General features: G+C 39.6%; 1 protein-coding gene across 2 annotated transcripts; it reads right to left on the bottom strand.

Annotated features, from left to right (window-relative positions):
* Positions 1–15,702: 15,702 nt before the first annotated feature.
* LOC105034543 (probable glutamate carboxypeptidase VP8) lies at positions 15,703–70,987 on the bottom strand. 2 transcript variants are annotated; one of them, XM_010909754.4, is made up of 10 exons: positions 69,907–70,982; positions 68,448–68,690; positions 67,515–67,667; positions 67,034–67,102; positions 66,556–66,643; positions 45,363–45,446; positions 44,289–44,377; positions 43,513–43,626; positions 42,507–42,641; positions 15,703–16,096 (listed from the first exon to the last, which is right to left on the bottom strand). In XM_010909754.4, exons 1-10 carry the CDS (start codon positions 70,870–70,872, stop codon positions 15,914–15,916), a joined length of 2,124 nt encoding a protein of 707 aa, XP_010908056.1. In that variant the 5' UTR covers positions 70,873–70,982; the 3' UTR covers positions 15,703–15,913. The 2 variants fall into 2 exon arrangements, with proteins under 2 accessions (XP_010908056.1, XP_010908058.1); XM_010909756.4 differs by lacking the exon at positions 68,448–68,690 and having other exon boundaries at positions 69,907–70,987.
* Positions 70,988–72,089: the final 1,102 nt, after the last annotated feature.

Here is a 72,089-nt window from a genome sequence, read left to right as displayed (position 1 = left end):
TCCGACCGGGCTCTTAAGGGAGCCGGGCTACGTCCTCGACGCCAACGACTGCAGCCGCAAGCAGACTTCGCCCGAACTCCCACGAGAGCCGAGCTCCACCCCCAACGTCAGCTCCGAGGGGGTTCCGCCCGGACTCCTCCAGAAGTCGGGCTCCACCCACGACCCTGCTCCACTTCCTGTGGCGGACTCCGCGCAGTTCCATCATTCCCTGATAGGCCGCAGTAGCCATCGCCGCCCTGCTCCACTTCTTGTGGCGGATTCCGCACAGCTCCACTACCCCCTGGCAGGCCGCAATAACGGCCACGAACCTGCTCCACCTCCTGCGACGGATTCCACACGATTCTCCCATCTGCTGGCGAGTCACGACAACGGACGCTGCTCCACCTCGCGTAACAGATTCCACGTGGCAAGCCACAGTGATGGCCACGCGTCTACTCCACTATCCTTTGCAATCAATTTCCCTGACCATGGGCGGCCCACTACCAGACGGTTACAAACGTCGCCATCAATCCGTTGCCTCCTCCGCCTATAAAAGGGGCACCCAGATACGTTATTCTTTAAGTTCATTTCTTATCTCAAAACTCTGCTAAATTCTCCGTTCGAGCACTCCATTCTTGTTGAGGCAGAGAACTGACTTGAGCGTCGGAGGGTCTTGCTGGAGCAACCCCACCTCCGGTTTAGACTTCCTTTGCAGGTCCCGGCGGCGACCGCGACTTCCCCGACTCCAGCTTCTCCGGCGCAAGCAGATTTTTGCACCAACAATGACCAAGTCACCTTTTACTGGAAAAGGTGAGCAAGCCAGTGAACTCTTAGGTCTGGTACATTCTGATGTATGTGGACCCATGAGCTCAAGTGCAAGAGGTGGATTTTTCTACTTCATAACCTTCACAGACGACCTATCTAGGTATGGGTATGTCTATTTAATGAAGCATAAGTCGGAATCATTTGAAATGTTCAAACTATTCCGAAATGAGGTAGAAAAACAAACTGGGAAGTATATTAAAACTCTTCGATCTGATCGAGGAGGTGAATACCTTTCCAATGAGTTTCTGACGTATCTAGGGGAGAATGGGATTCTCTCTCAGTGGACTCCTCCTGGAACACCACAGCATAATGGTGTGTCTGAAAGGAGGAATCGGATCCTGTTAGACATGGTTCGATCCATGATGGGGTTTGCTGGTCTGCCGATCTTCCTCTGGGGATATGCGCTCGAATCAGCTTGTTACTTTCTAAATAGAGTTCCGAGTAAGTCTGTAGCCAAAACGCCATATGAGATATGGATAGGACGTAAGCCAGTACTCTCGTACCTTAGGGTTTGGGGGTGTCTGGCTTATGTTAAACGTTTAATTACAGACAAGCTTGGACCTAGGTCTGACAAGTGTAATTTTATAGGGTACCCAAAAGAGACCAAAGGGTATTATTTCTACCTTGCTGATGAGCAAAAGGTGTTTGTCAGCCTTAAGGCAATCTTTTGAGAAAAGGAGTTCCTTAGTTAAGGAACTGTTGCCTCTAAAGTCGAACTTGACGAAGTTCGACAGGTGGACAAACCGACACATATTACTGAACCTGAACCGGATTTGATTAGATCAGATCCGGAGCCCATTGATTATGCACCCTTAAGGCGGTCTGGTAGAGTACCACATCAACTGGACAGATACTATGGTTTCTTGGTCCGGGATGGTGATCCTGTCGAACTTGATGAAAATGATGAGGATCCGATCACCTACATAGATGCAATGCAGAGACCTGACTCTGAGAAATGGCTAGAGGCCATGAAATCCGAAATGGAGTCCATGAAGGTCAACGATGTGTGGACATTGGTTGACCCACCCGAAGGAGTAAAACCCATAGGGTGTAAGTGGGTCTTCAAAAGGAAGAGGGGCGCAGACGGAAAGGTGGAGACCTATAAAGCCCGTCTGGTTGTCAAGGGATATCGTCAACGTTATGGTATAGACTATGACGAGACGTTTTCTCCTGTGGCAATGCTCAAATCCATTCGGATTATGCTTGCGATAGCCGCCCATCTGGACTATGAAATCTGGTAGATGGATGTGAAGACAGCTTTCCTAAATGGAGAGCTGGACGAAGAGGTGTATATGATACAACCTGAAGGGTTCACATCCACAGATGAGTCTAAGGTGTGCAAGCTACAGAGGGCCATTTATGGACTTAAGCAGGCATCTCGGAGTTGGAACATACATTTTGATAGGACGATCAAAACGTATGGCTTCGTTAAGAATGGAGAAGAGCCCTGCATTTATAAGTGGGCTAATGGTCCAGTAGTAGTATTTCTTGTGTTGTATGTGGATGACATTCTCTTAATCGAGAATGATGTCCCTGCATTACAGGGAATAAAGATTTGGCTATCGTCACAGTTCTCCATGAAGGATCTGGGAGAAGCTTCCTACATCCTAGGGATGAGGATCTATAGGGATAGATCCAAAAAGTTGCTTGGCTTATCCCAGTCCACGTACATTGATACTATGCTAAAAAGGTTCAGCATGAAAAATTCCAAGAAAGGCTATCTACCGATAGGCCATGGAATTTCTCTCTCGAAGAGGGATTGTCCAACAACACCTTAAAAGAGAGAGTGTATGGGTAGGATTCCATATGCTTCGGCAGTGGGATCTATCATGTACGCCATGACATGTACACGACCAGATGTGGCATACTCACTAGGGGTAGTGAGTAGATACCAATCTGATCCAGGAGAGAATCACTGGAAGGTTGTTAAAATCATCCTGAAGTATTTAAGAAATACTAAGGACCAGTGGCTTATATATGGTGAATCAGACTTGAGACTTATAGGGTTTACAGACTCTAGTTTCCAGTCTGATCGCGATGATAGCAAGAGTGTGTCTGGATTTATTTTTACCCTTAATGGTGGGGCTGTCTGCTAGAAGAGTTTCAAGCAGCACACTGTGGCTGATTCAGTATGCGAGGCAGAGTATATTGCTGCATCGATGCTGCCAAAGAAGCGGTGTGGCTGAGGAAATTCATCACCGAGCTCGGAGTAGCACCCTCCCTTGTTGGTCCAGTTCTGCTCTACTGCGACAGCTCTGGAGCCATTGCTCAGGCGAAGGAACCAAAGGCACACCAGTGGACGAAGCATATTCTGCACCGCTACCATCTCATCCGGGAGATCGTGGATCGAGGTGACGTCGACCTTCAGAAGATCGACGGGAAGGAGAACCTGGCCGATCCATTCACTAAAGCCATTGCGGTGAAGGAGTTCAACGACTACAAGTCGAAGATGGGTATTAGATACTGCACCGATATGCTTTAGGCCAAGTGGGAGATTGTTGGGAATAGTGTCCCAAAGCCAATCGTCAGCCTGTTGACGGTTGTGCTCCTTTTTGTATTAGTACATGAATTATAAATAAATAAAAGTTATTTTGGTATTTTTTCATCACAAATGTTTCATCTTCTAATGAACTCCTGTGTTGTGGTGAAGTCCTTAGGACTATTTAGACTCGACAAAGGAGGATTTGTCACTTAGTCCTTAAACATGTTCGCGACCAAATGATACGTTGTTACCAAGGATGACAATGTTTATCGAGCATAGGTCGTTGTGTGCCATATGGGTTGGTTGTCCTCATAACCAAAGAGTGTGGAGACACTGGTATGGCATTCAGGTGAGATGTAATGGTACATCTGCACTGAACGTGACCAACTCCGAAGCTATTTCTGCTGTCAAGATTTTCTCCGATGGGATATGGGTATAAATGTCCCTCCGACCTGAGACCGCCACGGTGACTTGTAAGCAACTCACTGCACTTAGGCACTGGACTACCTGAATTTCTAATTCAGTGACGGAAGGTTGCTGGGTGTAGTCAAGTACTTGACTTGTCGGTGCGTGTGTCAAGATGGGATTAACCACTCCAGTTTAGGAGCCGTGTACAGTCGTGTTTCAATTTAGCAAAACTTTGGCCAGGGTAGTCCTAGTGAGGAGTCACAGGACTAATTGAGTTGAGCACGATTCGGATGATATCATCAGGGTTGACAGTTTAACCCTGAGTCGTCCTAAACACAGGGGTCAAAAGGGATGAATTATACGGTAACCATATTCACGTAGGTTCTGAATGTTGCGATTGTGATTATTCGACCTATCCAGTCGTCGGGTACCATTGCTAGATGGTCACTTCGATTAGTACAGGAATTGGTTCCTGTGCTACCGGTTTAGGTTCGAACCTGCGGGGTCACACACATTAGAGGTTCCTTTCTGATCTGATGGCTGATTATGAGTCTTATCTATCTGGGACTCTATGATTGAGAATTAAGATTCTCTAATTATGAGTTCCACACATTTTGGGTACCGGAGTCAAAATTTTGAATTTCAAATTTTGAATTTGAAATTTGAACTCTTTGATCAGGGTTTCATATCGATGGTCTCTGATGCCTGATTGCCCATCGAATTTGGACTCAATATTTATGAGAGGTTTAATTAGTGATTTAATCACTAATTAACTCAATTTGATTGAGTAATTATTTTTGGATCAAGTCCAAATTGAATTGGATTCAGTTTGGATTGACCCGATTAGGTTAAATGTTGACCTAATCGTTAAGGTGGTTTAGTCCCTGATTTGATCAGGGGTTAGGTTTAGTTAATTCCTGATTTGATTAGGATTTTATTGAGCCTAATTAAGCCTAATTATTTTGGGTTTAATCTGGTCTAATTGTGCTTAACCTATTTTAAACTAGGTTGGCTCAATTTGAATCAAACCACCTTGTTTTAAATTCCCTGCGACACCCAACTTCCTTGCACCCATTTGAATTCACGAGAAGAAACTTCTCGTGAAATTTTTCTCACGCAAAACCCTTCCCCACGCCCTCATTTGTGCGCCATATGGATGGATAAAATAATTAGTTAGCCATTCAAATTCAAAGCATGTTTGAATTTGAATGGATAACTTATCACTTGCCCTTTCATCCTTATCCATTTTGTGCGCCACATTACTTACACGAGAAAAGGTTTCTCATGAAACATTTTCCACGCACAAAGAGCCACACCCCTTCTCTTCTCACGTCCAAAAGAGTAGGGATAAGTTAGTTTTCGTTTGAATTCAAATTTGATTTGAATTCAAATGTGTAACCTCTTGTCTTTATCCTCTCACGCGGATAAGACACGTTCGACGTTGTTTTAAAAAGAGGAGAAAGGTGGGACGTGCGTAGAAATTTTAGGAGAAAAACTTTGGGGCGTGAGGAAGGCTTCTACACAAGGTGAAGGTCCAAAACCTTCCGAGAGAAAAAGAAAGAAAAGAGAGAAAATTGGGCGCAGGGTTTTTGGTGTGTACCCTAGGGTTTCTACCTAGGGTTCGGGAAGTGAGATTGGTGTACCACGAGTGTCGTGAGTCCACCAAATTTCAAGAAGAGATCCATCAGCCTCTCAAGCAACTGTGCAGATGATCCAGAGCATTCGAGAAGTCAGCACACATCGATCGAAGGAGTTCGATCAACATCTGCCATCAAAAGGGTGAAACCACGAACTAGCATTCGTGAGGAGCTGATCAGACGGGAGCTTCGTGTGGACGATCCGCAGAGGCCAGACATTTGTGTAGCTATGATGTGACGATCAGAGCCCCCCCGACGATGATCAGATTGCGGTGATCGACTACCCGCAAAAGGTGATGTGTTCTGAATACAGTACTGTAAAACGTTTACTGATTCAAATTTGAATTTCAAATTTAAATGCATGCTGTTGTATCATATTTAGATCCTAGTGTAGGGTTAATTAGTATTAATTAATGAGATTAATTAATAATTTCACTGTAAAATAGTAATTTTGAAAAAATTTTAAAATTATCATTTTGCCCCTGCACTAAATTTTCGCTTCACTGAACACATTACAGTAAAGTGTTTACTATTCGAATTTGAATTTCAAATTTAAATGAATGCATGCTATATATCATATTTAGATCCTAGTGTAGGATAAATTTATGTTAATTAATTAGATTAATTAATATTTTTTCGCTGTAAAATCATAATTTTGAAAAATTTTAAAATTACCATTTTACCCCTACACTGAATTATTCCCACATACATATGGCACATAACAACCTACACTTGATAATCTCTATCATCCTAGTAATAGCATATCATTTAATCGTGAACCAGTTTAAGGGCCGTGATAAATCCTCCTTTATCAATCAAAGTAGTCTTAAGGACTTCATCACAACACAGGAGTTCATTAGAAGATGTAATCTTGTGATGAAAAAAATTAAATAACTTTTATTAATGATCAATTTATATACATTTATAATTAGCATAATCAAATGATTGGCTTTAAGACATAATTTTCAACAGTATGGATAGATTTAAGAAGAAAAAATGAGAAATAAGCCAACTAACTTGGCTTGACCCAATCTCATTGAGGTGCCCAATGTGGTGCCCCCTAAACTCAAATAGATTAGGCTATTGACTTAATTTAAATCTTATCAAATAAGGAACCAAGTCTAGAGAAAAATTTGGATTTAACCATGTGCTAGTATGGTGTACCAAACCCAATAGAAATTTATCAAATTCTATTCTAATTGTGACTTCATAAGTCTAATTGGATCAATCTAAAATTAAATCTCTTATTGTGTGACCTCATAAGTTCAATTCTATCTAGTAGTGAGATATATCATGATCTCTATCATAGTATCATTAAAATATCTTTCAATGGATTGAAATAATTTCAACTCAAAACTATCAAGAATCATCAATTCATCATAATCCTAGTGAGCTCTCACAATCCACCAGTAACATCTAGCAAAATATGGTGGCCAGCCATCATAATTGAAGAGATGAACCTCTAAGTGCAGTTACCATATGATACAATTTTTCTATTGAGTCCTGACAGGATCGAGGTCAAGGTTAACTTGTCAACCTCATTACTGTTATATGATAGAATCATTCAATTCGAGTCCAATGTGAAACTCAATAGAAATACCTTTCTATGTGAAAGCCATGACCATGGGCTTATAGACTCAATCTCATGATTTGCATAGAACTACTCTTCTACTGAGGTCGATAGATCCTATCTTGGTACAATCCAAATCCTACAATGAACATATTACGGTCAACATATACCTCAAGGCTCCATATGACTTGAAGATCGAGTTATGGTGTAGTCAAACTACAGCACCCTCAAGGTGAATGACCGATGCACCTCAGGTCAGAGAACTAAACACACAGTCATAGCTATGAATATGTCACTGATGAGAAGGTAGATTTTCTTGTAACTATTCATAAATGATCACGTCAGTATCCTTATTCTTAACAAGTACCTATACTTTTGCTCCGGTGTCTCTATACCATAGATTCAAGACTCATCTATCTGAAGAAAGTGATCATACACCAATCTTTCGAATCGATTATCATCTCCATGATGATCCTATGATTAGAAGTAATTTATGAGTTAAATATAATAACATATATCTCAAATTTTTAATTTTTAAAAAAATATATTATTATATCAATTAATCCAATGGATGATTCACAGACATTATTAAACACAGTATGAATGAAAATGATCCAATTTTATTAATATCAAAGTCAATTTATAAACTATACCCTAAGAGTATTTTACAAGTGCCAGCCAATCTGGCTCTTAGGGTATATATCCAATAGCCCATAGCTCATCTGGAGTATTGTATGATCGAAGGATTGAATTGCATGATAACTTACTACTGAAAGATACTTTTGATATTTTTATCAAATTTTATATCTTTTTGATAGTCCTGATATATTGCTACACGTCAATCTGATCTTGTAGACTCATAAGAATTAAAAGAGTTTAAATTAAAAATTAATTAGAAAGAGTTCTGATTAATTGGTATAATTAGACTGACCTAATCTAATCGATTTGATTTAGGTCATGAGTCTGAGTCCATGCTAGTTAGATTTGAAGCCCAATAGGTCACATACTTTGAGATTTGATCTTGATATGATCAAATTAGATTTATTGTAAATTTTATAGATTAATTTGATATGCTAGCATATTGTGTTAATCTAAGTTTTCAATTAGGTTAGTTCAAAGGTGTTTGAGCTAAACCTAACCTGTTGCCTTGAACCTAATTAGATTAGGTTTGAACTTTGATTTAATACCTTATCAGATGAAAGTGTTTCATCTAAATAATGATTCCTCCATGCCATTCCATGTGCCAAGAAATAAATGTCGCTTCATTTATTTTTGGCGTTAATGAGAAGGAAGAGTCCCTCTGTATTAAGTCTCTTAACCACCCTACTTCATATTCCATGCCTTCCCTTAATTATTACATGCCACTTTAATTATGGAAATTATGGGGTGTAGAAGAGGAGTCATCCTTCTATTTGAAGGCTCTTCTGTGCCATAAATTATCATACAGAGAAATAAATCTCCACGTAAAGAATTGGAGCACCAAGAGTTGGTGCCCCTTGGGTATCTCATGCACCCCTCCATTCCTTATATAAAGGGGGCACCTCATATGGGATAAGCCATGATTTCCTAGTGTTTAGGCATGTGATAAGAGAGGAAAAACTGAAAATCTGAGAAAAAGATAAGAAAAAAAAGGAGAGAAAAAAATAGAAAGAAAGACAAGAGTGCAAAAAGGAAAGCAAGGGGTTGCTTGTCCTAGGATTTAGTTTTTCAAAGTGCTGGAGTTCTAAACCAGATTTGGGTGGTGAGTTTCTTTTGAGAAAAGGTCTTGATGCGGTCCTAGTAGAGGATTCGAAAATGTACAAGTGGTGGTGCAATCGTTTCTTGAGAAGGAGAGCCGGCAGTATTTTTATGAAGAAAAGCTGTAGCACTACATCAGTTGGAAATGACCCTGATCTGTTCCGTATGGATCACCATTGGAGAGCTTCTATTTTTGAATCTTATAGAGGCTATTTTGTCACCAGACCATCATCTTCAGGAAGTATAACTTCTGCCCGATTGCATGCTTGTTTTGGTTTGTTTGAAGTCTGCAAGGTGATTCTAAGGTTTGTATTCTAGTTGGCGGTTTTAAATGTTAAAACTAGTTTTATACTTGATAAAATTTTTAAAAATAATATTTCACTACATGACCAGAACCTAACAAAAAAACTCATGTGAGATATGGATTTTTGGTTTTCCCATGAGAAGGAAATTTGGATCTTTTTTTTTTCAAAAGGTATCCTTAAAGCCATGAATATAAGGTCTTTTTCTTGATTAAGGATATAATAAATATTTTACACAACTTTCCTCTGAAAGTAGACTCTTAATCAAATATAAGACACTCTAGAATACATTACTGGTCAATCAAATATACCCAAATCACTTTCCTAAATATTATATTCTTAGGAATCAACTTCCTAGGAAAAGCATTCCAATAAAGATTTTTTTTTTTGCAAACCAAACAAGCCCTCCAAATAAGCTGATCAACCCACAAGCCTGTCAACAATGGGATTGAGCTTAGATTGATCATCACATTAGCTAAAAAAAATAGTGGCTAATCTGTCCAAGTTCCACATTGTATCATGATTAATAACAAATTATGCCACTTAAGTATTGGTGAGCTCCACACCTCCATATTAAGATATGTCATGTAACAATCAAGGATCTCATCCAAAAAAGACTAGTCGAAAGATATTATTTAGGTTCCTCGATCCTGTATAAGTATCCAAGATCTTTCTAGTGAACAACTGATATGGGATCAAATATACACCCACACGGTCCTCACATACTCCTCTCATTAAAATCCTAGCATTCTCGTCAAACTAAGGATCCAAATCCATACATGCATTCATAAACATCACGATCAATCTATTTTTAATCTCAATGAATCTGTACTATAATACCCCTAATCCACATAGGCTATGGGCTGGATCGACTCTGATACCATTTGTAAAAATTTAGGACCTCACCCAAAAAAACTAGCTAGAAAGTTTTATTTGAGTTCTTTGATCCTGTATAAGTATCCAAGATCTTTACAACGATAATCGATGTGGGACTAGATTACATACCCATATGGGTCCTCACATACTCCCCCGTTTAAGCCCTACCATCCTCTCCAGGCTAAGGATTCAAATCTATGTATCTATTTATAAACACTATGATTGGCCCGTGGTCAATCCAATAAATCTGTGCTATAGTATCCCATAGTTTACATAGGCTATGGGATTGACCACAAGCCGATATAGTCCAAAACGATCATTTGTAACAATTAGGATCTCACCCAAAAAGACTAGCTGAAAGGTATTATTTGAATTCTTTGACTTTATATAAGTATCTAAGATTTTTTCAGTGAATAACCGATATGAAACTAAATATACTCCCACACGAGTCCTCGCATACTCATCCCACTAAAGCTCCGACATCCTTGCTAGACTAAGGGTCCAAATCTATACATCTATTCATAAACACCATGATGGGCTCGTGGTTAGCCCCAATGAACCCATGTTGTAGTATCTCCTAATTTATATAGACTATAAGCTGGATCAGCTCTGGTATCATAAAATATTATACCTCAAATTCAGGACATAACATGACCATGCTACAAGGGATCCCAAGATAACACAAAGTCAATAAATCATAATCAATTAAAATCCATCACAAATAAAATATAATAAAAAATTTAATTCCATCACTCATCAAATAATTAAACTAAGACTAGTTTAGAATATCTAAATACAAAACCAAATATCAAACCTATATCTCAAAATTTATAAATAATTAGCTATAAGTCCATGATCATCTAATGAATGAAGTTTCAGCTATAAAATTTTCAAGCTTGCTACACAGACCCCTAAGCCTAGATCCTCCATTTTTCGTAACCTTATTCCTTTGTAAAAAAAAAAAAAAAGAGGTAATAAGCTACACAATCCATAAGTAACACCAACACTTTCTTATTGGATCAGGCATAAGTTTTTTTATGATAATATAATATTAAAAATTATAATAATATAAAATAAAATATCTCATAAAATATATAATAAAATAAATCATAAATCAATTATACATACATAAATCATGAATATTTTGTAAATATGAGTCGTAAGTCATTCTTGTCATGTGTTCATATTATGTTTCAAAATTTTATTTATAGATATTCATGCTATGGTCACTTTATATCCATGACAGAGCTCGTATTCTTAATCGACAAAGTTCTTATTTCATATACCAACTTTATCCTCGTTGGTTGGACCATATTTCTTATAGGTGCCAGCTTCGTGTGTCAACCTTCTTAATTTTAGAAATTTGTTCATAGCTATCTGAAAGTCTTTAAAATCTTTATATCTTTTTCTTAAAATATATATATACGTAGATAGAAAAATAATAAAATTTATATTTTATAAATATATCATTTTCATAAAATATATTCATAGAATCACTTACCATAATAAAATATACTTTTTCATATCTCATATGCTGATCTTTATTTTATAAAAAATATGATTTCATCATCAATAGATTATTTAAATAGAAAGCATAATAATTAAAAAATAAATAAGAAATGTAAGATCCACTTACTACGTTTGTTCTACATCTTCAAACTTTATTAGAAGAATCAGATAATCCTATTTAAAATATCAAAATATGATCAATTTCTATTCGATGAATTCAATGGAATTAAATCATAAGGATAGAGGATTGTTGACTGGATGGTTAGTCTTACAGGCTGTTCGGGTATCAGAGCAATTTAGGGCTTTCTAGCCAAGGATCAAATCTAAGCGACTCGATCAAGGCATCATAAAATATGAATTGAATCAAGGCCAAGAGTAATTAACAGGATTTCAAAGATATTCGAAATGGCTGGGGTGGGGTTGACATACTGCACGGATATCAAAGTGATTTCGGATCTCTTTAAAAAAATTATCTCAAGTTCATACCAAGATCATAGATCAAATGAGAGAGAAAGTGAGAATAGAGAGAGAAACCCTAGAGAGGAGGAGAGAGAGACATAAGAGAGAGAGAGAACCCTTCTCTTTCTTTTTTTTCTTTTTTTTCTTTTCTTTTTTTCTTTTCTTCTTCTTGTTGTTTTTCTTCTTCTTCTTTTCTTTGGCCAAATAGGGGAAGGTGGGTGGTGGCTGGTGCTTGGAAGACCAGTGGCGAGCAGCAATGCAGGCGATCGATGGTGGTGGAGCAGTGGTGGACGGTCGGCAACAAGACCAGCCGATTAAGAAAGTCAAGGGCAAAAGGCCCAAAATAGGAGAATTAGGCTGTTCTTGGGTTTTCAATCCATGGTTGTTTAGTAGCAGCCATGACTTCACTGGGAAGCTATGTCGGGAAAAACTCTGCCATCAAGAGGTGATGGCATCAGTGATCAAAAAAAAGAGGAATAGGAGACCCAAAAAAAGGGGAAGTGGACGAAGGTCTTCCTTAATCAATTTTTTATGAGTTTCTCAACTGGCAATGGTGATTTAGGGCCATGGAGAGAAGAGGAACCAAAGAGGATGAAAACTGAGACCTTACCATGGCTTCAATGTCTTCTTCGGCTCCAATTTTCAATGGGCATGGGTTTAAGGAAATCGACGAAACAAGAAAAAATAGAGAGAGAAGAGGCATGCTCGTGATGAAAGATCAAGTTGAAGGGGAGCTTCCAATATATAGCGGAGGGTTAGGATTTTGGTGGCCCCGGATCTTCAATTCCTATATCGAATCACTAGAGAAGAAGACGCTCATCGAGAGTCTTCTTCCAATTCTTTCTCTTTTTTATTTTTTTTTTTTGCCATTTGGGTAGCGTTTCGGCTGACTTAGTGGTGGGTTGGTCCAATGGATCAAGCCATCACAAGCCAACCATACACAATGAGTTGTAGACCACCATGGATCCTACATTACTAGAATAGGAGAGCCATCACCCATAAGCTAAATGAAATGAAATTGAATTTGGGAAGCAAAACTATTAATCTTTCCAAATATGAGAGCTATGCCACGGCTGCTTACCACCGACCAGAAAATTAATGTTGAGCAGCTAGTACCTTTGCCGACATATATTGTAGATTAAGCACCAGCTGGCCGGCTAGCTTGCACATAAGTGCCTGCTGCCCAATGCTAAGTGATTGGAGGCCCAACCTGCCCTTTGTTTGGGAGATCACACCACTTCCCAAGTAAGAAAATGTAAGGCTCATTTGTGTGCAGGATGGCCCCTCTCAATTCCTTCTCAAACCCATTAATTATAGGAACATTCAGAACAACCATAGCATATAGCCACATTGAAGAGAGCAAGGTTGCTTTGCCCATAAGCGACAGCTTTCCGTGGCCACCCTGTTATTCTCTCGCTATGTCCATGAGTGTAGCGGAGTCTTGGGTCGATAGTTTAGTATTTAAAAAATTGTGACTGCCTCCCAACCGTCAAGAAGAGTAACTACCCCAAATGGCAGTTGTTTTGAAAATTCAAACATTTTTTAGGTTGCCACACCTCGAACTCAGTATCTAAATCGACCACACGGCACGGTAGCATGAATTTTAAAACAAAGCTACAGAGATCATACAAGACTTATAAGATGACTCCATCACTCGAACTTTAGATTAAACCCATATGAAACTATCTATGTCCTGCAACTTTGAAAAAGCAAAAGAAATAAGGTTGTAAGCTTTACAGCCCAATAAAAATCCTCCACACTTACACCAGCATAAATATGAAATATCTTTTAACACACACACACACATATATATATATATATAATAAGGTCCTGATCTTCACAATATTATTATTTCGACACTGGACTAGATCCATCTATGCTCCAATCCGTGGCAAGCTAAATATACACCACATTTTTGTCCATGGCCAGCAACTATACTCAGTCCACAATTGAGATCATAAATATCATATTTCACACATGCCAGCTAGTCCAAATTTATCATCTTCATTTTATTTCAGCATTAGACTAGATATAACTATACTCCAGTCCTTGATAGACCAACCACACATCATGCTTCCATCCATGCCAGCAACCATAAAATTATATCTTAGCCTGCAACTAATATGTCATATTTCATACAAAGCCGACTAGTCCACATGCTCCTCTTTTTTTCATTCTTAAAATTATGTAATAATTAAATTTGTCTTTCCAACTTAGACTAATTATAACCACGCTCTAGCTTGAGGTAGGCCAAATACAATATTGCACCCGAGCCCAGGGTTGACTCAGCAAACACACCAAATTTCTTGCATATTAAATCGATCTAAATGATGACCATGCCCCATCCAGTATATTAAAGTCATAATCTGATTTCATTGCATTAGAATAGTCATAGTCATTTCCAACCCATGGTAGGCCAAATACAAGTGCTTTATTTCAGCCTGAGACTGATCCAAAACACACCATGTTTCTTGTATGACTGATTAATCTAGATGTTGCCCATATCGCATCAATTATGTTAAATCATGATTTTTTTATTCAATATGATCTATAATTAAGCATCAATTAATCACAAATCATGTACCATCAACTCATTAAAGCATAATATACATACCAGTATATGGCAAAATATACAACAATCATGCAAGTACATCTTTATATATAATTTCATAATCATATAGATGATTATGTTGAAGAATCCTTACCTCTACAGATAACTGACTTATGCACAGTAAACACTAGCTCCTCGATTTATGAACCTAAGGATAAAGTGTTTGACTGAACATGCCATCTTGCCCAAGCAATTTTTAACCATAGAGCAAGTTGTCACCATCAAAACAATTGTGAACTTCCAAGATCCCTAATGAAAAATTAGAGAAGGTGAGGATAGATGGTTATATGATGTTAGATCAAGAACCCTTGATCTCACAACTTGGTCTAAGATGCCTCCAAGCATTGACCCAAACCTACCATATACCTGGACCCTTCATTGGTCTATAGGAATCTAGAGAGAGAAAATGTAGAAGAGAGAGAATAAGAGTGTTAAGAGTATGACCATTATTATTTTTTTTTTCTTTTTCTCCTCTCTCTCTCTCTCTCCCTCTCTCTCTCTCCTCTTTGCTTCATTCTATGGTAAACAAAAGAAGGGGATGGACCATAGTCAACCACCCCCACGACAGCGAACCCTAATGACAATAAACCCCAGTGGCTGCAGCCCTCAATAGCTTGAGCATAGCGTTGTCCAACAACGGTGGCTGGCGATGACCCGATGCTAATCCTACTGAAAAACCAAGCCTTAGGAACGGAGAAGAGAGAAAAAATAATGAAAATCCTTACTTCATCTCCGATGACAGATTAGCAGCAATTTATTAAGAGATGCTCGACAAAAACCAAGAGAAATCAAGCTCTTGCCAGTAATTGATTGGGATTTTGAGCACGATGCTTAAAGAAAAGAGGATTTATAAACACATCACCGAAGTCCGGCATGCCCTAAGGCTTTGATTCTCCAACAAAATTGGAGCAGAAGAGTCTTCCTCTTCGCCCCTCACATGCAAGGCAGCCAAGCCCAATGAGTTTGGGCCAAACTAGGCCGAGTTATTACATAGGTCACTACACATATTAGTGCATAGTACAATTGAGTCACTTCGTCGGGACCTCTAACATCCATAATCACATTTAAACTTGAACAGAGCCTGTCAGAAACTGGCTAACTGCCACTCCCATTTCACATATTCTTCACTCGGGTGGCAGGGGAAAATCATTTCCCTGCCTTCCTTCTGGACCTCATCCAAGGAATCTATATTGTTAACAAGGATCTCCCATGCTATTGACACAGCAGAGAACAATTTAATCAACTTGCATGCAAAGAGTACCCAGACATAATTTAATCAATTGCTTGCACGCACTACCCAGACATGATACACATCAAAGTGCAGAAACTTTATGAAAACATAATATACATTATCTTTTTATAGGGTTAAAACGTCAATATCAAAGTGGAGAAACTTTATGAAAACATAATATACATTATCTTTTTCTAGGGTTAAAACGTCAATCTCCATCCTTAACTTTGGGGAGGAAAGCAACTTCTATACAGATTACAAGTACGCCAGTTTTATTTCTTGTCTCCTCAAGTAAGCTCTCCTCTAAGAACGCTGGCAGCCCTTTGAATAGCTCTAGCAACTCTCCATATCTCATGTTGAATCCCCAGTTGCCCTTCTCCTTCAGCAAACTTCCTGGCTTGAGCGATGGCATCAACTATACCGGGAAAGAAAGAAACATTGCTTTCATAGTCCTCTGGAGGCGAGTACAACTGCCCACCATCAAACAAGTAATGCAGGTGTTACATCAAGCGAGCGACAACTCTGCTCTTTTAATATGATAAACATTGTAACTACATATATACATATATATATGTATATATACACACATACATATATATGTGTATATATATACATACATATATACATGTATATATGTATACATATATACATACATGTATGCATATATGTATACATGTATGTATATATGTATACATATATGTATATATATGTATATATGGATCTGTAAATATAATCGTCATAAGTCTCAAAAAGATGAGATCGTGCCATTGTGACAGTGGTCACAATTAGTTACCAGGTCTTGAGAACTACCAAATGTATGATGGTAAAACATCATGCATATCTGCACTAAAAGCAGAACTGAATTAAAAGAGAATGGTTTTAACTTTGTAAAAGATATTCACGAAAATATGATGAACAAGGAAATTATATGTATGTTTCATTCTCAAACAGATACTCAACAATCATTCAACAAATTAAGGAGACGAGGGTAGGTAAATACCAAACGAGGAAAATGATTCTAAAATCAAATTATCTACTTTTAGCAATTCATTCAACCAGCATACCGAGCTTCCATTACACAACGATCAGTAACAATGTATACTGTATTGGTTAGAAAACATGACAAACTGAGTCCGGCATACATGTGCAACGCCGGTGTTCCTTCTTAGTTTGAAAGTTCAAGGAAATTTGTAATATAACATACACTAGAAAACATTATTTTCAAATTCAGCTGCAGTAGTCAAAAAGGAACCATATGGGGGTCCACACGTGTTTGGCTCAACCCAAGACTAAACAAACCCTTCCTTGTTGGGTTGGTTTGGTTTAGGCACAAAGTAGGAATGGGTAGGTCTTGGTTAAAATTTTTAGAAACCTGATTGGATTTATTCCAGTTTGGGTTAAGTAGTTGGGTAATATGGAACCAATCAAGACCCAGTGTAGGGTGAAATCAAGCTGAGCCAAGTGGAGTAGCTAGAAATTCGAGATTCAAAACACTTAGATTTGAAACTTGACTCAAAATTGATTGAGCCTTAATGTCCCAAACTCGACCTCGGCTCAATGAAAAAAAAAGCAAAACTTAAGTCGATTCAACTCGAATCAAATATTGATTGAGTCATACTCAAGCTCGAATTCAAAAATTAGCCTACTAATAGTATATATTAATATATATATTATAAATATAAATAATATTATTAAAAATATATATAAATTCGAATAGGCTCATAAGCTTTCGAGCCGAATATCCTGCTCCTCGAGCTCGACTCAAGCCCAATGATAATCGAATTGAGTCAAGCTTAAACTGAAGTCGTGCTCAAGTAACTCGTGGGCAGCTCAACTCAATTGCACCCCAAGACCCAAACACATATATATAAAAAAAAATTAATTTATAGTAATACATTAATTGGATATCATCTACTGCAATGTTAATTTTGATAAATTCTTCATTTTGGTGAACCATTACTTTTCGTAATAAATAATTTGTTTATTATGGTCATAGTCTGTAACATGTTATATTTCCAGATTTATGGATATTTTGGATATTGTTGTCCTAAGATGCCCTTGAGTATACTACATATTGCTTTCTGTGATTCACCTTCTATTATTAGTTTACCTCAAACAAAAGCAATAATTCATTTGCTGAAATATTTTGCGGCTTTTGGTATTTTGAGAACTAACTTGAACCAACCTAATCTTGATTGGGTCATTCGGGACGTTTGGTTCTGGATTCAAAATTTCAAACCAATTGTAATTCCATCAGTTAGGGCAACTCATGTGCACACTGTATAGCACATGCAGTATATGGGCTGCATATGCAAGCACATATGAGGTTAGTTTTTCTTCCTATTTAAGATCAGTAAAATACAATAAACATGATGAGAAAACAACAACAGAGGTCAACTAGAATTCAGCCGACAAGATTTCAAGTCAAATCCAATTAGTCTTGACCAAATGAGGAGGCCTGACACTAATGGCTCCAAGCCATTAGGTAGGATCTAATACCTCCTCTAGGCTACTTACATACCAAAAAGCATATGATTTCGAAACTCCTAGCCGATGCATCATGCGCTCGAAATGGATACTTTAAACAACACAAAAAAACACTTTTTTGACCACTCAATATGTAGGCTAGAGATCCTTGAGATCTCCAAAGCAAATTATTTTTGGTGTGGTGGAAGTTTAAAAGTAGCAGATCACACCAATGACTTGGATCATCGGTGTCAAGCCCCCCATCATCCAGTCAGAATTGATAAGATTTGACCTCAAATTCAATTGAGGTATCCCAAATCCACCTCATACTAATGATGATGATGACAATAATGATGATGATATGGATGAATAATAATATTAAAAACAATAACAACGAACTATTAATGCCTACTATTAAGTTTATAACATAATTATCATATAAACATTATAAATTATATCTGTGTCTATTCTACTTGAAATTCACATCCAACCTAGCCATCAGCTTGCACAGCTCTGTCTTCACATGCCCAAGAATGAGCCAGAACAAAATGAGAAGTCCCTAACCAGCTTCTGGAGAGACATAATTTATTTCATAAATCTTGGTAGCTACACCACCCACTAAATTTTAGAGAACCTAAAGGAGCATGATCACATATTCTATCAAATGTCGTTCTTGCCAAGATTGCATATCTTTTTCTGCCTTCTCAAGTCCAAACCATCAAAACCCTTAGGTGTCGTAACTAGGAAGTATGAAGATTCCAAAAATGCATAGTTTCTCCTTCAAAACTAATCTTTCTGATGTAATACATTAGATAGACCTAACCAATAGTCCTTAAGCAAATCCTACATTAGCTTTAAAATGTTGGTCTCTCACGGATAGTTTGAGCTTGGGATGTTGTGATTTCTTTTATTATACCCATCCAGATATGGCCCACGCTAACACGCATCAGAATTTGTTTTACATGTTTTAATTAATCTGGACTCTGACTAAAGATAAACCTCCAATAAAGTGATACGGATATATTTGATAGTTTGATAAAATTGAGCTCTATACAACTATTGTGAATAACGTACATCTTACGGTCTTTGCGACTGATTTAGATACTGACTTGTTTTCCTACTCGTCCGAGAGCTTATGAGATCCTTCCCATCAAGTATACTCAAATTAGGGTTTGAAAAATCAAGACGCTGCTCGACGACAGCAAGGAGAATCCAGGATTGATTCTCTTATGGTTGCAAGTTGCAGATAATTACAGATTGATCCGTTTGGGCTTGACCAACAATAGCTAAAGGTACGATTATTCCCACATTCAAGATTACATTTCCTACATTCAGTGGTATCAGAGCCACCTCTATGCTATTTTATTCAATCCATATGGATTGATGATTTTGAAGTAATATAAAAAAATTTATATGCTATATTTTAGATTTATTCCTGACATATTAAAGATTATATAATTATTATTTATGAATAAAATGAAGAACAAAAGGGTCTCCATTTCTTCCTCGTTGGAAAGGGCTATAGGTCTAACTGGCCATCCTGGTCAATTGAAGCCATGACCTAGATTCCATAAAGGATCCAAGATTTTTATTTATTTATTTATTTTATTTTAAAGATTCTATGATTTATTTTTGAGCTTGATTTATTGAATAAATAAATAAATAAAGCGGGAAGAACAGAAGTTCTTTCGTAATTGTCCTCCCTTCCCTCGAATGAAGATGGCCGGATCTGCGTTGCTGACAACCATCTGGTATGGACCGACAGTGACCCTGCCGGGCCACCACGTTGGTTCCCTGTTTTTCGATGACCACCCACTGTAAATAATAAAGAAAGGGAGATTGAAGAAGGGACCGCCAAATCTCAATAATCCGGTGGTCCATCCTCCCAATCACTGGCATAAAGGGATCTTAGAGAGACAGCAACGTCTGCCGATCCAATCTTTTCCAACGGCCATCGATCGGAACTTTTGAAAAAAGGATGAAAGGGAATAGATCGCCAGCAATGAAGTTGGAACTGCCGAATCTAGGCAAGCCAAGGGTTTCCCCTCCCTCATCAGCGGCATAAAGGGGTCTTCAATCCCCAAAGAGGTTGGCGGTCAGTTGATTGGGGTTATCCGACAACTGCCAACCATGATTTGGTGGGGAGGAGCTGGTTTCGGCCCTGCTCCACCGATCTCCTAAGAAACCAGCCTATCACCGATAAACACCGGTCCGGAAGAAGATCCAGGCGAAAGGTCACCGACGGTGGAGAGGTCGGTGGGCCTCCGACAGAGAACCATCGGGCAAAGGATTGTCGGCCATGGGGTTTATCATCTCCACTTGACTGTGATCGAAAAAAGAGACGGAGAGCAAGGAAGAAAAGATAAAACAGATTTAGATTTTGGGTTCCAACCCGAAATCTGAAATCCGATTGGACCCATTTACTAAAAGAAACTTTTGCATTTAAGCCCCTGATAAAATATATATTCAATAAAGCCCTTTCAGTTGACTGAACCAAACTGATTTAATTTAGTTGAGCGATTTTTGCAATTTAGTCCCTGATAAAGTATTAATTCCATAAAGATCCTTAAAAATTACATTTTGATCTCTATAATAGAGTTTATTACATAAAGACCCTAGGATTATTATTCAATCCCCGTAATAAACTTAATTAAATAAAGATTTTTTGATAATTATAATAAGATCCCTGTTATATGGTTTTATTGCAATTTTGTGCATTATATGGTTGATTTATGTGCTTTTTGATTTGTTTATATGGAAATAATAAATTGCAGACCTACATATTGAGGATGATGTATTCAATGCCATATAAAGTTAGTAGGTCTATTATGTTCCGGAGTAGCCACAACATCCTGCATATAGTAAAAACCACATAAAGACTACCAAATAAAGTGTAATGGCGTGTGAATAGAATTGCAATTACGTTATAGAAATAATTAGCTTTACCCACAAAGAGCGATTATTTTTGTAATTTAATTGAAATAAAAGGATAATTTGGGTATTAAGGATAAGATTTTTCATAAACACAGATATGAAAATTTTCTATTTTTTGATACCTATCTTGCTAGTCTTATTAATAAAGTATTAGTAAATTCTATGCATGATGCACTTCTACCCACAGAAAGGTTAAAATTTACTACTGAAATAATATTGATTGTTTCATATTACAATTTAATTAGTCTCATTATTTAATAATAGCGTGAACATGTATTATTTGCAGTATTAATTCCCATAATTAATGATAGTAGTATAGAAAAAAAAAAATTTTAATGGTTTGAATTTCTTGGAATAGAGATAAAAAAAATAGTGCACATATTAGGATGTGCGGACCTTGATCTGATACTTTGAGTTAATAAATTTTCACCACTTACGAATGAAAATTTACTAAGGAACTTTTGAGAAATGTGAGCGATCTAATTGACTCACTTTTACTCTATAAGAAATCTAACATGGCACATTAGGGAATTCATCCCTTCATATTATAAGGCATGTATTTTCTTGGATGTTGTAGAGCAGAAATTAGTAAGCTCTAAAAAAGCAAAAGGCCGACATCCATGAGCATATTATGAAAATAAAGAATATTGCAGTACAATTATCTAATATTAAAATTTTCATATGGATACCCTTTGGTCTATTTTATTCTCATTTCTCTTTCATCAGAGTATGATCTCTTTCAGATCTCCTATAGCACACACAATAAGAAATGGACAGTTAGTGAATTACTGGCCAAATATGTGCATGTGGAGAAAAAATTGAGAGAAGAAAATGGAAAGTGTGAACTTTGCTTCACATCAAATTGATAGAAAACAGATAAAGAAAAGGATATATCCAAGGCAAAAAGAAAAAATATTTATTGTGGCATTAGATGAAGTCATTAATAAAGTTGTCAAATACTTCTTCTGCAAAAAAAAGGGACCCAACTTAAACTGCATAAAATATGAAAAGTGACTATAAAAGAAAAAAATACCGTATACTCTTGTATGTGTTTTAAATTCAATTTAGTAAATATTTCTAATTCTACCTGGCGCATTAATTCTAGTGTATTTGTGCACATTGCCAACAACTTAAAGAGCTTCATATTAAGAGGGCTTCCGACTAAAAGTGAACGATCTATTTTGATTGAAAATCAAGCACGTTCACTTATTAAGACAGTTGGATGCTACTGAATAATCTTAGATCCTGAAGTAGGTTTTCATTTAGAAGATTTTTCTATGTTATGGCATCAAAGAGTATGTTATATCTCCGAAAAAAGAGCCATAAGGCTAGTGAAGGATAAGATCTTAGGATCATTAAACTTCTGATTTTTGTATCATGTATTGACTACATAAAAACAAAACATTTAAGAAGGATGCCAGGTTGATTAAAGAAACTTTAGAAATCTTTCACACTATTGTATATAAATATTTTTCCTGTGTAATAGATGAATAGTATTTCATCACATTCATTAATGACTATTCATAGTATGTGTATCTATAACTTTTGTCTGATAAGGCTAATATCTCTGAGACCTTTAAGGAAAATTTGAAATAGAGATAAAAAGATAATCAGGAAAAAACGATCAAAGTAGTCAAATCTGATAGAGATGATGAGTATTATGATAAACATATAAAGATGGAACAGATCAGAACCATTAACGAAATTTCTAAAGGAACATAGCATTATATTCTAGTACATAATGTCAAAGTACGTCGAATCAAAATGATGTAGCTAAAAGATGGAATAGAATGCTTAAAAAAATGGTTCGGACTATAATAAGTTATTCTGCTCTATCTTTTTGTGAGATGAGGCTATAAAGATAGTTATGCATACATTGAATAAGGTTCCTACTAAGGCAGTTCCAAAGACTCTTCTTAAGTAATGGATTGATAAGAAATCTATTTTAGAATATGCGTATATGGAGTTATCCGGTTGAGGCCAAAATTTTTAACCCACAAGATAAGGCATTTAATCTCAGAACGACTAATATTTTTTTCATTGGTTATTCAGAGAGATCAAAAGAGTATAGATTTTATTATCTATCTCATAAACCGCAAATAGTAGAAACTAGTAATGCTAGAATTCTAAAAGCTGGCATGTTTAGTGGTAGTGAAAAACCTTAAGACATTATCTTTGAGATAATACTAGATTTACAAAGCATACCGAAATAATGATTTCTATTGTTATTCGTCGGGGTAATATTCAGGAGGGATCACCACTTTATCAAATTTCACTCCATGAGGTTTCTATCACCGATGAACTATCTAACCACTGTCACAAGCAGATCAAAAGATAGCTCTGAAAATTTTGATAGATATGGATAAAAAGGTTGATGACTCTGAGACATTCTTACAAACCATGAAAATGTGAGAACTTCTTACAGTGGTTAGATGCCATAGAAGGAAGAGCTGGGCTCTATAAATAACAACCATATCTAGGAATAATTTGGCCTACCTATAGGGTGCGACCAATAGGTTACACAAATGGATCTACATGACCAAAAAAAATCCTAATGATAAGATTGAACAATATAAAGTCAAACTTGTGGCAAAAAGGTTTACATAAAAGAAAGACATTGACTATTCTTCTTTTAGAATTGTCATGGCCTTGCTACATTGGATGGATGTGAAAATGACCTTCCTTAATAGTAATCTAGAGGACAGGGTCTACATGAAACAATCCAATTTTTTTGGTTAGTGGACAAGTGCTTATGGTTTGTAGATTAAAAAAATCTAGTTATGGACTTAAACAGGCTTCCACACCATGGTATCCGAAGGTCAGTGGGAGTAAATTCATAATTTTAATATTATATGATAATATTCTACTTGCTAATAGTAATTTTAGTCCACTTAAGGAAACCAAACAGTTTTCATCCTAAGATTTTGAGATGTAAGATATGAAGGAAGCCGCTTATGTTATCAACATTGTAATTCATAAAAATAGATCCTTAGAGCTAGTTGGACTATTTTAAAGAATTTACATCTTTGTAGTATAAAAAATTTGGAAAGAAAAAATATTCCTCTGGATGTGCTCATATTGTAAAGAGTGATAAGTTTAATAAAGCACAATATCCAAAAATTAAGATAAAGATAGAGGAAATAAGGTTCATAAACTATACTTCTGATGTTAGGAGTCTATACACATGTTTATATGGATCCAATCATTGCTTATGCTGTATCAATGCTTGGACACTTTACATGATGTAGAAATGGAGTATAGGAAAACTGCAAAAATAATCATTTATTACTTATAGGATATAAAAATTTACATGCTCACATACAGACGATCTGATCATCATAAAATAATAGGCTATTAAGATTCGCACTTTGCTGGATACCCCAACAATAGTAAATCTATTACTAGTATATCTTTCTACTTACAAGAGGTGCTATATCATGGATAATAAGATTTTACTCACTGCATTCGCTATGAAAGCAGAGTATGTAGCCTATATGAGACTTCCTCATAAGCTATAAGATTACGAAATTTTATCATAAGACTTAAAGTTGTTGATTTTATTAGCAGATCGATAAAGATAAACTATGATAATTCTGCAGTAAGATTCTCCAACAATATAAAGAGAATAATCACTTGCAGGCATACAAGTATCAAATATTTTGCTCTTCATGAAAAAATAAAGAATATAATATCTATGAAACATATTAAAGAAAAGCTGATAATTATAAATCCACTAAAGGACTAATTCTTGAGATTTTGAGGATCAGATGGTTCATATGGGATACAGCTTATTTTATGATATGTATTGGACACTACAAAACGTCATCACATTAGATTTTATGATAAAATTTATTTTATTTTATTCTGATCAGCTATTTATCATGTGATATAAAGATGACCAAAAAATAGATATAAGATTTCATCTATTCATAAAATAAAGTTCCACATGAAGAACTTGATAATAAGATGTCATTAGTGTTGTGATACATGAAAGGTCGTGTGTTGATTGATAATTCATTTGATACCGCGATTCACAATGATGATTATTTTGTAATCAAATATACAATATATAACCTATGAAGGAATTAAGTTTTTTAAATGTGGCAATATCAGTTTTCAATTATCAGATCCAGATAAAATTTCATTAAAGATTTTTGAAATATTCTGAATAATTAAAACGAAGATGCTTGTGTTAGATTGGACCAAGTGGGAGAACGTTGTGATTTCTCTGATTATACCCAGCCAGATGTGGCACACACTAACACGCATCGGGATTTGTTTTACATGTTTTAATTAATCGGAACTCCGACTAAAGATAAACCTCCAATAAAGTGATAGGGATATATTTGATGGTTTGATAAAATTAAGCTCTATACAATCATTGTGGATAACGTCTATTTTTCAATCTTTGCAACTGATTTAGATATTGCCTCTGATAGATGAGACACGTTATAAAAAGATTTTTACGAACTTGGTCCCTTACTCATCCAAAAGCTTGTGAGATCCTCTTCATCGGGTATATTTGTTAGGATTCGGATACGCAGTGAAAAATAGATTTTAAAATTTTAATCATGCATCAACACTTTATTACATGTGATCCAAACTCCAATCCTTTAATCATCTTAATGATTCTAATCAAGCATGAAATATATAGCCATCAAAGGAGCAAAACGAATTGATATACCTTCTAATCAATTTGATTTTATTGCTGATTGGTCTCCCTTGAGGCACACGTGTATAGCCTCTAACTGTGATCCACACGAGTCTCGATCAAGGACTTTCCCCAATCTAGTTTTGCTGAATTTCTTCTGAAGAATTCAGCACACGCTTTCTTCCTCTTCTCCTTGCACCAGCAACCTTTGGCTTATGACTTCTCTCTTTTCCTCGCTCTTAGACATGTGGAAAACCAACCCCTAAATCCCTTGGGCATCAGCCCCTTTTATAAACAAGTATCCATATGGGACCCCAACTCTCGGGCGTCCCATGTGAGTCATCCTTGGAGTCCTTTTAGGACTCCATCATAAACCCAACATCATAAACCCAACGCCCAACCCTTAGGCGTATGGAATAGGGAGCAAGGAGGGATCCTTGTCCAACAAGGATTCCTTCATAAAAAAGAAAAGAGAGGGATAGAGTTAGTTAGGCGCCAACCAATTGTCATAACTAATTCCTAATCCAATTAGGAATCCTAATAGATGAGAATTCATGGATTTAATCATGTGCTAGCATGCTTGACCTAAACCCATTAGGATTTCTACCAAATCTTTATTGATTTAGGACTTCTTAAGCCTAATCAAAACTGCAAGACCAATTCCCTTTTGTAACCCATTGATTCTACATCTAGCCAGCAGTTGGTCCGAACTTGAGTCAACCTAATCTGATTAGGTCTTAGACTAAATCAGTCCGTACGTTACAATTAATTAAAACTCTTTTAATTAAATTATTGAATTAAATTTTTTAATTCATGAGAATCTACAAGTTAAGATTGATGTCTAGCAATGTGTCATGACTATCTGAAAGATGTGAAATTTGATGGAATATCAAAATACTCTTTCATGATGAGTTACCGTGCAATTCAATCCTCCAATCACACATTCCAGATAGATTATGGGCACGAAATCATGTCAAGCCCAAATATCTATCCATATGTATCTCGATTTAATGATGACGACTCGATTGATGAACCATTAAAAATTCTTTCCAATATTTATTATGCTCTGACTAGAGACTCACTGAGTCATTATCCTGTGAGATCACATAGGATGTTCTCTCCTCTTAGGAATGACCAATTTCTTGTTGACCACTCAATTTTCATGCACACTTCACCATACCCAAAACATCCTACACATATTTCAAAGAGTCATGCTAGGGTATAAACCAAAGTACAAATCCATATACACAAAGTACAATGATGATCTCAGATTTAAGGATCACTTGCACCACTCCTACTGAAGAACCATCTTTGACATGCTGGTAAGGCTCCAAATGTTCTCCCTCTGGATCAGTTTAATGAACTCATTCTTTTAATGAGCACCCACATCATTGTATTAATGTCCATATATAAGTGATTGTGAGATCAATCATCCTCTCCACCGAGCATGCAAAGGATGTGCCAATCTTACCAGTATCATCAATCTCCGACTCGATGATCCTACGACTAGAAACATTTAAAACTAGATATATCATGGTTCAAGTCTCACTAGCATGATCTCATCATCGTCTTAAAATCATTGTCTTAATGTATGAAGTTTATCATAATCTTAATTAAATCAAAGTGAAATAAAATATATAGCATATGACGAAATATAATGTCTCATGTTGTTAATATTTAATAAATATCATGTACATGTATGGAGATATTACAGAAAAATTCTATCACAACATTCATACAATTGGCTTGCAGGACACTATTCTTTCAACCTCTCACTTGCACTAAAGCCAATCACCTCAGTATCTGATGCCCATACAATCAAGATGGCAGTCAAACTATTACTGTGACAAGACCTTAGTAAATAGATCTGCTATATTGTTCTTTGTATCGATTCGCTCTAAGATCACATCTTGTCTGTCGGCAATCTTTCGAATGAGGTGGAAGCATCTGAAGATATGCTTGGATTTCTAATGAGACCTTGATTCCTTCGCCTAGGCAACAACCCCAGTGTTGTCACAATAAAATGGCACGAGATGTTCAATCTCTATAACCACCTAACTCAGTGATGAACTTCTTCATCCAGATGACTTCCTTAGCAGCTTTACTTGCAACAATGTACTCTGCCTTAGTGACTGAGTCTGCAACAGTCTGCTACTTGAAATTTTTTCAGCTCACTGCTTCTCTATACAGAGTAAAAATATATCCTGAGATGGATTTGCTATTATCTGGATCAGACTGATAACTAGAATCAGTATAACCTTTCAGTTTCAAATCTAATCCTTCAATATCAAAAAAATATCTCATCCTTCTCAAATACTTGAGAATATTTTTCACAACTTTCTAATGATCCTCACCTAGATCTACCTGAAATCTACTAGTTATACATAATGTATAAGCCACATCAGGCCTAATACATAGCATAACATATATAATAGATCCTACTGCTGAAGCATAAGGGATAGTGGTCATTCTCTCTATCCTCAGAAGTCTTAGGAGACATCTTCTTAAAGAGATGTATGCTGTAACTCATGGGTAAGTAACTTTTTTTACACCCATCCATGTTGAACCTCTTCAACACTGTACCTAAACTGAGACAAACCTAACATCCTCTTAGATCTATCTCTATAGATCTTAATATCATGTAGGATGCTTCACCCAAGTCCATGAAAAACTTCCGTGATAACCAAATCTTGATCGATTGCAACATCGAGACATCATTTTCAATGAACAGTATGTCATCTATATATAAAACTAAGAAAATGGTGCTCCCACTAATCTTCTTATACACATATGATTCATCTACATTTTTTATGAAATCAAACGATTTGACTGTCTCATCAAAATGGATATTCCAACTCCTCAATGCCTACTTCAATCTATAAATAGATTTTTTTAGTCTGCACACTTGGTTTGCCCTCCCATTAAAGACAAACCTTTCTGACTGAGTCATATATACTTCTTCCTCAAGATTTTCATTGAGAAAAACCGTCTTAACATTCATCTACTAGATCTCATAATCATAATATACAGCTATAGCAAGCAAAATCCAAACGGACTTAAGCATTGCTACCAGTGAAAAGATCTCTTCATAGTCAACACATTTTCTTTGTTTGAAATCTTTTGCCACCAATCTAACCTTATAGATTTCTACTTGACCATCTACTCCAATCTTCTTCTTGAAGATCCATTTGCAACCTATTGGGATCACACTCTCAGGAGCATCAACTAAAGTCCATATTTGGTTAATATACATGGAGTCCATTTCGGATTTTGTGGCTTCAAGTCATCTATCAGAGTCATTACTCATGACAGCTTCCGAATGGGTCAAAGAATCATCATTCTCAATGATGTATGGCTCATTATTATTCTCAATAACAAACACATATCTAAGTGGTACATTACGCACTGTTTGACCTTTGGAGAAGAGGTGTGTCGTGATAGTACCTCATCAAAGGGCACGTCTGGTTGAGGAACATCATGTGGACTCTCTACAAATTATTATGGAATAGATTGCGAGTCTTGAACTTCTCTAAGTTTAACCGTTCTCCCACTGCTTCCTTATCGGATAAAATCTTTTTCTAAGAAAGCGGCATGCCTACTGACAAACATCTTTTTTTCAGGAAGATGATAGTAGTATCCTATACTCTTCTTGGGAAAATCCATAAATCTATACTTCTCCGATCTAGCACTGAACTTATGTCCGTCAACTTTTTTCACATAAACCAAATAGCCCCATACTTTTAAATATTTGAGACTTGACCTCTTTCCATTCCATATCTCATATAGAGTGCTAGAAACAGATTTTGAATGTAATTTGTTTAGAACATATGCGGCTATTTCAAGTGCATAGCTTCAGAATGAGATTGAAAGGTTTATGAACCACATCATAGATCACACCATATCTAATAGAGTGTGATTCCTCCCTTCTGCGACACCATTTAATTGTGTATAAAGAGGTGTCTATTTTCTTTAAAATAATCAAGAAATTCACAGGTTAGGTATTCATCCTCTCGATCAGATCGAAGAGTTTTAATATTTTTACCAGTTTGTTTCTCAATCATTTTTTTTTTTTGAACCCTTCTTGCCAATTTTCTTAGTGCCATCTACTAGCATTACAGGAGCCTTTTCAATCTTGAAGTGGCCCTCAGCTATCTTCAACATATTGAGCAGCTCTGGTAGACTAATGTTCAGTTTGTTCATATAAAAATTAATGACAAACTGAGGAAAAGAATCAGGTAATGATTGCAGGATCAAATCCTGGCTAAGCTCTCCATTCATTACAAAACCCAATTAATCCAATCGAATGATCAAGTCAATCATTTTGAGCATATGGGTCTATACGAATGTGCCCTCGCTCATCCTCGCACGGAACTACTGCTTCGATATCTCATATCTAGCAATTATACTATGCTCTCCATATAACCTCTTTAGCTTGAGTATAGATTACGGTTCCATGCTCTCATGCTGCCTCTACAACTCATTGTTCATGGAGGCCAACATAATACACTTAACAATTATAATATCATCCTGTCACATCTTATATACGGCCTTTTCCTCAGTAGCATCATTCCCAATAGGATTGGGATCAGGAGCATCAAGAATATAGAAGACTTTCTCCAGGATGAGAACTATTCTTAAGTTCCTCAACTAGTCGTATAATTTGATCCAATCAATTTATCGACATCAAGTATGCCACACAGTGTTAGTGACAATACCATGATGCAGATTAAATCTACAAAACAAGAATAAATCATAAGCAAACTACTCATGATGACATGCACAATTAGATGAGATCTTTTGTCTAATCGTGTTTTCCATTTATTTGACGAATTCTATAGCACTAGTATAGAAAACAAGAGATCCTGTTGCTAGATTCCTTAATAGGGTTGAGGTCCCAATCCCTCGTATAAATCTTATGGATAGAAAAACAAACTTCGATGAGTTCAAGAATAAATAACTCTTACCAATTGCATCTCATACAACTTTCAATTTTTCTTTTGCCTCTAAAATACTTGTAGCATTGTGGATAGCACAACAAGCTACAACATGTTAGTCAAGTCACACCTTTCATTCCCATATGGTCATATCTAAATAATACTACCTTTTATGGATCGCACAACAAGGTAGCGTACTCAATTATGCCATAAACATCACTATACACTAAGTCAACATCATACGAACCCCATAACGAGTCTTATAGATAGCACAACAAATCCACTACAGTTTTTAATATACTCTATTAGCTTGGCACGAAAGAAAACATAGATAATGTTTTTAACACTTTCGCCATTAAAACTTAATATAATCTTTTATAAGGGACTTTTGATCTCATGCACATCCATAACATGTATATATCCATCATAGGCAGTATATACATCTAACTACCAACATAAGAGAGCATAAATTAAAACAGAATGGTTATGGACTTTCCTAATGTAATCCATTCGAACCACTTGGATAAATTATGGATCTCATCCTAAGTGCATCACAAAATCAGCCATCTCATGGTTGATCTTCATGCACCTCAGCTCTTGATCCATCTAGTAGTCCTGTCTTCATCTCCATGAAGACTTTGACAAGTGCTTCATCTTCTTTCTTCATTCGTAAACATAAAGAAACATTTTCTATCCATTTACAAATCAAATTCCCTATCCTTACTTTTACATCAACATATAAAACATCCCGATCGGTAGTTGAAAAAATACATTGGAAGAAAAAAAAGATACAGCTAATTATATGAATACATCAAGGACTCCACGTCCCTATTTAAAAAAATTTACAACCATTGCAAATACATTCATACAATCAGCCATCACAGATACATATATCATAAACATCCATCTTATGGGTGCTTCTAGTCCATAACCATCCACCACGCAATGTATAAGAGTAAAGCATGGAATTAGAATAAATCATGTTATTCCAATTGTGATATCATTCAAACATATGTTTATGTAATTTCAATATGGGTTCAAACCCATATAGGGTTTTTCATGTGTCTTCGGTCCAATAATCTTGATTTTGGTTCAACTCTTGACCTAATCAAGATCACATGGATTCAACTCGACCTATGTCATTAATTATGAGTCAATCTCATGTCACCTTTTGAATTAGATTAGCAAGATCTTAAACAAATCCAATCAAATCGGGTTTCCAAGATCTAGCCAACCATGACTCAAACTCTAGTCAAATTAGGGCAATGACAACTTGATTAACCCTTAATTAATTAAGAGTGCTAATCTGATTAGAACTCATGTATTTGAGTTGATCTACAATCATAAAGACTAACCCAATTAGCATCATGAATTGTAGTCAAGGAAAAGTTCATGAAACCCTGAATCTGACTTGTTGCACCTTTCTCTCATGATTCATGTGGGATGCCCAACATAGAACTGTGGGACGCCCCATCAATGAAGCTCCATCCCTCTTAGATAAGATAGCATGTTAGGACACCCCACCATGGCTCATCTAACTATGAGGGTGGCCAGTCGTGCATAATCAATTGCGAAAGGGATAGCATCTCATGCTACAGCCTTTTCCCGTATGCATCTGATGCGAATCACAGTGAATCCTTAACGAATTCAGATGGCTAGAAGGTTCCCCAACTTGTCATACAAGCTCTAAATTCGTGGATTCTGATAATAAAAATTGATCATGAGCAAAATTTTTTTATTTCAGAGATCAATACAGGAAATCAGCAATGCTGAAATTTTAGCACATGACATATGATGAACTAAATCTAATCTATACCACAACAATAATATGCCGTTTAATTGAATCAATCAAGGATGGCTCTGATACCACTGTTGAGATTCAGATACGCAGCGAAAAATAGATTTTAAAATCTTAATCATGCATCAACACTTTGTGATCCAAATCCCAATCCCATAATCACCTTGATGATTCTAACCAAACATGAAACATATAGCTATCAAAGGAGAAAGAGGAATTGATATACTTTCTAATCAATTTGCTTTGATCACTGATTGGTCTCTCTTGAGGCACACACGCGTATGCCTTCCAACAGTATCCACACGAGTCTTGATCAAAGATTTTTCCCAATCTACTTTTGCTGAATTTCTTCTAAAGAATTCAGCACATGCCTTTCTTCCTCTTCTCCTTGCGCCACCAATCTTTGGCTTATGACTTCTCTCTCTTTTCCTCTCTCTTAGGCATGTGGAAACCAGCCCCTAAACCCCTTGGGCGTCAGCCCCTTTTATAGACAAGTATCCACATGGGAACCCAACTCTTGGGCGTCCCATGTGAGTCATCCTTGGAGTCCTAAAAGGACTCCATCATAAACCCAACACCCAACCATTGGGCATGTGGAATAGGGGGTGTGGAGGGATCCTTGTCCAACAAGGATTCCTTCGTAAGAAAGGAAAGAGAGGGAGAGAGTTAGTTAGGCACCAACCAATTGTCATAACTAATTCCTAGTCCAATTAGGAATTCTAATAGATGGGGATTCATGGACTTAATTACGTGCTAGCATGTTTGATCTAAACCCATTAGGATTTCTACCAAATCCTTAATGATTTAGGACTTCTTAAGCCTAATCAAAAGTCCAAGATCAATTCTCTTTTGTGTGTGATCCATTGGATTCCATATCCAGCCAGCAATAAATCCAAGCTTGAGTCAACCTAATCTGATTAGGTCCTAGACTAAACAATCCATGTGTTACAATTAATTAGAACTCTTCTAATTAAATTGTTGAATTGAACTCTTTAATTCATGAAAATCTACAAGTCAAGATTGACGCCTGGCAACGTATCATGGCTATCCAGAAGATGTGGAATTTGATAGAATACCAAAATATCCTTCTATAATGAGTTACCATGCAATTCAATCCTTCGATCACACATCCCAGACAGGTTATGGGCATGAAATTATGTCAAGCTCAAATACCTATCCATATATATCTCGATCTAATGATGATGACTCAGTTGATGAACCATTAGAAACTCTTTCTAATATTCATCCTACTCTGGCCAGAGACTCACTGAGTCATTATCCTGTAAGCTCACATAGAATGTTCTCTCCTCTTACAAGAAGTGATCAATTCCTTATTGACCACTCACAATCTCCATGCACACTTCACCATACTCAGAGCATCCCACATATGTCTCAGAGAATCATGCTAGGGTATGAACTAAAGTACAGATCCATATACACAAGATATCGTTGTAATCTCAGATCTAAGAATCACTTGCCCACTCTCACTAAAGAACCATCTTTGACATACTAATAAGACTCCATCAGCTATTCTCCCTCTGGATCAGTTCAGTGAACTCATTCTTCTAATAAGCACCCACATCCTTGTATTAGTGTTCCTACACAAGTGATTGTGAGATCAATCTTCTCCATCGAGCATACAAAGGACATGCCAGTCTTACCAGTATCATCGATCTCCAACTCGATGATCCTATAACTGAAAATATTTAAAACTGAGGCTATCATGATTTTAGGTCTCACTGGCAGGATCTCATCATGGTCCTAAAATTATTGTCCTAATCTATGGGATTCGTCATAATCTTAATTAAGTCATAGTGAAATAAAAATACAGCATATGACGAAATATAATACCTCATATTATTAATATGTAATAAATGTCATGTACACGAGTATAGAGATATTATAGAAAAAACCCATCGCATCATTCATGTGATTAGCTTGCAGGGCACAATTCTTTCAATATTCAGATTAGGATTAGAAAAATCAAGATGCTGATCGACAACATCAAGGAGCATCCAGAATTGGTTTTTTTGTGGTTGCAAGTCGCAGATGATTACAGATTGATTCGTTTGGACTTAAACAACAATAGTTAGAGGTACGATTATTTCCGCATTCAAGATTACATTTCCTATATGGAAGGCTTCTATCCTGATGGATCCATAAAAATTACAAGAATAAGCAATATTACTAAGCCATATAAACAAGTGATGAAATCTAAAACAAATAAAGCACCTCAACTATAAGACAAAACTGACTCTCCAGACCATACAAATGCACGGAGAGCCCATGCAAAGGCTTTGGTTAAGATATACCAAATTTCGCCAAGAATACACAGAACCTAACCATATATGTCCTCTAATTATATCTTCTAAATCATCCATGCTAACAATCATTCTCCTTAAAAAGTAAATAACCAAATGAATACTTGGTCTAAATATTAAATTGGTTATTTTTCTTACACCACCCCCAAGGTATCATATATACCCCTAAAATAAAGATCCTTAAGTAAAAGAAGAAAAGCACCTATACCTAGCAAAATTAAGTGAATACCCAAAATTGTAGTCATTTTATTTCTACCTTTCCATAAATGGCCAATGAATGAAAAAAAAAATCTTCAAGATTCTTAAGACCAAGAAGCACATCATAAATATCATCCAATCATAGGACAATAAAGAAAATAAAGTGAAGTACTCTAAATACAAAATATGGAAAATATCTATAACTCTCACAACTAGACCAAGCCCCCAACCTAGAGTATCTAGGTGTGGAAGTCAATCCTTGTTCATACATAAGTTTCCCAGGTACAAAACAAGCCACTTCAAAATGGTTCATTGCTGTGGCCTAGAATACGATGAATCCAGCATGGACTATGTAAGCTCTAAGTAGTTATTGAACAAATTAATAAGTTTGGCATTTTCGGTCCAAGTGAAACCAATGATTTCTTGGACACGACCAGCTAAAGTTCAAGTTTCATTAAAGAGTGTTTTCACAAGATAGAACCTCCTCATGGAACATAAGATTTCCATGAGGCTGATGCTGAGCTTCCATCCAAGCATGAATACCTTCAATTAAACGGATACCCTTTTGCAGAAAGTTCAAAATTTAGAATCTTCTATGCAAATAAGAATGAGCCACATATGTGGCCCCACAATGCTAATCAAATCTCATATGCAGCCATACAATCTAACAAGCTGGATACGTGAGTTAAAGTTGTTAAAAGCGCGCTTGAGACATAAGAGGCTCGAGGGGAGGGTCCCCACAACCCTTGTCCCCTTAGGCAAGGCAAGATGGCTGAGGCACCGCCTAGGTGCTTGAGGCGCTGCCTAGGGGCTTGAGGCACGCGCCTAACCTAAGCTCTAACGATGCACCTGAGACGTGCTTCAACCGCTTTAGTCAGGAGGGAAAAAAAAGGGCGACAAAGGCTTTTTGAGAAGTCAGACAGACCCTTCAACTTTGACGCAAAAGAGGAAAAAAAAATGAGACGACGAAAAAAAGGATAGCCCACAGTCGCCGATCGAAGATCCACAGCCATCGGAGCACCACCCCAGCCACCAGAGAAGAGAGCCCACTCGTCGATTGACGCAATCGAGGACCCACGGTCGTCGGTCGAGGACCCACAACCATCGGAGCACCGCCTCAGCTACCGGATAAGAGAACCCACTCGTCGATTGATGTAACCGAGGACCCACGATCGCCAATCGAAGACCCACAGCCGCCGATCGACGACCCCACCCACCGAAGCCACCACCAAACAGTACGGCTCCACTTTTTTTTCTTTGTTTTCTTTCTCTCTTCTTTCCTCTTCTCACCGTTCTTTTGTTTTTGGTGTTCTTTTTGTTTTTGCCATCTACAGTAACCTTTTTTGCACTGCTCATCGTTCCATCTTTTTTTTTTGTTGGCGACGTTCCTTTTTTTTTTTGTCATCTACAGTAACTTTTTTGGGCTTTTTTTTTTCGATTTTGTAAGTTTGTAATACAGCAACACCGTTTTTTTTGGGGTTACATTCTCCCTTCTCTTTTTTTTTGGGCTTTTTTTTTGGATCACATAACCAATCCACAGTGTATGTAATAGAGTTTTTTTTTGGGGGGGGGTTGTGTTGATTTCGTTATCATTGTTTGGCACCTATTTTAGGAGGTTAAAATGGATTCCGAAAGCCATGGATCATCTAAAAAAGATCTAGCGTGGAAATATACACATTTGGCTGACCCAACAGGCAAAAACAAAAATGATATTGTTTGTAATTTTTGTGGAAAAATGACTAAAGAAGAGATTTGTCGGACAAAACAGCATATAGTTGGAGGATTTCGAAATGCCAAAGGTTGCCAAAAATGTCCACCACATATTCATGAAGAGATTAAAGATTATATATTAAGGAAAGCGGAGGAAAAAAAATAAGATAATTTGTTGCCTAATTTTGATGATATGGAAAACTATGGTGTTGATGAAGAAGATGAAATTCAGGTAGTTGGTCCTCGTAGTAAAAGAAGTGATGGTACAAACGAAAGTTCTATGGCTAGTACCAAGGCATCTAGCTCAAAGAAACCAAAAAGAAGGGTCCTGTAGATTTGTATTTTACTCCTGATACAAAAATGGTTGTTCATAGTAGAAAAGAAGGCAAAAAAAAAATAAACTACAATCAATGAAGTTTGAAAAAAAGAATTAAGAGACAAGGCCTGCAAAGAGTTGGCTAGATGGATGTATAATACCGACATTTCATTTAATACCATGAATTATCCAAGCTTTGCTGCTGCAATTGAAGCAATTGGATAATTTGGTCCTAGCATGAAACCTCCAAATTATCATGCGGTTAGAGTCCCTTTGTTAAAAAAAGAAGTTGAGCATACTGGAGATTTGATGAAGGGCCACCAAGAAGAGTGGGCAAGGTATGGATGCTCGATTATGTCTAACGATTGGAAGGATGAGATTGCAAAGAAGGACATAATCAACTTTTTTGTGAACTATCCTAAAGGACCGGTATTCATCAAATCTGTTGATGCTTCCCATATTATGAAGAGTGGAAATCTCTTATTCAAATTGCTTGATGACATAGAGCAAATTGGAGAAGCAAATGTCATTCAAGTGGTGACCAACAATACCTCTAACAGGTGGAATTCAATTTGAATAAACTTTTCCATCTTCAAGTTTTAAGAAATTGTTTAGTACAATAGTAATTTAATATTCAAATTTTTGAATTTTGAACAGGGAGATTGTTGGAGGCTAAGAGGCTAAATTTATATTGATCACCATGTGCTGCCCATTGTATTGACTTGATATTGGAGGATATTGCTGAAATTCCGACAATTAAAAATACATTGAAGAGGGTAATTTTTTTGAATGGGTACATCTATAGCAAAACAGACATTACGAACTTGATGAAGAGTTTTACAAAACAAAGAGAGCTGCTTAGGCCGTCTAAAACTAGATTTGCAACTACCTTTATCACTTTTCAATTAATACATAATCAAAAGAACAACTTGAGGAAGATGTTCAATTCTGAAGAGTAGAACTCCAAGCCTTAGGCAAAAGAGTCAGTTGCCAAGAAAGCAGTTAGTACTGTTTTGATGTCTATATTTTGGACTAACATTGTTTATATCCTTAAGTTGTCTGGCACTCTTGTTTGTATCCTTCGATTGGTGGATGGGGAGAAAAAACCTCCTATAGGATATATCTATGAGACTATGGATAGGGCAAAAGAAACTCTTACCAAGTCTTTCAGTGATAGAGAAGAGAGGTACAAGGTCTTTAAAATTATTGATGCTTGGTGGGAATATCAACTACATTGTCCTTTGCAAGCAGCTGACCATTATTTAAACCCTGAGTTCTTTTATAAAAATTCCAATATTGAGTAGGATGAAGAGGTGATGGATGGCCTATACAAGTGTATACAAAGGCTAGTTCCAAGTGTTGAAGTGCAAGATAAGATTACAAATGAGCTAAAAGTATAGAAATGCTCAAAACCTTTTTGGAATGCCAATGGCTGTTAGGCAGGAAGACAAAATCATCGAGTAAATAAATTAGTTTATTTTGCTTTATAAATTTAGTTATATGCTTGTTTATATTTGTAATCTAAAAGCACTTTGATGTTTGTTTAATCAATAGCTGAGTGGTGGGTTGCATATGGATCTTCAACTCCAAATTTGCAAAAGTTTGCAGTAAGAGTTCTTAGCCTCACTTGTAGTGCTTGTGGTTGTGAAAAAAATTGAAATGTATTTTCACATGTAAATACTAACTCTATTATTATTATGTGTGATAGCTTTAAGAGGTTCTAGATTGGATGTAGTTATATTATCAAATAATTTTATTTATTATTTTATATTTTTATTCTTGCAGCTTCATGGTAAAAAGAGGAATAGACTTGCTCAACAATACTTAAATGATTTGGTATTTGTGAAATACAATAGAGTCTTGAGGCGCCGATATAATAGGTGTGATACCATTGACCCTATTTCTTTGAAGGACATTGATGATAGTAATAAATGGTTGGTGGGAAGAATCGATGGGGGTTCTAATAATAATATTGAATTGGTGTATGATGATGATGATTTGACTTGAGATGCTGTTGCTAGGATTGCTGGAGTTGATGAGTCTACCTATCACACAAGAATTAGTGTGAATACTTCATCAAAAGGGGGGGCTTTATTCTCAAGGCCTAGAGCATCAAGATTACAACTTGCAAATGAGTTAAGAGGACTCAGAAGAAGAGCAAGACATTGGAGATAACAAGTCTAATGAAGAAGAACAAGATGATCTTATTATTGATGATGAGGAGGTCTACTAGGAGATTACATGTACTGCTTGTTTATTGTGAGATTAGCTAGAACTTTTAACTAGAATTTTAGACTACTTAGTTATATACTTGTGTTAGTGTGATTTTTATTTTGTTGTTATGTGCTTACTGTGAACACTATTTTGCTTGAATGTTTGTATGCTATGTGTTTTGTGTTAAAACTTTAATGAGTGTGCATTTTAATATTAATGATATTTGATTGTAGTTTGAAAATATATAATTTTATATATTATGCATATTTCATCTTATTTTTAATAAATGTGCACCGCCTTGCTCAAGGGCGTGCTTGCACCTTGCGCCTAGACTCCTGGCATCCTTTATGCTTCGGTGTGTCTTGCGCCTTTAATAACTTTGTACGCGACCACATAATGATAAGTAGATCACCTTATTGACCCATATGCAATCCAAGGACATATAATAAATGCATATAGGAAACGCAACGTGGTCAAGGGGCATATGTGGACATACACCCCATTTAAAATAATGCTAGAAATATTTTGTATGACTACATTCAAAAGTTATTGCTCATGACAAAGTAGCCAATATGCGGAAGTTTTGCAATATTTTACTTCTCTCAAATCAAATGATCTTTTCTTTGCTATTGATGATTAAATGATCAATGTTTAGAGATGTAAAAAGGCCTCTCATATACCTCAACAACAACTTAAATTTTGCCATGTGATAAGGAATGCATACATAATGCTAGCCTTGATTTGATTCCCAGTGTTTACCATGATTTGACTCCATCATTCCATAAGGTCTTTCATATGGTTTAAAATCAAGGATTCATCAGTTGCTTAAACCATGAAAGCTTTCCAGATTTCATCCATCGAAGAACAAAAGTATTACAACCAAAAAGTGTCAAAAGGATTCCAAAGATACAATAATTGAAAAATTGGAAAATGTAAATGGTTACGAATCCAAGACCATACCTTGAAATAATGAAAGATTGCATGTAGAACCTACAACTAATTGAAGAAACATGAAAAAGTAAAAGAGGACTCAGAGGTCTAGAAGCCCATTTTAATGTAAAAATCTCAAATCATGTCTTATGTTGGTTGTGTCCATCTGCCAAATGATGATCTCAAGCATTCATAATAAAACTAATTGGCTGTTTCTTCCGTAGAAACCTATCTTCCAATACTTATTTTAATAAATAATTCAGATAATTATTTCTACCAAAAGCCACCTTCAGGCAGTTATTTTCAGCAATAACTGTGCTCTAATGATGGTTTGTATGCATATTAGTAGGTAAATACCCATATTTAACTTTTATTGGTAGTTATCTCCAGGAAAAACTTCTAACAAGTAGCTGTTCTACATGTATGCCACTCATGCGGCTCTTAAAAAGCCATGTGTCATAGTCAAGTTGTAACACAGTTTTGATCAATAATCAAAATACAGTCAACCAAAATATTGTTTAATCACTGATCAAAATATTGTTCAAGATTCTGGTTTAAACAAATAAATGGCATCATATAGAATCCCTTTATGTTGCCTTTTTTAAAAAAAAGAATGAAACTCTAATAAAACTTCATTTAGTCTTTAATATACCTACACACCAAAATGGAGATGGAACAAGGCATCTCAAGTACCACTACATCATCAAAATTCTACCAAAACTGCTTTTCAGGTTCTATAATCATCACCAAGGATCGCTGACTCAGAACCAAATCCCGTGGTACAAATCTATATGCCCCCGTACCAGACCATACCAAGTCCAACCGACATGGGAACGAGGAATGAACAAGGGAGAAAAAGAGAAAAAGAGAAGAGTGAGAGGGGGAAGGAAAGAGAGACCGACGGAGACATCGGCGGTGGCCACAAGAGGGCCTCGGAGGCCGTCGGAGGGCTGCCAAAGCCTTTCGGGCTCCGTAGTCCTCTGCGAGAGAAAATACGAGAAGAGAGAGAGAGAGACGAAGGGGAAGGAAGAGAAGAGGAGATAGTAGAAGGTAGCGGGGAGGCCATCGAAGAGCCGTTGGGTGGCTGTCGTGGCCGTCGGACAGTCCAAAATAGCCTCGCGACCGCCGTAGGTTCGTTGTTTCACTGTGTTTTTTTAAAAACACGATATACAATGAAGTCGACAATGAATTTGCTGGCTTCCTGTATATCTTTTTTATAAAAATATAATGAAATAGGAGCGAACACCAGTTTCAAATCCTCGACGGCCGTGGGGCTATTTTGGACCGTCCGACAGCCACGACAGTCCCACAATCTCCTAACCGCCTTCCACTCCCTCCTCTTCTCTTCTTTCCCCTCTCTCTCTCTTCTCACATCTCATAGAAAAACGAGAACCCAGGAGGCCTCAACGGCTCTCTGACGGCCTTGTGGTCCACCACCAACCTTTTCTTTTCCTTCTCTCCCCCTCCTCCCTCTCTTCCTCTCTTTCATTCTCTCTTGCTTCGTCTTCGCCAGTGTTCCGAATCAGACGTCCGAATCACACCTGTTAGCCGTTGGTTTGATTTGGCATAATACCCCGAACCACCTGATTCAGAGTGGTTCGACAAACTCTGACCATGACCATTCATCCTTTAGATATTTTGATATTTTGTGATGCCTTTCTGTTTCTGCATGTAATAGTCATCAGATTTATGAAAATATCTCAATGTTTAAAAGGTTTAGGCAATAAATGGAAGACAAGGGGTCTGCCTGATGCTTAGTTGCTAGGCAAGTGCTTAAATCGGCATCCAAGCCCAAGACACCCCAAAAATAAAATTTTTGAACTCTAATAAATAAAAATGCTAAAAAAAGTTAGAATCATAAACAAACACAACATATCAAGAAAGATAAAATAGGTCCATTATGTGTTCCAACTCCTCAACTTGCAATACCAATCTATAAATCGATTCCATCCTCCATACTCAGAACTTGATGTGAAACATTCAGCAGCCCCGCGTAGGCGGTTTAGGTGGCACAGTATTTTAGAACATTAATATATTTCATTTCTTTCCATTGGTCCATCTAGTATTGTATTTAGCCCAAGTTGAATTTGTCAACAAGTCATCACGTGTCCTCAATGTTTAGATTCTAACAAGAGGATGCTTTCGAATGTTGAGGCAAAGAAATAAGCTAAAAGTGAATACAAAAGCCTCATTAACACCCTCGGGTGCTGTTTAGTGGAACATTTTTTTTCCTTGTCCTAGTTAAGAAGTCAACGGGCAGGAACTTTTGAACAGACTAATAGGCTTTTCGGTGAAGAGAAAAAAACACATTATTGGACTTTTAACACTTCTGTGCCAGAAAACTATAACGGTGCCTACTATAATTACCAGAGGTTCTACCACAAAATTTCCATGTGTAGTACACTTACCAGATGCTTAAACCACCCTCTCCTTTTAAGGCCCTCAGCTTCCAGGAAGCTTCTTTCTGTAAGCATAAGGCGATCATTAAAAGCCCGTCTCTTCAGTGCAGCAAAATGCTCCATGGTTTCTTGCTCTTGCAGCCTCTGTTGTATGTTTTGAAAGAAGAAAGTAAAATAGCGATTACTTAAATGATGATAACCCAATAAATGGGTTCTGAAAGGTTACTAGGAATCAGATTTCTTCAAAAAATATGCTTTTTTTTTTAAAATGTCAACTAATGATGAGAATAAACCAATAGTGAGATGTATAATGCTAGCAAATTTATGACAACCTGTTGCATCATTCTTAATAAGTAAATAAATAAATAGTAAAGAGGCAGTTTGTCTTGTTCAAGAACAAAAAATATTAGGGGTACATTACAAGGGATCAAGAAGAAGCTGCTTCATTCATGCAAGCCTTCTTAATCCCTCTTCTAGCTGGCCCTGCCAATTGCCAATTCTTAAGTACCAACCATCTAAATAGGAGCCAGGACAAGACTGCCACTCCTTGACAGGATAGGTCAAAAAGGCTTCTAAATTCCAGCAGAAAATTTCACCAACATTTAACAAACAAATATATAAACAAACAACATATAAATGCGCTCTCAGGTCAACATTTCTGCTGATACATTCTAGGTAATGTAGGCCTTCAGGTGATTATTTAGAAAAGCAAACAAAGAAATTGTCCAATTTCTTTTTTTTTTTTTGTGCAAAGAATCCAATAAGGCAAAGAACAAAGTGGAACAAAATGGTAAATCCAATTGGTTTTGTAAACTTCTAGTTAGTGATGGATCAGATGCCTTTTTTAGCAGTAAATTAGGATGATTTGAGGGAAGAAACGAAATTTATTCCCAGAAGTTTACCCTTATGATGTTCAACACTTACCAATTAAAATATTGATATCAGTAGAATTAAGAAAGAAGAAAAATGGAACAATATGCAAAGATCAAATCTGATGGCAAGTTTCACCACCGACCTTTCCTTCCTCTGAAGCTTCATTGGCTGCAACAGTGAGTTCACGAATGGATGCATTTACAGGCTGTAGAAATTCCCCGCCATTCAGAAAGGCACTTAATTCATTTGTATGTTCCTGTAGAAAGTAAAAAGAACATTCATCTTTTAGTTATGTAGATCCAATTCTCACAAAACTAACTGCAAATGCCTCTTCCACATGGAAAACCTAGTAACACAGAGACAAGCTTTCGTTTAATATATTATATGGCTAACAGCTTAAGAGCAATAAAAAGCCTATGGATATACCAATTATTGGTTCATAAGCATAAAAATATCATATTTTAAAAACTTTCAAGTACAACTTATGACATGACTCCATCATTAGCAATTCAAGTTCAACAACATACGGACAGGCTTATATGCAAAAGTTAAGAAAGCATTATCAACTTATTATTAAAACAACATCTAGAACATGCAGATATTATTGACATACTTGTTTTTCCCTAACAAACAATTCAGCTCTCTGGCTAGACTCCAACCATTGCATCCAGGGATAACCACATCTACTAATAATCAACCAAGCCAAAAAAAAGGACCAATTTATGATTAAAACTATCACAATATGATTCCTCTGGACTTGCACAATATGATTCCTCTGGACTTACAAAGTTAAACTCAGTTATTAGAACCATACAACAAGAACAGATGTTGTTTCAATTAAAATGTAAAAAGAAAAGTGAATCAGTAAAACTTAGAAGGAAACTTCTGATGAGAACTGGGTGAAGTAGCTATTTTTACCTGCAACCGAGCAGCGTAAGAGAGATAATCAAAGGGTAGGACTGGATCATCTGCTAAGTGAAGACCTAAAAGTCCCCAAATTTCAGCAACTGGAGCAGCATACATGATTAGGTCAGCAGACTGCAATAAATATGGATTTACACCATATAGACATACCATGCTTCATAACTGACTTAGAAAACAAATGAAATCAGCACAGAAAATTATATAAAGAGCCTTTAGGAGTTATGCAACCAGCTGAAATTGTAGCTCTCAGCTGCAATTGTTAGGATTTTTACTTGCATATGACATCAATCTTTTGACTCAACTAACTCCCATAACAGATCTAATAAACCAAATGGTCTCCAGATGTCAACATTAGGAGAAAATTGTAAATGGCAGGAACAAGTTGTAAATTATAAAATATTATTTGGTACCGACAATTATTTGTTAAGAATAGCTTATATAAGAATCATAGAAAGAACAATGTTCCAAAGGTGTTTAGATACCCCAGCATGCAAATACCGCAAGAACATCCAACTTATTGCAGAAAATTGCCAATGGCCAGATATTAGTGATTTAGTTGGAGCTGTGTCAGAGGATAATACAATCACCCCTCAGGTAGTATCCAGAAATTTCAGGGTAGCAGAATGGCTGAATTTTTAAGCTCTCAATTTTTTTCTAACGTATTTCTTCTTTTCTATCTGAAGCAAAAGCCTTGTAGCTTACTGATTTGAATCCTCTTTCGATAAGCTTGTTTGGATGAGCAGCAATTTACGAGAAGAATTTCATTCAGATCAGGGAAGCATCTCACATTCTCACTGGTACATTTCCAAAATATCACGATACCAAGCTCCATTTAGAAGGTGATTCATGGTGACCCAATTATTTTGGGATTTTATGAATCCAAATTTCTAATATCAGTAAAACTTCTCTCCCCTCAGAGTTAACTTTTCCTAGAAAACAACCATATATGGATTATTCCACAGACAGTCTCTCCAAAAATCCAAAAGGCCCCTAAGACACCAGCATCTCCACATGCATGTGAAACACGTCTCATAGCAGCAAATGTATATAAGAATATGGAAAACTTACTAGCTACATGACGATGAAACATCGGATCTCCATGTTTTTCCATCCAGTCATAGGTATCAAGAGCAGTATGGTAGCCTGAAAATTCTGAAGAATAATACAGGGTTAGCGTTTCCAATATTAATAAAGCTTATGGATATCATCTACCATAATAATAATGATGATGATCATGATCATGATGATGATGATGAGTTATTTCTATTACATAACGTAATTTAGGGCCTCTATTTGGATGCCCAATCACCCTATCCATGTAATCTGACAAATGGGCAGAACTTGCTCAACAAGGAAACAGAAGAAAAAAGATTGAGGAATTGGCATAACCAATCCCCCCGACCCCAAACCTTCTGGGAAACCAAAATCTAATTGAAAAGTTAATTTCTGGTATCTCAGAAATTTGGGATTCCAGAATAAATGGACTTATGTGATCCATTGATTTTATTATCCTTCTACCTTAATTTATGTATTTTCCAAGGTCTGCCATAATGCTCCATATTGTATCATACCATAAGGTATCGAGGTTCAGTTAACCAAGCGGAACTGTCTTGCACCGCCCAGTTTCAAGCAATACCATGGCCAAGAGTAAGAAAATGTGGTAGAAGCCTATCTTGGCATGGGTTGCATAACATTGTGCACCAACCATATTATACCGACCAAGGTCCGCTGTACCGGCACCGGTACTCGTACCGACGCCAGGCCGATATGGTACGATATGGTACCGATACTGTACCGACATACGGTACGTTCCACTATACCAGTTCGATACCGGTACTTTTTTTTTTGTTTTGTTTCTTTTTTTCTGGATCTCCAAGTTATTATTTCATAATTATAACCCCAAAATTATATTATATTGCATATTATTGACATATTTAGATTCAATTTTTGAGTTCGATAGCGATACAAAGAATCTTGATCCAAAATTTCAAATACATATTTATTTACATTATATTACAACTCTATCATCCTAAAATTAAAAAGAAAATGTATAAATATGTATCAAAATATATGTAAATTTTTAAAATACAAAGCACAAAAAATGATATACTAATCTTGAGATCTGTTCTGCATTTAATATCTCATCAAGTATCTGTGATGCTCGTAAATATCTGGATCATTGGCATAGTCTAAAGGAACATCAATCAATCCCTCTAACCAGGAAGACTGTACTCCTGAATATTCATCCCATAAAGTATTCTCTCTGGATTGTAAGACATCTCACATCTCTCACTCAAACTTTGACTCTGAGAAGTATCCTCGAGATGATGGTATGACTGTGAAGGAGCCCATCCAAATATGTCGGTAGCAAAGTTTGATCCGTAAGATGCTCCAAGCTGCATAGGGTAGGAATCACTAGAAGACGATACTTCGGATGCACCATATCCATATGAATCATAAGGTGGCTACGAGTAAAAAGATTCATAATGCGAGGATGATCCAGATACATCCATGGATCCTACTCCACGTGCAAAATCGTCTGTAGCTGCATCGTGTGCTGGACGATCTCTAGGAGCCCGTCATTTATATGAAATCGGCTCCCCATGGTCTCTACCGACTCGTCCACTATGGTCCCAATCTTGTGTGACATGTATAAACTAGGACTCACCAGTGAATCGAATATCACCTTGCAGCTGTCTCATAAACAGTGGTCTCTTGTCCTCCAGTTCCTTCTAGATCATCATATCCATGACTACTACTACTAGTACCATCATCACTCTCTGATCTCCAAATCTGAGCCAGATAGCTCTTGTACTCTCGAGGTGCACGCGCAACTGTCTTTTCTTCCCCCTTTGCCCCTCTGTGATTGAGTTTTCTGTGATGAGAAGGATGGATGTCTTGTTGCTGACTGCCGATCTTGTCTCAATATTTTTCACTCAAACCTCTGCGAAGATGTATCGAATATCGAGTCATGTGATGAATGAGTTCTCCGTGTCCTCTCAAGCTATGACTGATCAGCTCGAATCTTATGTGGAATATTTTTTTATGCCCATTGCCTTGGATCCACCTGGATCTCCCTAGCTACCACACTGACTGGTCGTGGAGGGGATCTCGACTCATCAAGCTCTAGCTCCTGCTACTGACCTGCAAACCATCCGATGATCAGATCGTCGTCCTCGTCAGCATAATCATCTAGTGCTGGATTAGTGTGCTTCAATTGTACTTCCTCCTAAATGCATTTTAGTCTCAATCTCAAATTATAGCGAACATATATAAGATCATTGAGATGCTTTTGTGTTAGACGATTTTTCTGTTTGCTGCGGATAAGGACGAAATCGATCAATTGCGCTCACAGCCACTAATAGAGACCGTCTGAAAAAAATGCGGACAGCCACACCTCTCAAATATTCTGCGGATATTCCAAAATAAATCCACCATTCAGCTGCAAAAGCAAAATTACATATCAAATTTCATAATATTATTAGGCATATGATGTCAATCTATACTGCTAATTATTGATATATAATTTATTTGGATTCATCTTCTTTTTGCTTACGACAGCTGATGGAACTCCAAAGCTGTCTGATCCCTCTCTAAACTATTTCAACTGTAAAAAAATATATTTATTAAATTTATAAATATATCGTTAAGTACAGATCGAATTCAGTTGAATAATCACCTCTGTTTTAAACTAGCATACCTTTTGCAGACACAAAGATGCGATTCCTGGATCAGATCCATCTTATATATCACATTACGAAGAGCAGCAAGAAGCTCGTTATCCATATCTAACCCAAAAATGATATACTGAAATCTCGGATTCAAATAGTAAACTGCAGATAAATTCAATAATTGATTAAATATATTTTTATAAGTATAAGAAAAAAAAATATTTTAAAGTATTTTTGAATTCGTACTTACTGGCTAGATACAAATCACTACCCATCTGATAGTTCCAACGATGCTCAATAATGTTAACGAATTTTTGAGCATGCTTCGGATCATTCTCACTGATCTGTTTTTTGCCCTCTCCATTATGTAATATAAGAAGCCCATCTGGAGGTATCTTTCACTATTCACGACGTGAAACACCTCATATAATGGCTTAATAACCTTCACTATCTTCTCAATTCGCCGTCAGAATGACTGACTCATCATCAAATTCTCCACATGACTTCCATTAATGCCGACCCTCGCATATCTGCTCTCCTGCCACTCGGCACTGACAAACATCTGACGTAAGACTGCTTTCTTCTGAAGAAGACTATCAAATGCTACGTAGTTGATAGCAAATCATATGACATCCGATCTCAAGATCTCCTCCCAGTATACGTCCACATCAATGAAAGGACCCATGTGTGATTGTAGATAAATCTAGTAATAGCCTGAACAATCTCCACTACCTGCTACACCCTACGAATCTTTCCAATATCCATCAATATAAGATCAATACAATGTGCAGCATATGAGGTCCAGTATATCTGCGGTCGCTGCTCCATCAACAACTCTCCGACAGTCTTATATTGTGGCCCATTATCTGTGATAATTTGCACGACATACTGCTCACCCACTGAATCAATCACCTCTTCTATCAGACCAAGGATATATGCGGTATCGTGCATCTTATCTGAAGCATCAATTGATTTGTGAAAAAAAAATTTTCCATCACAGTATGTCAAAAAATTAATGATGCTCCATCTAGTAGGACCAATCCAACCATCACACATCACACATCACTGTCAGTCCTATATATACCATTTATTCTCGTAAGAAGTAATCCATCTCTGCATATTTTTCTTGTTACTGTTAAGAAGCTGACCATAGATGTCTTTAGGTCCTGACGGATCTACGCCCTGATCGACAGCCTCTATGGCTGAAATGGCAAATCGATAGTAAAGATTGTCTGCTGCATTTACTGGAATATAACTGAAATAAAACCATGATCCAATAGCTCGCCACATATCCTTCTTATTATTCTTTTTCACCATAATATCAATCCTCTATTGCTTTGAATCCTTGCTAAAAAAAACATGTTGATACAAATCATAGATGGTGACTCCTACTGGAATATCTCTGAAGGACCTCCTACTGTCAAAACCTCCCAACAAAGATGAAAATTGTATCTGCTCCCTTTACCATCAGGCTCTCTGACTGAGATAGTCCTCCTGAACTCGGATTCTTCCCCATCGATCACTGATTCAGATCTCAATTCATAGCATGATGGTCCAAATCGCTCTTTATACCTAGACATCTCCTCCTGCCTGTACTGATCATCCAAGCTCGTTTGAATGGTAGTTTCAATCTGTGCTTCCTCATCATCTGGAGCGGAAGCCTCCTCTGACTCTTTAGAGTGATAAGAAGGTGGTTCTGCAACTCGATAGTCCACTTTCGTCCTCTTCTGTTTTGCTCTTTCCTTCGCTGCTTTCGAATCAACGAAGTGCTTTCTCATCAACTGTCGGACCTCCTGTGGATATTTCCGACACATGGATATATCAGGATAACCACCAACCAAGTGCTGCTTCAACCTAGTCAACTCTCCTCCCTTGAACTGTGTTGCATCATTTGCATTTCCAATGACGCTGAGCCGAGAACATCTCGCAATGATCCCAACCAATGTCCCGCTCTGATTCTTTCTTTTTACTCATTTCTACAAGTATAACAAAATACGATAATTTAATAATGATTAAAAAATATTATATATAAATTCAAAAAAAATTCAATAATAATTTTAAAACTCATAAATTCAAAAAAATATGTTATATGCTTCAAATAATAATTCTAAATTAATTAAAATATAGTATTGATTTTATATTTTTTATTTGATAATATTTTTTATTATTTAAATAATTATAAAAATATTTTTAAATTTTAAAAATTTCAAAAAAAAATCGAGGTTAGATTTAAGTAGCTTGAATCATTCTAAACATGATTATAAATCTTTGATTTTATACTTGTTGGGTATAAAATAATCCCAGCCGAAGTTCGTAAGAGGCCAATCCTCCTAAGACTCTTCCAGCTTCCGACCTTGTGCGGCGTCTTTCTGAACTCCTCCGGCCGTCCGAGCTTCCACGGTACCATCCAGACTCCTCCAGCAGTCGACCTTCCACAGTGTCCTCCAGATTCCTCCAACGAACGAACTCCTATCGTACCCTCCGGACTTCTCCAATAATGAGCTCCTTCAGTCGTCTATCGGACTACTCCAAATGCTCTCTGGGCTTCACTATCAGCCGATTTTCTACAGTGATCGACTACTCTCCGAATCTCTTCCAGACTTCCTCCTGTCACGATCAACTTTACTCCGAGCTTCTTTCAGACTTCATCAATGTCCGGACTCCTCCAGCAGCAGGACTTCTACACTAACCAGACTCCATTCAAGTTTCTACAGTGGTCGACCGCCTTCTGAATTTCATCCGAGCTTCTACAGTAAGCGAATTCCGTCCGAACTTCTATTGCAAGCGGACTTCATCCGAGTTTCTACGGTAAGTGAACTTCGTCCGAGCTTCCACAATAAGCGATCTCCATCCGGGCTTCTACAGCAACCGATCTCCATCCGAGCTTCTACAGTAAGCGGCCTCCTTCCGGACTCCTACAAGAACCGGACTCTGTCCAAACTTCTACAACAGAATTGGATTCCAAACGAACTTCTACAACGGACGAGCTCCAGCAGCCAGATTTCTACAGTGACCGACTGTCTCCGGTGTCTTCTGTACCTCTCCAGCCATCAACCTTCAACAGTGCCAACCGGACTTCAACAGTGCCAACCAGACCCCTCCAACGGACAAATTTCCTCCAGACTCCTCCAACGGACGAACTTCCACAATGCCTTTCGGACTCTTCTATCGGTCATTCTTCTATAGCGCCTTCCGAATTCTGCTATCGGTCGATCTTCTGTCGGATTTCTCATGCAACCGGACTTCTCCAGCGGACAGTCTTTAGACAAGCTTCTACATCAGACAAATTCCAGACGGACTTCTCTAGCAATCGGACTCCAGCCGAATTTCTCCAACAGAAAGTTTCCATCCGGGCTTCTACAGCAGATGACTTCCGTCTGCAGCATCAACGCTTAAGGCACCCAACAACAGTTAACCCGTCAGCAACCTCGAAACATCCGTGCTTCTCTTAGATTGCTGAGACAGAGAGCTATTCCGCTCCACCAGACGTCCCAACCGAGCTTCAGCCGTCCAGTCCGAACACCCCGACAAGTCGCGACAACGGACACCACTCCACTCCCTGTAACAAACTCCACGTGGCCCCACCACTCTCCGGCAAATCACGACAACGGACACCACTACTCTCCGTAACAAACTCCACGTGGCCCCGAACGGCCCACTACCAGGCAGTTACGGACGTCGCTGTCAATCGGTTACGCTCTCCCGTCTATAAAAGAGACCCCCCAGATACTCCTTTAAGCTCTAAGCACTATCTCTAAACTCTGCTAAAATCTCATTCGAGTGCTCCATTTCTATTGAAGCAGAGTACTAACTTGAGCGTCGGAGGGTCTTGCCAAAGCACCCCCAACTCCGGTTTAGACTTCCCTTGCAGGTCCCGACGGCGGCCATAATCCTCTCGACTCCAGCTTCATCCGGCATCGACGAAATTCTGCACCAACAAAATTAACGTTAGAGGAAGGGGCTATGTCTTCGCAGGACCCTTGTTCTTAAAGGAGTACTCAACAGGACTGTCTCCGGTCATCTTCTTCGACATCTTCTTCTTCTTCTCCGACCAGATCCCAACCTGATGCCTCCCCGAAAGGCATCCACCAGACGATTTACGGCCTCCATGGCCAGATCTCAGCAAGATCCGCCAGCTCCGGCCTCGTCTCCAGTTTCCAGACTCCTCCGACAACGGCATTCGGTATGGAACAGTTCGACCTGCTGGTTCAGCAGGTCAGGGGCTCACCGAGCGGTACAGGCCATGCAGCAGCAGGCGCAGGCATCTATGCAGCTGGAAAGAGCATCGCCAGAGTTCCAGAAGCCAATGACGGGCAGCCCACTTGGGCCAGTCGCCCTGTATCCCCCGGAAAAGGGAAGCAGAGGGCGGAGAGCCCTCTGTCTGATCACGATTCCACCTCCGGAGGGTCCCTACCTCCGTTCTGCCAGAAGACCCTCGAGATTCGTGAGGATCTCCTAGATCAAAGATTCCAAGAGATGAACCAGCGGATCGAAGAGCTCCGCCATGCTTCCCCTGCTTACGATGAGGATATCTGCACTGACCCTCCTTTTTCTCAAAGGATTATGCAGGAACCGATCCCGTCGAACTTCAAGCTCCCCCAATTTGAGAGCTACGACGAGACCTCAGATTCGATTGACCACCTGAAGGCCTTCCGGACAATGATGCTGCTTCATGGTGCACCAGACGACATCCTTGCCGAGCTTTCCCATCTACCTTAAAGAGAGCAACAAGAAATTGGTACTCGATACTGAAGCGGGTACTATCCTCTCCTTTGATCAAATGAGTCACTAGTTTGCGGCTCATTTCGTCAACAACCGACATCTCCGGAGAGGTTCGGAGTCCTTCATCAACATCAAGCAAAAAGAGGGAGAATCCATCCGAACTTATGTCAACAGTTTTAATGCCGCCGCATTGGAGGTCCGGAGCTTGGACCAATCAGTTGCAATGGCCGTCCTGAAAAGCGGTCTTCAAAAGAATGACCTTCTGTTTTCCCTAAAAAGAAGTATCCCAGGGACTTCTCTGATTTGCTGACTTGGGCCGAAGGATATGCCCGAACAGAGGAAACCTTCAAGCTGAAGGACGAGGAGGCCGCGAAAGAGCGACAGGCGGGTGACTCCGGTAAGCCCGCAGCTGAAAAAGGACCGAGTGAAGCTCGACCATGTTCTCGAACTCCTCCCGGATACAAGCGTGTCCGAACTCCCCCCGAACTCGTAGGCAGAGAAGTCCAGACTGCAGAGTTTGACGGAACTCTCCCCTAGGAAGATTCCACAGCTACGCCCCTCTCAATACTCCAAAAACTCAAGTGCTGATGGAGATCAGGGAGCAGCTGCCAAGGCCGGAAAGGATGCGCACCATCCCGGAAAGCGCAACCCTAACAAGTTCTGCCTCTATCATCGTGACCACGGCCACGACACGGAGAAGTGTATTCAGCTCCGAGACGAGATCGAGAAGCTCATCAGACGGGGTCGGCTCAACAGATTCATCCTACGCCGGTCTGAAGGTAGGGAAGATCGGCCGAGAGCCCTACCACAACTAGAGCCGCCAAGGAGGGAAGAACAGCCTGAAGATCGACCTCCAATCGGGATCATCAACACCATCTCTGGAGAACCCCGACAGGGAGCAGCCAATGGATCGACCGGACCGCCCAAACGGTAGAGGACTGAAGAATCTATAACCTTTACTGAAGAAGATGCCCAGGAGATTCAATTCCCCCATAATGATGCAATTGTAGTTTCTTTAAATATTGCTGACTATGATGTACGCCGCATTCTTGTTGATAATGGAAGCTCGGCCGATATTTTGTTTTACGATGCATTCTCAAAAATAGCCATTCCGGATGATCGATTAGGGCCGATAAGCTCCCCATTGGTAGGGTTCACTGACGATGCTGTGCCAGTGGAAGGAGTAATAACTTTGACCCTAGTTGCAGGTCGGTACCCGAAACAATCTAGAGTGCAAGTGGATTTCCTGGTAGTAAGGGCGCCGTCTGCCTACAACGCAATACTCGGCCGACCTGGCCTCAACGCCCTCCGAGTTGTGGTATCGACCTACCATTTAAAATTGAAATTTTCTACAAGCCAAGGGGTCGGAGAGGTCAGAGGAGATCAAGTCCTGGCAAGACACTACTATAACATAGCCTTACAAAGAAATGGTCTGTCTGACCCCTGTCTGGTTGATGAATTAGACACCTGCGACGACCTTGCTGAAGAACGGGGTAAGCCAATTGAAGATCTTGTCTCAATTCCTTTGAACGATGGGGATGAAGAGCACGTGGTGAAGATCGGCTCCAATCTGGGAGAAGAGATACGGACACAGCTCATCAATTTTCTACAAAAGAAGTGGATGTTTTTGCTTGGATTCCGACGGACATGCCGGGGATTGATGCGGAAGTCATGAAACACCGTCTGGCTATTGATCCCAAACATCGACCGATGAAGGAAAAAATCCGAGGTCATGCACCAGAAAGGCAAAAGGCAATAGTTGAGAAAGTTGATAAACTCCTGAAAGCCAGGTTCATCAAAGAAGTCAACTATCCGAACTGGGTCTCCAATGTGGTTCTCGTCAAGAAGACGAACGGCAAGTGGAGGATGTGTATAGACTTCAAAAAGCTGAACAAAGCCTGCCCGAAGGACAATTACCCTCTGTCCAGAATTGACCAATTAGTGGATGCAACCTCGGGCCACGAGCTTCTCACTTTCATGGATGCATTCTTCGGCTACAATCAAATCAAAATGGCACCAGAGGACGAAAAAAAGACTGCTTTTATCACTGACCGTGGTCTTTATTATTACAGGGTCATGCATTTTGGCCTCAAAAATGCAGGGGCGACCTATCAACGGCTGGTGAACAAGATCTTCAAAGAGCAGATCGGCCGCAATATGGAGGTCTACATGGACGACATGCTTGTAAAAAGCAAATCCTCAATGAACCACGTCGCCGACCTTGAGAAGACCTTCAGCGCCCTCCGAAAATACAAGATGAAGCTGAACCCAACCAAGTGCGCTTTTGGAGTAACCTCAGAGAAATTCTTGGACTTTATGGTATCGGGGTGCGGGATCGAAGCAAATCCGGAAAAGATTCGTGCCATCTAGGAAATGACTATCCCGAAGTCAATAAAGAAAGTTCAGCGCCTTACTGGGAGAGTAGCAGCTCTGAATCGCTTCGTCTCAAGGTCGGCCGAATGGTGCCTATCTTTCTTTCAGACTCTCAAGCAGTCGAAAAACTTCTGTTGGACCACTGAATGTCAGCAAGCGTTCGAAGAATTAAAGAACTACCTCGGCTCACCTCCGCTATTGGCAAAGCCCGAACCTGGAAAGGAGTTGTTCCTGTACCTAGCGGTCTCCCCTATGGCTCTTGCAGCAGTTCTGATTAAGTTAGAAGCAAAAATTCAACGGCCGATCTACTACATAAGTCGAGTATTGAGAGACGCCGAAACCAGATACACTAAGTTAGAGAAACTAACTTAAGCCTTGTTGATTGCAGCCCAAAGGCTCCGACCTTACTTTCAAGGGCACACATAACACTGCTCACCGACCAGCCGATTAAGACAGTTCTGCATCGAGCGAATGCTTCCAGAAGGATAGCGAAATGGGCGGTCGAGCTCACGAAATTCGACATCAACTATCGACCTCGGCCGACGATAAAAGCCCAGATAGCAGACTTTATAATGGAATGCACTATCCCGGAAAAAGCCGAACTTAAACAAGGTGAAGCTGACAACCCAGGGCTCCAGTCGAACTCCCCTGAGGAAAGAACAGATCTCCCTGATGGTTTTTGGGCCCTCTATGTGGACGATTCCTCCAACATGTCAGGCACGGACGCGGGCCTGATCTTGGTCAATTCGGAAGGAATTATCGCGAAGTACGTGCTGCGCTTCGAATTCCCTGCGATAAATAACGGAGCAGAATATGAAGCTCTGATTGCAGGACTGAAGATCACCAAAGAATTAGAAGTAGATCGGCTCCAAGTCTACAGTGACTCCCAATTGTGGTGGGACAAGTCAGCGGAAACTATAAACTCGAGAGGACAGTATGGCCAAGTATCTCGAAAAGTAAAAGAGATCATCCCTACCTTTGGCAGCTTTGACATTAAGCAGATTCCAAGAGCAGAAAATACCAGGACCGATTTTCTCTCCAAGTTGGCTACACTGGCTCCGGCTGAACTACCCAAGGAAGTCCTCTTCGAAGTTCTGAAATGTCCAAGTACGGAAGAACCGCAGCTTGTAATGGAGATCAGCCATGAACCCAGCTGGATTGACCCACTGGTTGCATACCTCAAAGACGGGGTTCTTCCTCATAATGCAAAAGAAGCTCGGAAGCTTAGAAACCAGACCTCCCGATATATCCTTTATGAGGGCAAGCTGTACAAGAGATCGTACTCTTTGCTCCTCCTGAAATATCTCCGACCTTCTGAAGCCGACTTTGCCTTGTGGGAGGTACATGAAGAGTCTGCGGAAGTCACCTAGGGGCCAGATCTTTATTCCACAAACTGCTCCGACAAGGTTATTACTGGCCTACAATGTACCACGACTCCATTGAATATGTCAGAAAGTGTGATCGGTGTCAGAGATATGCGAATATCCAAAGACAGCCCGCCTCCAAACTTACACCCTTGAGTGCCCCATGGCCGTTTGCACAATGGGAGATGGATATCCTTGAACCTTTTCCCATGATGTCCGGGAGCGGAAGTTCTTCCTGGTGGCAATTGACTACCTCACCAAATGGATCGAAACCGAACCTTTGGCGAAAATTACAGAAGCTAAAGTGCAGGATTTCGTCTAGAAGTCAATCGTTTGTAGGTTCGACTTTACCCATAACTCTCATTACTAATAATGGGCGACAATTTGTTGGAGCAAGATTTGCTGAATTTTGTGAGGACTTAAACATCTCCCATAACTTCACGTCAGTAGCCCATCCGCAGGAAACGACGAAGCCTAGGTGACTAACAGGACTCTGTTGCAAGGAATCAAGGCGAGACTTGAAAAAGCAAAGGGAACTTGGACAGACGAGCTTTATCATGTGTTATGGGCATACCGAACTACCCAAAGACTGCCCACGGGAGAGACCCCCTTTGCCTTAGCCTTCGGAACAGAAGCCGTTATCCCGATTGAACTCAAGCTTCCGTCGGTGCGAGTCGTGGCATTCGACGAACAGCGCAACTCACAGGATCTCAAGGCCAACCTCGACTTGTTAGAAGAAGCGGGAGACAACTCAATTCGGATGACAGCCTACAAGCAGAAAGCAGCCCGCTACTACAACTCCCGGGTCAAGAGCAAAGCCTTCAGAGCGAGGCACTTAGTACTTCGGCGAGCCGCTGTTTCACAACCTTAGAACCAAGGAAACTTGCCCCAAACTAGGAAGGCCCGTATGAAGTCAGGAGGTAGTCCGGCCCGGAACATACTATCTAAAAGAGCTCGGAGGAGCGGACCTTCCGCGATCATGGAATTCGAAAAATTTACGAATGTATTACCGATAACTTTGCCTTAAATAAAAGTTTCATATTCGCATTTCTTTTCTTTTGGCATAGCTTATAACGACAGGGAGTAGCTCCTTCAGACAATCGAAACTAAGCGTGTCAGGAACAAGAGGAGAACCTTCCCGACACAAACGAAGGTCCGATTATTTAGAGACCGGATGGGGGAGAGGCCCTCGCAACGGCCCTTATGCGCCCCCACAGCCATGTTAGGAACAGGAGGAGAACCTCGTCCTAACATGAGCAAAGTCGAAGACCTGGTTATTAAGAGACCGGATGGGGAGAGAGGCCCTCGCAACGGCCCTTATGCGTCCCCACAGTCATGTTAGGAACAGGAGGAGAACCTCGTCCTAACATGAGCAAAGTCGAAGACCCGTTATTAAGAGACGGATGGGGGAGAGGCCCTCGCAACGGCCCTTATGCGCCCCACAGCCATGTAGGAACAGGAGGAGAACCTCGTCCTAACATGAGCAAAGTCGAAGACCCGGTTATTAAGAGACCGGATGGGGAGAGGCCCTCGAACGGCCCTTATGTGCCCCCACAGCCCTGTTAGGAACAGGAGAAAACTTCGTCCTAACATGAGCTGAAATTGACTGTGTCAGGAACAGGAGAGAACCTCGTCTGACACAAATGAAGATCTGGTCGTTTAAGACTGGATGAGGGAAAAGCCTCCTCAACGGCTCCTCTACACCCCTACAATCCCGTTAGGAGCAGAGGAAAACCCTCGCCCAAACATTAAAAAAAAAGAGAGAGAAAAAGAGAAAGCGACGAGCTACGCCAGAGATAAGGAAAAAACGAACTACATCTAAGACACAAGGGACCTCATCTCAATGAGGAAGAAAATCTTGTCAAAAATCCTCATCTCTAAGGGAGAACCCAACACTAGCAGGAAAAATAGACTTCCTCAAAGTAACGAGAAGTTCGAGCCCCAAGCTCGAACACCAGGAGAAGCGTCAAATTCAATGGCCTCGAAAAGACCTTCGGTCATGAACAAAAAGGATGAATCAACGCGGCGATGATCAGGAACCTTCAAACAACGTCGACATCGAATAAGACAAAAGACAAGAGAAGCTCGGTAAACGACAACTCAGAGCAAGAATAGACAAGTAATGAGAAAATTCTTTTCATTTCATTAGTAAAGAGAGCATTACAAAAGCCTTTGAAGCCAAAAAAAAAACAACAAGAAAAGAAAAGAATACATGGAACAAAAGGTAAAAGAAGCTCTAAGGAAGCTCGGCTTCTTCTGACTTCGAACTCTCGGTTCCAGCCATTATCAGGGATTGCTTTAAGTTCTCAACTTCTTCTTCCAGTTCCTTCTTTCTTAACAGCATCTCCCGATACATTTGGTGAAACCACCGGCTTTCGCCCTCCGATTCTCGAAGCCTCTTCCTCAGAACTTTGGACTCCGCTTCTGCATCCTTGACCCCTGCTGCTCATAGGCAGCTGAATTTTCAACCGTGCAGTTCGGCCTTCTCCTTCCCAAGGGCTACGGACAGTTCTTCCATGGTCCCCCTCAAGGATCGGAGCTCGTCGGAGCTTGAACCGAAACGGCCTGGGCTCTTTCGGACAACTGCTTCTGAAGGCGAGCAACCTGTCAGTCGCCATCTTGAGCCTCCTTCTGTAGTTGTCTATTTGCCCACACCAGCCGACTCGGAAGTGTTGTAATTCGTCTCGGCGTCCTGTAGCTGCTTCTGGAGGTCGGAGAATTTCTTCGACCAGTCCCACCGTAGTCAGCCTGAGTTGGAAGCCAGGACGAGCTCCCTTCCAATTGCCGATCTTTTCCCGTGCGGCCGCCAACTCGACCTCGAGGGAGCTGATCTTGGAGGCCTGAGTCCAAGATCGATCGCTGGCGCGTTTCTGGAGTTCCTCAAGCTCCTTCTCGAAGTTGGCCTTCTTCCGGCTGTAGTCCATGAAGTCCTTTTTGTGGAGGTTCCGAAGGTGAGTAACCTCCACGGTGGCTTCCGAATGGCTCTTCCTCAGTCTGTGAAGTTCGTCGTCCATCTTCTTTGATTTCTTCGTTAGGTGACGAACTTTCCTTCTCAGATCCCGGATCATAGACTTCAAAGGAATCCCCTGCGGTAGGGGAAGAGCTTCGGTAGGGCACTGTTGTCAGGAAACAAGAGCGTCACAACGCAAATCATTGCAAGAAAAAAAAGAGAAAAAGAAGTAGAAGGAGAAAAAGGAGCTCCTGTAAAGAGGAATCCGATTTCATTGATTGAATAATTCTTAAGTACAAGAAAAGAGAAAAAAAAGTTGTAACAAAGGAAAAGTCAAAATTAGAGGTCTCGGACCTCTGGAGCAGAAGTGGAGAGCTCGACGGCCCCGGAAGGTCGGTCACGGCAGCTGCGGCAGTTGAAGAGGTCCCGCTGGAGGGAGACCGGCAGCAGCTTCGGAAGGTCGGCTTCATCGTCGGACGCTTCATCCAGGAAGCTGAGGTCGAGTTCGGAAACTTCCGACCACCTTCTCCTGGCAAAGCTCGAAGCCTTTGATAAAGGCGGCCTGCCGAACTTGATATTCAGATCCCTCATCTCGGAGGAGGTCTTGAACTCCCACTGCTTGGGCCCTTGCCTCCGAGACTAGGGTCGGATCTGCTCCTTCAGCTTGGAGACCTCGGCCTCTGCCTTCCTTCTTTCCTCCTCCAAAGCACCTTCAGATCCTTCGAAGTTTGTTCCTCCTTCTGGAGCGCCTCTTGGAGACTCATGACTTCGGCGACCTTCTCCTTAAGACGGGCAGCCTCAGCCTGACGACCTTCCTCCGCCTGGGCTGCTTCCTTCTTTGCATTGTTCATCGCCTCGATGTTGGCGATGAGCTGATGTCCAATCTGCAAGAGCGTCAGGAAGTCAATATGAAAGCTAAGGAATGAACTAAGTGAAGAAGCGAAAGGAAGAAAAAAGTAAATCGGCCTACCTCAAGAAAGGACCCCAGAGAGTCCCAAACTCGCTGTTCAGGATCGACATGGATGATCCTGTGGACGATCTCGGGCAAAACGCACCCGTCAACCAACCTTTTTATTAAATCCCTGTTGTTGAAGGGATTCTCCCCCGGATCCTCTTCGGAGCCGTTGGACCTTTCGATGGCAGCCCTGCTGCTGCTGATCTTGCGGACCACCATCTTCTTCCTTCTCTTCCTTTCGGCCCCCGGCACCTCCTCGGGATGAGACTCTAGAGCGGAAACCTCGACCAGAGGCTTCTTAAGAAGCTCGGGGGACTGTGGGCTCGACGTCGGAGGGGGCATCAACGACAAGGCCGCCTGGGCAAGCACGGCCGACTTGTCTCCTCTACCCTCGCCTTCTTCGCCACCCAGAAGTTGCGGTGCCTTTCCTCTTGTGGGCTTAAGACCCTTGGCTAGTATCTGAGCTACGTCTGCGTCCATGTCTGCAATGAAAAAAGATCGGCACAGCTTAGAAACAGAATAAGAGAAAGAGGAAGCACGAATGACTTGAGAAAGAAAAAATACCGACAGGTTGAGAGGGCTCAGACCGACATTGAATAAAAGTTGCTCCTTCAGAAGGTCGGGGAGGAGAGGAGCTAGATAAGTTTTAAGTTTATTGGAGGCTTCAAGGTCATCCCTTTCCAGGCTAGAAGCTCGGCAGACGGAGTCCCTCAGGGAGCCCCAGGGGGGCAACCCCAGCTCAGGGTCGGACATCGGATGTAGAAGTACCTCTCCTTCCAGTTGTGGATAGAAGAGGGGCACCTTTCAGCAACCCCTTTCTATCGAACTGGAGGGAGAAGTACCACCATCCTTTACCGAAGGGTGACGCTTAAAGGTATAAAAATTTCTAAACAAGAGAAGAGTTGGCCGGACTTCAGCTAAATGACAGAGGAAAAGAAATCCTATCAGAAACCTAAGGAGTTCGGCGCTACAGAAACTAAAGAAATGTTTAAAAAGTGAAAAAGAGCAACAACAAAAGGTGGGAGTGGAAGTCGAAGCCCGGCGCAGAAGGCTTCCTGGTATAAACAAAAGCGGCCAGGGGAGGGGCGCTAACCCGGTTAGTTGGCCCGGGAAGCTCAAGCTCATACTCCGGAGGAACCCCGTACTGAATCCTAATCAGCGAGAGTTCGTCCGAGGTCAAAGAGCTGGGAATGGTGTCTGGTACAAAGACCGAACGAGGTCCGATCCTAAGTACGGGTTCATCTACAGTACTAGGATTTTGGGGGGATGGAGCTGACGAACTTCTAGAACTGCTAAAGGAGGAAGTGTTGGAGGACATTTTGAATCAAATGAAAATCCCAAAAAATCCGATAAAATTGAGAAAAATAAGAAACAAGACGCTCGCGGAGAAAATGAACGGACGGAATGCAGAGGAGGAAAAATGGAAGAACAGCAAGAAAAAGAAGGATTCCAGAACTAACCTAAGCTGGTCCGAGAGGTATAGGAGGGTAGCAAAGGTGATTGAGGTCGACCTGAAGGACGTCTCAAACCGAGAAGGACGCTGGAGGAGGACGAAACTCTCGGAAAGAAGAGGGGACCGAAGAAAAATCTCAGATAAGGTGAAACCCCTAAAGGAGGGGGACGGGTTTAAATAGACCTTAGGGTCCGGCGCAATAATGATTGCAGATCTCCTTTGGCCGACCTACAACCACTGCATGTCCCACTCGTCGTGGCAGACGGCTGACGACTGACAGAATCATTATTGCGCCGTACCTGGGGCGACGCTTCAGCGAAAATTTCGAAAAAATCTTTTCGGATCGCCTCGATTTGAAAAGACTCCAGTACCGGCGCGCCAAACGCCAAAATATCTGGAAACAATCGAGTACGGAAATCAAGAGGGGCAATTTCAACTGTGAAAATTTCTCTGTACTTCATTCAAAATCCGAACTCGAAAATAGAGGGACTAGTGTTGGGTATAAAATAACCCCAGCCGAAGTTCGTAAGAGGCCAACCCTCCCAGGACTCTTCCGACTTCCGACCTTGTGCGGCGTCTTTCTGAACTCCCCCGACCGTCCGAGCTTCCACAGTACCATCCGGACTCCTCTAGTAGTCGACCTTCCACAGTGTCCTCCAGATTCCTCCAACTGACGAATTTCTATCGTACCCTCCAAATTTCTCTGATAATGAGCTCCTTCAGTCGTCTATCGGACTGCTCCAAATGCTCTCTGGACTTCATATCAGCCGATTTTCTATAGTGATCGACTACTCTCCGAATCTCTTCCAGACTTCCTCCTGTCACGATCGACTTTACTCCGAGCTTCTTCCAGACTTCGTCAATGTCCAGGCTCCTCCAGCAGCAGGACTTCTACAGTAACCAGACTCCATCCAAGTTTCTACAGTGGTCGACCGCCTTCCGAATTTCTTCCGAACTTCTACAGTAAGCGAATTCCGTCCGAACTTCTATTGCAAGCGGACTTCATCCGAGTTTCTACGGTAAGTGGACTTCGTCCGAGCTTCTACAATAAGCAATCTCCATCCGGGCTTCTACGGCAACCGGTCTCCATCCGAGCTTCTACAGTAAGCGGCCTCCTTCCGAACTCCTACAAGAACCAAACTCCGTCCGAACTTCTACAACAGAATTGGATTCCAGACGAACTTCTACAACGAATGGACTCCAGCAACCGGATTTCTACAGTGACCGACTGTCTCCGGTATCTTCTGTACCTCTCCAGCCATCAACCTTCAACAACGCCAACCGAACTTCAACAGTGCCAACCAGACCCCTCCAACGGACAAATTCCCTCCAGACTTCTCCAGCGGACGAACTTCCACAATGCCTTCCGGACTCTTCTATCGGTCAACCTTCTATAGTGCCTTCCAAATTCTGCTATCGGTCGACCTTCTGCCAGATTCCTCATGCAACCGGACTTCTCCAGCGGACAGTCTTCAGACAAGCTTCTACATCAGACAAATTCCAGACGGACTTCTCTAATAATCGAACTCCAGCCGGATTTCTCCAACAGAAAATTTTCGTCCGAACTTCTACAGCAGATGACTTCCGTCTGCAGCATCAACGCCTAAGGCACCCAACAACAGTTAACCCGTCAGCAACCTCAGAAACATCCGAGCTTCTCTTAGATTGCTGAGACAGAGAGCTATTTCGCTCCACCAGACGTCCCAACCGAGCTTCAGCCGTCCAATCCGAACTCCCTGACAGATCGCGACAACGGACACCACTCCACTCCCTGTAACAAACTCCACGTGGCCCCACCACTCTCCGGCAAGTCGCGACAATGGACACCACTACTCTCCGTAACAAACTCCACGTGGCCCCAAACGGCCCACTACCAGGCAGTTACGGACGTCGCTGTCAATCGGTTACGCTCTTCCGTCTATAAAAAAGATCGTCCAGATACGTTCTCCTCTAAGCTGTAAGCACTATCTCTAAACTCTGCTAAAATCCCATTCGAGTGCTCCATTTCTATTGAAGCAGAGTACTGACTTGAGCGTCGGAGGGTCTTGATGGAGCACCCCCAACTCCGGTTTAGACTTCCCTTGCAGGTCCCGACGGCGGTCGTGATCCCCTCGACTCCAGCTTCATCCGGCATCGACGGAATTCTGCACCAACAATACTTTTTTAAAATTTATTATTTTAATATTTTTTTATGAATAAATATATATATTTAAAAAAATATATAATTAATGATCTCAACCGATGTCATGCTCTGAATCTTTCTTTTTACTCATTTCTGCAAGTCTAACAAAACACGGCAGTTTAATAATTATTAAAAAAATATTATATATAAATTCAAAAAAAATTCAATAATAATTTTAAAACTCATAAATTCAAAAAAAAATGTTATATGCTTCAAATAATATTTCTAAATTAGCTAAAATATAGTACTAATTTCATATTTTTTTTATTTGATTATATTTTTTTATTATTTAAATAATTATAAAAATATTTTTTAATTTTAAAAATTTTAAAAAAATTCAAGATTAGATTCAAGTAGCTTGAATCATTCTAAACATGATTCTAAATCTCTGATTTTATATTTTTTTGAATTTATTTTAAAAAATATATAATTAATGAAAATCAACGATTTTAGTGTCATCATATAGATCTTCCAAAGATCTATCACATATAATCAAATCATACCAAAATTACAAAATTTTGGTATGATTTTCTCTTATTTTCTTACTTCTTCATTTTTATCTTTTTTTTAATTACAAAAATATAAAAAATAAAATATTTACTAAAAGAATAATACATTACCTTACTTCCGATCGAAAATCAGTGTCTCCTCAAACTGGTATTGTAATTTGACAGAATTTTTTCTCTTTTTTCTAATTTTTTCGACTCGTGTCATCAAACGCCTAAGAAGTGAGAACGCTCAGTTCTCTGAGAGAGCTCTCGGGTTTCTCTCAGAGAAAACATCTGGGATGCCACTAAATGACAATCCAAACCCCACTACACCCCCCCACACCCCCCACCCCCACAGGCCATTGTCAGTACGATTCGATTCAATGCCGAATCGTATCAAACCGAGCCATACCGACCGATTTTTTTTGGAAAAAATAGCCGAACCGGACGGTTCGGTGTGGTTCGTGTATTTTTTTCGAAAAAAATGGCCGAACCGGATCGGCCGGTCCGATTCGGTACGCCCCGTACCGAGTGATTCGGCCCGGTACCGATTCCCAGATACCGACCATGCAATACTGAACCAGAAATGTATCAATATGGTTCCCAATATCAATTAGGCCTTAGTGCCTTCCCTTTCACATGGTAGATATCATACAGAAGCTAGAAGAGCATCCAAACAAGCCCTTAATAAATAAATGAGAAGCAGTAAAGAGAAACAAGAGAAACCATATGACACAAGAGTCAATGAAAAATAATGGTAAAAAAAGTCCTAATATCTATCCATGACTCTGCGAAATGGATATTAGCCCTAGAAAATCCTAAGCATGCAAGCATGCAGGTATTATCAATTAGCAAAATTTTTGCACATTATTGGATTGTCAACTCTAAAAACATAAATTGCTAATAGGATATTGGCATGCCTCATGCATATGCTATGTTCAATGTGCATGCAGTCAACGTATTTAGGAAATTCTACAAAATTGATTGCTACTATTCAGCCACTACCACTTGAACCACATTTATGTGTAAGAGGCCAAAATTTTAAGTCCCGCTTTACCTCGAAAAGTTGATATAAGAATATTTTTCTATTTTTAGAGAGATGTAATGTATTGCATATCGAAAGAATGAAAGGAAGGAGTGTTGAAGGGGAAAGAATGAAGGCAACATCTTGGAAACAAAAAGAGAATGGCAAACAAGAAATCTGTCAGGTGATTGGTTTCCATTGGTTTTGGCCATTCAACATGACATCTTTAGTGATGCTAATAAATCTTGATTTCAGTAATTCATTTTTTCACATCTTTTTATCATGCCAAAAAGTTTCCCAGAGCATCTCATCCATTGGCTGAATTAATGACAGCACCGAAGTCACCATCATGGTAAATTCGTTGTGAAATCTTAAGCATGATCTTTTTAGGGTTTTAATGAGGCCTGCTGGTCATTACTATAACAGAGAAAATTTAAAAATATCATATATAAGAAGCCACTTTCACACCACTTAAAGTTATGGAGTCCTATGTCATTGGATAAAGAAACTGAACAGTTATGCTCCTCTTAATTGGCTGATTCATTCTTTTCCTTCCAAATATCCCACACGATTGATTATGGAACATATATCATATCTCAGAAACCTAACAAGTAAATGACAAGGGATGTACAATATCAACAAATGAGATACTGGGAAACCTAGTCCAGCATGTCACGCAATCATGCAAGTATGAGGTTTACAAACTTAAGTGGAGAGAAGAATTCCATAGAAAAATTTTCATAGTCCACATAACTGCAATTTGGTTCTGGCAGTTACCTATTGAAGTACTTAAATAGTTCTAGGTACCGTTTGAGGTATATTTGTCATACAATAAGTTAAATGCTTGTACTAAATGCTGCCTGTGTTCTGAATTACACATAATTCATGCACAAGAAATTTCTTTAGAACAAAGGGCATCTACCTCAAAGTTAAAATTAAGCATGTAATAATAACATGCTATCCTTGATATTCCCCAATTTATTGGTTCCTTAAGCTCAACCCCTGGTAGAATGGTTGAAACAGCAATTTCCACACTTCTACCGTAAATGTCATCTAACATTATGCATAAAGTGACATACCTTTCCCATAGTACAAGTCTATCACAGGAACTCCAGCATGGTGCAAAAATGCAGAGAAATCTGAATCAGTTCTAGCAAGTCTTTCTATCTGCAGAAGTTACTTGAAGAATCATATTCTGTGTGCAAATTCAAACAACAAATAATGAAAAATAAGTTATACTTAAAAAAAAGGATCCAAGGTATTCTCATGCCACATCCACACAATTTCGATGACACCACAAAATACCAATTCAATTTCAAGCATTATATAGAAATTGTTTATGCTGGCGGATTGCTGCTTTATTCAAACACATGAGCAAAAGTAAACAATCTATATTTTATTCAGATGCATACAAGATAAATCTTATTAAAGCATTTGATTATTATTTTCCCCTGAATTTTATTTATTTTCAATCGAGTATATAAAATGCTGGCATAAAGTTTAATAAACTGATTTCAGTAGAAGAAAATTGACAAATTTAAAATCTTAACATCTTACAATAATGCCACTGTTCATTGCCACCCATGTGTGATAGACAGTTTTGCCCTCCAAATCCGGATCTTTAATCTGAAAAAGCACATGATAAATCAACACTTCAGAAATGGAATCACTGGAATCTCATATCGTAGAACATGAAAGACTTATATGCTTAGTAGATTTATGTGCCACTACAAACATTGACTAAATATTGACTGCTAGGACCAGTTTCATTCTCAATGTACAAACACTTGGATCTTTATCAAGAAAATGGTTGGTAATTCAACTATCAGTTCCAGCTATGTCACAAAAATTAAGTCAAAAGCCAGCAGCTTGCCATGAAAAGCTTGCAGATGTATCTTTTTCTCATATATACTCTAGCTTTTCATTTTTTTGATAGAGTTAGAAAATACTGCCAAGAAAAATTAGTCAGCATCATCTTCATTTGAGAAACATCACACTAAAACACAAAATAGCTAGTAGTACTACATCTCGATGTTACCTCCTTTGTGACTTCAACTAATAGCTTGTCCAACTGGGGAGTTGCACCAGCAAAAAAGCCAGGCCCTTGAACCGCACAATCAACATTTAAGTAGACAACAGCTTTCGAAGACAAAATTCCAAGGTTCTGCTCAACCCACTCAGTTGATCCAATCTGAAAAAAGCACCATGATCAGATGAAGATACACTTCTTCCAGATAAAGAACAAGCTGCAGCGCTAGTGGGATTTGAACTCGAGCCTTCTGGACTAGAAGCTTAATCTAGCACCTAAGTCCAACTCGATTATCTCAAAACTTGGATGTTCAGTGTGTGCTTGCAGAAGAATGATTCAGCATATATATGCAAGTGTTTACAATTGAATTTTGATTTTATCATATAAATATATGCACAAATAATGCTGCATGGATGTGTTCACGCATTCATAACTGCATCATGCAAATTTTATACTTGCAACTTATTCTACCACTTGTGTTCCATAGCATGATGACTAAGATCGTATACACAAGGAGCTATGTTAAATACAATCCCTGAACCAGACAAATTATTGACCTAATAAGATTTAACAAACAAAGAACATCTTGGCACCAAAACATAGCAGTTAGCTGTTGCATCTGGACTAGGTTCAGTTTGAATTTGACCTGACTTTTCGTTCATAAATGATGATTCCCAGAAGCACAAAAATTAACCCCAACCTGTTTCAAAGGCAACACATGCCAACTCTAGGAGAACAAAATCTCAAAGGCCTGGTTAAGCTATTTCTATGTTTGCGCATGGCACTAATAGTTGGGCTAATTTTACCTTTGTATCAATAAAGAAATTTGATTCACATGAGTTATATGCATCTGGGCTGCATAGAAAACAGATCTGCTTCTAAAGTTGCACTCGGTTTTACTCATGCCGGCTTGCTCCACTCTTTGCTACATGCATTACTCACCATTCCAAACTCCTCTGCATCCCAGCTGCATAGGATAATGGTCCTTCGAGGCCTCCAACCTGATTGCAACAAAGTACCATAACGGCGAGCAACATCAAGGAGGGCAGCTGTTCCACTGTTGGGGTCTACAGCACCAAATGTCCATGCATCTCTGTGGTTGCCAAGGATGACGTACCGATCAGGCTCTTCATTCCCCCTTATCATACCAAAAACATTTTGGATTGTTGCCAACTTTCTATCTTCCTTGAGAAAAGAAACATCATAAAACAAAAGGCAGTTTTTCATTTCTATCTATCAAATATTAGTGTATATAATAAATAATAACTTGCAAGTAAATATAGCCAAATATTAGTGTATAAGAGTGTAGGTTGAACCAAGTACTGTGTGGGTGGACGGTACTAGAACAATGTACAATGCAAATACAATGTGCACTGTGATAGAGACTGCAAGAGACCAGTGTTATATGGTAGATGGCACAAATTATCAAGTGTTGTAGATTCCAGAAGAATATGACCCTAGAAGCCAGCATGTCAGCACATCATACTTGATAACTTCATGCCTTAGAATGCATGCATGTATGCCTATAATATCCAATCAGCAACGAACATCAGATATTTCCAAGCACATAAAATGGACAAGATTTTTGAAGGTTTGATGAATTCGATGTTTGGTACAAGTGCCAAGAACCACTATGGGATGACGATGTCACAACAGCTTTCATTATATGATGTGCCGTTGTGTTTTAAACTGTCACGTTGTGCCCAAGTGTCCAAGCAGTTGACACGTCAAGAAACCTAAAAGATTTGAAGTGTCTCTGCGTGGAATTCATATGTCAACATGAATGAATGGCACTATGACTCATGAGCATTTTGTTCTTATTCAAAGAGGCAAGAAACTTTTCTTTTTGGTAAATCAGAAAAGCTAACCCATTCTAGTATAAATACATCTGTGGGAATCATAAATAAAAATATTCAAAAATTCAGTAGGAAGATCTGAATAGGAAAATTTTTCATTAAGAAAGCTAATGTGGAGTCCCATAATGTAGTCACAGAAAGGCAAGAAATTTTTCACAAACTGAAACACAGTGGCTGATCTAATCAATGCTTCACTCCCGCTCCTCTAGTGGGGTCCACCACACCAAGAGATCCATCAACTCAGCCCTCGCAACCAGTGGATCAAACTGGCGCTTACACCATCCCAATCCAAAGTCATATAGAACTGCTTCTGATAGTCCTAATTCTTGTGGGCCCAATGCAAGAGCCAGACGGAGCTAAAACCACGCCCTTTTTTGACGCCCATGATTTCTTGAGGCGTTGAACTACAGTCTACTTATGTATCAAAGTCATAGGAGCAAGCTGCTTAGAGACCAACAAGAGAGGACTTCCCAGTGGTCAAAAGTGAAGAGCAGCAACAGCTCAAAACAACTGTTTTTATCCGCTATAAGGTATGTGAAGCTTACCTTATACGTGAAGTTGACCAGCGTGGGGCCCGGGCCGACCCCGGTCTCGTCCTGCGACAGGGCGCTCCTCCACTTGGGCGGCACCCTGGGCCCGCCCAGCGTCCGGAGGATCTCCACCGCCACAGCGGCGGACACCGGCATCGACGGAATCTTGGGGAACCTCCTCCTGACCTCCTCGTCGTCCGCTCCCAGCCTCTCTCCTCTGCCACCTCCGGCGGAGGCAGTGGTGGCCCAACCGGGGGTCAGCGGGTCCCCCACCCCGCCCAGTCTCACCATCCCCCGCTCCACACCGCCACCGGAGTCCCTGAAGATCAGCATCGCCGCGGCCCCCCTCTCCGCCGCCCGGGCCACCACCCCACCGCGGTACCCCTCTCCACGCCGCGCGATCGCCACGCACCCCCGCAAGCGGACGCCCAGCCGGTCGAGCGCCAGGTAGTCCTCCTCCCGGCCGTAGTTCACGTAGACAGCGGGGGCGAGGGTGGCGCCGGAAGGGGCGTAGGCGTGGTAGGGGGGCACGGCGGCGGCCGTGGGATCGGCGGGCTCGGCGAGCGAGAGGGGCTTGAGGAGGGCGCCGTCAGGGCGGAGGAGGGCGAGGGAGGCGGCGGCGGGGTAGGAGAGAAGAGGTGTGTAGTCGCGGGTGAAGGTGCGGAGGCCAGCGCCGCGGAGGCGGGAGAGGACGTAGGTGGCGGCGGTGGCGGCGGAGGGAGTGCCGGCGAGGTGGGGGCGGAGGGTGAGGTTGCGGAGGTGGGAGGCGATGGTGGAGTTGGCGGAGGGGGAGAGGGAGAGAAAGAGGGCGGCGGGGGCAGTTGGCGAATGGGCAAGAGCATTCCGGGAAGGAGGAGTGGGACGGCGAAGGGAATAGAAGAGGAGGAAGAGGAGGAGGGCGAGGAGGATGAGGGAGGGGCTGGCTCGCAAGGAGGAGAAGGAGTGGGGGTTGTAAGGTCTAGGGCTGTGGGATGAGCGCATTCTGGAAAGAGAATGATAGGTGTAAGGAGGGGTTCTGGTAAAGGAGTTGCAGGGACGGTGGAGAGGAGCAGCAGAAGTGGCTAGAAGCAGGCCGCTTTTCTTTTTGTTGTTTATATTTTCTGTGTTTTGGGTAGTGCGTCTCCGGTCCGTCGCTCCTTTTCCTCTCTTTAAAAAATCATAAAGAAGTGGCACGAATAATTTCCATGTCATTAGATTGTTGGGATTTTTAAATTTTTTTTATCAATTTATTATTAATTTTAAAATAATTTATAAAAATAATATTTTTTAAAAAATATTTATGAAAATATTATTCAAAAAAAATCGTCATGTTGGAGGGGATGAGTCAGTTAAGAGAAAATCGCGATGTGGAAGGACAACTTCATGAGCCATCCAATGAAAAGATGGCTCACAAAGCCACCCTTCCACAAGATGACTCACAAAATTACCCTACCATATGGCGACTTTATGTATTCGTATCGTTGTTGAAGTGTTTTAGAATACCCATAACCTAACAGAAGTGTTTTAGGGTGCTCGTGATCCAACAGGCCAATTAGATTATAGTGAATCTTGCCTTCGCAGTGCTACCTGTAACGGGAAAGAAGTAGATAAATAGAAAGAGCTAAGATTTGAACTTTGATCCTAAAATGAGCTGATTTAAACTTGGATCACCAAGCGTGTGGTGCCTCCAATGATCATCTTGGACTCATTATAATCTATAAATCCTTCCATTGACTTCACAAAACTGACTTCCCAAAGATAGTTGAACTAGGGGCACCTAAATCAGTCATACTTTCATATTGGCCAAAGATCGATGGGAGGAAGTAATGAAAGGCTTTTATTTTTCCTTTATAAATCATGAATTTTTATAAATCTCTCATCTCAATTCATCCAATTCACTCAGTTGCAACATCTGCAACATCCGATTGGAATCAGCTTGTTTCATTGATTGCCCAATATGCTTTGCTTTGTGTTCAAGTTTCATCAGAACATGCTTTTTCATAAGGTTCTTATAAGCTGTTGGCCAATAATGCATCATCTAATCAATCTGCCTAATAGTCTTTTACAATTTTTTCATCTGCAAAATGGAGTTGACTCGTCCTGGTACTTAGGTCGACTCGTCACAGTGAGTCGACATAACACAAACCTATAGACCTGCACAATTGAGTCAGTTCATCAGCAAATAAGTCAATCTAGTCTAGACTTCAATAATGACTCGC

This window comes from Elaeis guineensis, chromosome 2 (genome assembly GCF_000442705.2).
Source record: "Elaeis guineensis isolate ETL-2024a chromosome 2, EG11, whole genome shotgun sequence".
Classification (NCBI taxonomy): Eukaryota; Viridiplantae; Streptophyta; class Magnoliopsida; order Arecales; family Arecaceae; genus Elaeis; species Elaeis guineensis.
The sequence above is the reverse complement of the archived record's forward strand: the minus strand, read 5'-3'. Positions and strand labels throughout refer to the sequence as shown.

Bases quoted from the DNA above. Each gene is read 5' to 3' on its own strand.
- LOC105034543 (XM_010909754.4), bottom strand. From the start codon at position 70,872: ATGCGCTCATCCCACAGCCCTAGACCTTACAACCCCCACTCCTTCTCC. The intron at 67,103-67,514 runs GTAACATCGAGA...GTGCTTTTTCAG, and splicing joins TAGTTGAAGTCACAAAGGAG to ATTAAAGATCCGGATTTGGA. The intron at 16,097-42,506 runs GTAAGTGTACTA...GATGGTGGGCAG, and splicing joins GAGGGTGGTTTAAGCATCTG to TTGTACTCGCCTCCAGAGGA.